Consider the following 72,089-nt stretch of genomic DNA (forward strand, 5'->3'; position numbering starts at 1 on the left):
TTAAGAGGATATCATCAGAAGATAACCCAGCAGATCCGCTTACGAAGGGACTTGTGATGGGGGACGTGTGTGTTATAGTGGGCATGGAATGGTTGAGCCGATTTAGAGTTGTTATAGATTGTGAGCGTCAGTTGGTGACGGTATGAGACCCCAGTGGGGGAGTGCTTACGTTGTATGGCGAGGGAACCCGATGTGGTTCAGTGTTTTGCTCGGCTGCCAGGGCGAGACAGAGTTTGCAACAGGGTTGTAGTGGATTCGTAGCCTATGTGATGGACACGCGAATGGCCGCTGGGAGGCCAGGTTCGATTGATGAAGTTCCGATAGTGTGCGAGTTCCCGGATGTTTTTCCCGAGGAATTGTCGGGTGTGCCTCCCGAGAGGCAAGTGGAGTTCCGTATCGATTTGGTTCCGGGAGTAGCACCTATCGCCAAGGCGCCTTATCGTCTCGCGCCGCCAGAGATGCAGGAGTTCTCCCCGCAGCTTCAGGAGCTGCTAGGGAAGGGGTTTATTCGACCGAGTAGCTCGCCTTGGGGAGCACCAATCCTTTTTGTCAAGAAAAAGGATGGTTCACACCGGATGTGCATTGATTACCGGGAGTTGAACAAGTTGACGATCAAGAACCGTTATCCGTTGCCGAGGATCGATGATCTGTTTGATCAGTTGCAGGGGGCGTCTTGGTTCTCCAAGATAGACTTGAGGTCGGATTTCATCAGATGAGGGTTCGGGATGAAGATATCCAGAAGACAACGTTCAGAACTCGTTATGGGCATTACGAGTTCATGGTGATGCCTTTTGGGCTCACCAATGTACCAGTTGCATTCATGGATCTCATGAGCAAGGTGTGAAGGCCGATGATGGATCGGTCGGTGATCGTATTCGTTGATGATATTTTGGTGTATTCGAGGTCTAGAGAACAACATGAGGAGCATTTGAGGGAGATCCTTGGAGTTCTGAGATCGGAGAGGCTTTATGCCAAATTCTCCAAGTGTGAGTTCTGGTTACGAGATGTTCAGTTCTTGGGACATCTCGTCAACTAGAATGGGATATTGGTCGATCCAGCCAAGATTGAGGCAGTCATGAGGTGGGAGGTGCCGAGATCGCCCACCGAGATCAGGAGCTTTCTGGGATTGGCCGGCTATTATCGGAGATTTATTAAGGATTTCTCCAAGATCTCCGTGCCACTTACCAAGATGACCCGGAAGGGTGTCGCTTTTTCCTGGGGACCGGAGCAGCAGACCTCATTTGAGACACTTCACCAGAAGTTGTGCGAAGCCCCGGTGCTCGCACTCCCGGAAGGGATGGAGGATTTTGTAGTTTACTGTGATGCATCGATATCCGGTTTGGGAGCAGTGCTTATGCAGAGGGGGCATGTGATAGCATACGCATCGAGGCAGTTGAAGCCTCATGAGTCGAGGTATCCCACCCACGACCTGGAGCTGGGGGCTGTGGTGTTCGCCCTCAAGATCTGGCGTCACTATCTGTATGGGGTTCGGTGTACCATATACACGGACCACAAGAGTATAAAGTACTTGATGGATCAGCCCAACCTGAATACGCGCTAGAGGAGATGGTTGGATGTGGTAAAGGATTATGATTGTGAGATCCTGTACCACCCGGGCAAGGCTAATGTTGTAGCCGATGCTTTGAGCCGTAGGGCGGAGAGCGCCCCGATACGAGACGTTTGTATGAGTTTGACAGTGATGACTCCGATGTTGGACACCATTCGAGGGGCCCAGGCGGAGGCCGTGTGACCGGAGAACCGAAAAAGGGAGCGGGTGATCGGGTAGGTATTAGAGTTCGTTACCAATAGTCGAGGACTTATGACTTTTCAGGGCCGGATTTGGGTACCGTTTGTGGGCGGAGCGCATACCATCTTGATGGAGGAGGCCCATAGGTCGAGGTTCTCGATCCATCCCCGGGCCACTAAGATGTTTTTGGACCTAAAAAGGGATTATTGGTGGCCCTGCATGAAGAGAGATGTCGCATGGTTCATGGAGAGGTGCTTGACCTGTCGTAGGGTTAAGGCCGAGCACCAGCGTCCACATGGTAAGTTGCAGCCATTGGAGATTCCCGAGTGGAAGTGGGAGCAGGTTACCATGGATTTTATCACCAAATTACCAAGGACTGCTAGAGGTGTCGATGCAATTTGGGTGATCGTGGACAGGTTGACGAAGAGCGTTCACTTTCTTGCTATCAGTGAGAGCTCTTCTGTTGAGAGGCTGGCAGAGTTGTATGTGAGAGAGGTGGTATCGCGGCATGGAGTTCCGATCTCAATTGTTTCAGATCGAGATGTGCATTTTACTTCCAGATTTTGGAAGAAGTTTCACTAGGAGTTGGGTACGAGGCTACATTTCAGTACCGCATACCACCCACAAACGGACGGAAAGAGTGAGCGGACGATTCAGACGCTCGAGGATATGCTTCGGGCATCTGTATTGGATTTCAGAGGGAGTTGGGACACGTATTTTCCCTTGGCTGAGTTTTCCTATAACAACAGCCATCACTCGAGCATTAGTATGCCACCCTTTGAGCTGTTTTATGGGAGGAGGTGTCGAACCCCCATTTGTTGGGGTGAAGTAGGGCAACGTGTGATGGGTAGTACGGAGATAGTGCTTCGGACGACAGAGCAAATACAGCAGGTCAGACAAAGATTGTTGACCGCTCAAAGTCACCAGAAAAGTTATGCAGACAGGCGACGATCCGAGCTCGAGTTTCAGATCGGGGATTTTGTACTCCTGAAGGTGTCTCCTTGGAAAAGAGTGATTCGATTTAGGAAAAGGGGCAAGCTAGGGTCCCGGTATATTGGGTCGTTTAGAGCGATTGAGAGGGTAGGCAGAGTAGCATATCGATTGGAGCTACCTGCGGAGTTCAGCCAGATTCATAATACCTTCCACGTGTCTCAGTTGAGGAAGTGTATTGCCGACGAGTCGGAGGTAGTGCCACTGTAGGATATTCAGGTGGATGCGGGCCTGAATTACGTCGAGAGACCAATTGCGATTCGGGATCGGAAGATCAAGTTTCTGAGGAACAAGGAGGTGTCATTGGTGCAGGTTCAATGGCAACATCGGAAGTGGTCCGAGCTGACGTGGGAATCGGAGTCAGAGATGCGGGAGCAGCATCCGAAGTTCTTTTCGGTATAAGACTTCGAGGGCGAAGTCTGATTCTAGTGGGGGAGAATTGTAACATCCCGGAATTCAGGTTCAATCATTTAACCCTTCTTCTTTTCCAAGTGGTCATATTAGGTCCCTTTGTGATAAGTGCTAAGCTTGTGAGTACGCTGGGCGTACTAAGGATTACGCTGCACGTACTCGCGTGCTTATTTTGTACGCAGATTCATCCGGGTACGCTGGGTGTACCTAAGGTTAGGCCGGGCGTAACCGGCCCAGATTCAAAACCCTAGTATGACTTGAGGGCTATAAAAGGAATGAGATGGTCTTGTCCCTCAGCCACCATCTTACTGAAAGAAACCCTAAGAGAGTATTCCCTTCGTTTTTAGCTTGGGTGTGAGTGTTCTAAGCTTCAAAGTGCCATTTCAAGGTGGTGAAAAAAGAAGAGGAGGCCATTGTGGAAGCTAGAAGTTGGTGGACAAGTGTAGATCTGAGAACTATGAAGGTTGGAGCTTCTTCCTGAGGTAAAAAGTTCAGATCTTGCCTTGTTGTTTGTGTGATGTGCTTCTTGGACCAATTTCTAGGGTTTTTGGTCCTATGATGGAGACTTTATGAGCAAATAGTCTCCATTGGCCTAGATTTATCATATTCCGGGACTATATGATTTGTATGTTCATAAAAATGCAATCTTGGACGTGAATGTTGAGCCATGCATGAGATCTAGACTTTTGGAGGAGAAAGGAAAGGTGTTAGAAGGTGTGGGCAACCTTTATAGCCATGCAAAGGCTTAAAGGTTTCGACTTTATGGATTAAGAGGTATTAGAATGGCCATATATGGAATGTGGGATTATGTCTTAAATGTTTAAGACATTAAAATGAGGAAGTAAGAAATTGGGATTTACGATGTGCGTAATCCCAGTACGCGCCGCGTAGAGGGTCGCGTTCCCCGTTTCTGGAGTGCAAGGGTACGCCCCGCGTACTGCTTGTTGTTGACTTTTGTTGACTTTTAGGGTTTTGGTCAACATGTGGACTTTTGAGTCAGGGAGGGGTAAAATGGTCTTTTACCCTTCAGTGGGATTATAGAAAGGGGTGTAGCATAGCCTTGAGATTCGTTAATGATTCATAATGATTATTTTGTTGTGATTAGGCGAGGCTAGGTCGTCGTTTCGAGATTCAGAGATATCGAGCACGTGAGATTCTAGACATCATACGAGGTGAGTCTTATCACTATACTGTACCAGGAAAGGTACCTATGTGTGACCGAAAGGTCTGGTATGCTATGAGATATATGCAATGTATGCTATGAGTTGTCTATTTCGTATGCGCTATGTATGTGATATGTATGATATGTTTGATATGGGCCAGAAGGCATTATGATATGGGCCGGAAGGCATTATGATGTGGGCCGGAAGGTCAGGGAGTTATGGACCGGAAGGTCAACACGGGTAGGACTAAAAGGTTTACCGGGTTGGGACGGAAGTCCCCTGAGACACATGGACCGGAAGGTCGTGTGGAGTATGGCCTGGAAATGCGTATGTGTGTAAGTGGTATATTGGGGAGCTCACTAAGCTTCTTGCTTACAGTGTTTATGTGTAATGTGTTTCAGGTACTAGTGAGGACCGTAGGAAGGCGCCGGCATGACTCGTACACACATAGAGACGGATTTGGATATGATTGATCTTGGGATTGATATGTTTTGTATTATGACTATGTTACATTGGATTTTATGATTTGTCTTGAATGAGATTATGTTTTAAAGAAATGAAAAATTGTTTTGAAAATTTACGTTGTTACACATTAACACACCACTAATGTGGTTGATTTTCCGGTGAAGGCAAGACAAAAGCCCTCACCTCTTTTCTCCCTTGCATCCCGTCAACACCACAACAAAACACACACATGTTGTTGATTTCATTCACCCCCTCTCTACTGTCATGTTTTGCTGTCGGATCGGATATGAGAACAGCCAAGGAGGCTGCTGGAGCAGCATCTATCGCCACCGTAGATGGCAGCTACAACCACCAGATGCCGCCTCCACCTCCTCTTCTTAACGATTGGCCGCCACTAGCACCTCCTGTCACACCCCAAAACCACGAACGGTGGAAACGTTCAGGGGTGGAGGACATCATGTACAGTATCACAACAGTGCAATATAATAAACAAGCAACAACATCGTCCATTGCATTATAAGTAGAGTTTTAATACATGTGTGTTCTTTTATAATGTACAACAATAAAATGAATAATCAAAATAAGGCGAGTCTTGTCTGTGCTCCATCTTCTCAAAAACCTGACCATCGCACCTGTCTAACTGATGACCTGAGAATACAAGTTATTTTGAAAGAGAGTATCAGCTTTAAAGCTGGTGAATTCATAAGTAATTAAGTGTCGTTTTCTTGCTTATGAAAATCTATTATGAAGGCCATGTAAACCTTTAAATGAAAATGTTGATGTAAGTATGAAAAACCCTAGAAAATCCCTTATTTTCTATTAGTTTGAGATGTAGTCTTCTACCAAGACCCGAATGTTTTGTTATGATAATGTAGTCTTCTACCAAGAACCGAATGTTTTGTTATGTAAAATGATAGTTTTTCCTTTCTATTGACTAGTACTAAATGTGCTTAGTCTAACTCATCGTTTATGTGAATATATCACAAAATAAAGTAAGATAGGAAAAATATAATCATGTAAGTGTTATTATCTTGGGTTACCAGGACAAACACGACATCGCCAAAGCGAAAGATAGACCCTATGAACATCCGAAGAGTGTCCCATCATCCTCTGTAGCGGCAACAGGGTGGAGGGAGGGTTAGTCCCGATATCGATCTCCTAATACCGATCGTTAACCTAATGATCCTCCGAAGATTCACATCTCATCCACTATTGCAACAGTTGGACAGAGGGATGGTTAGTCCCGTCACTGACTACTAAATAAGTAACAACCTTAGACATCCGTAGACATTCATCGACCACTGGTGCTAATCAGTGGGGTTCGGAATGGTAAGTCCCGCCAAAATATCTCATTGAACCGGGATAGGAAAGATAGTTTATACAGAAAGTACTAATAAATCATCCTCGTAGTTCTAAGTACAAGTATCCAGGTAAGTAAATACAGGGAAATGCACCTATGTAGAAGTGTTCCTGTATGGTATTCATGTAAGTGTGTTCATGTAACAGGTAAGTATATGTAAACATATTCATGTATCATGTAATCCTAAGTAAGTGTACTCATGTATCATGTAAGGTATTGGTATAGACTCATGAATGAACTAACTCTTGTGTGATTCCTTGTAGTAGTAATAATGTTTGATATCTTCTAACTATCCCTATGATGGTTAAATGAAAGGTAATTGGTTGTTTACGTAGGTTTATGCACTCTTGCTACCCAAGAGTATTGGAAACTAAATGAAGGGTGAAAACTATAATCTCTAACATATATATGAACATATGCGCATAAGTATAGTTTGATTCAAGAAGGTAAAATAATGGTTTTGCAAGATATCTTGGAGTTTTGAACAATAATTAAGAATGACTTGATGTCATTTTAATAAACATTTCAAAACTAATACTTTTGTTATCAAGGTATTTTAAGATAGAAAACCACTTCATGTGTCACCTTTTGAAATATGTGAAATCTACTGAGTGAAAACACAGTTATAAAATACATAAGATTGATTTAATAACATACTGTTTTCTACTTGTATTCCCCCCCCCCCCCCCCCGCCGTTAAAAACGTTTAAAATCCTTTAAAACATTGATTAAGGGGTATGAACTCACCTTTAGTTGGTAGTTTAGATGAACTGGACGGTGTAGGATTGTTAGGCGTCAAGTGAGGACTTGTACACAAACTAAGATCCTAATGAACATATAATCACACATATATGCACTCAATTAGTCTTAAGTTACTAATTGATAAAGCTAAGACATCCTAGAACATATTAAACACTTTATATAAGTGTTATAAGCCCTAAGGGTTGCATCTAAGCTATTGTGGGACAAGGTACATGGGTTTAGGGTTCCAAAAGACCCCATATATGAGTTTACTCCTCATATACCAACACACATGGAGTTTACGGTTGTAAACTCTTGATTTTACGACCGTAAACTCCCAACCATGGGTGTATTGTGTGTCTTGAAGTTCCACATGACTCCTAGAATTACTCCAACTTGGTGGTTAAATTCTTGGAAGGGTTTAAGGCATAGAAACACTCCATTGATGAGTTTACGGCCCTAACGTCATTTCCCTTAGAGTTTGCGGCCGTAAACTCTTAAGTATGGGTGTTTTGATGCTTTCAAGTCTCTTGCACATGTGGTATAGGTTCTAGACTTTTATTCCAATCATATGAAGGCATTAGGCACACTTTGGTGCCCTTCTTTCATGTTTACGGCCCAAGAACCATGTCTTGGCCGTAAACTCACTTCGGAAGGTGATTTTGATGTGTTTTTGGTCCTTGATTTAAGTGGGAACAATTCCTAGGAAATGTCCAATGCTTTAGCTGCCTTAAAAGCACCCTTTTGTTTTTGGTCTCTCACTTGGAATTCCAATGGTTCTTTCTCTCGCTTACTTCCCAGTCAAGGGCCATCCCTTGCTGGGTCAAAGTCGAAAGGGTTCCTGAAGTTTACGGGGAGTTCCGAATGGACTATGATAGTAGGTCTGTAAGACCTAGAATTTGGCGAATTTTCCGTCAGTGACTATGGTGCCGACAGATTCCCAACGGTTTTGGATAATTTGACAGAGTACTCAAGAATTTCCACAACACTAAAAGTGTGTCTCAGGAAATTTGACTCTAAATTCCAAAACTCTTGTTCAGAGAACGTTGCGGAAAGTATCTCCGAGGGTAATGTTTCTATGGGTTCTTTCTTACTACGAGGGTAGATAAGTAGTCATTATATGGAGAAATGACGAACTGATCCCAGTAAGAAAGGCGTACTCTACTTATTCAGCTCATGAATACTATGGGCGTATTGGTCCTATCCGAGGGGTATCACTACGGACTCGAAGTGTCCACATCGAGTTCGGAGGGTAGTCTTTAGGACATCCTTCCCTAACACTCGAACTGGTGATATTCAGATCTCGGGTCCATTTCTGAAGAAATTCTTTCCCTGTGTTTGCCCAATCAATTCGTCTATGCGAGGTAGAGACAACGATTTCTAAAGGAAATCTTAATAAAGTCTCCGGTCGTCGAGGTACATAAAATGCACTCCATCGTCTTCGGTCGTCGAGGTACATAAAATGCACTCCGTCGACTTCTGGTAAGAATAAGACCGGATCTCTCAAGGGTGAGAAGCATGGTCTTCTAATTCTATTGTTGAGTAGTTCGCTGTGTTGTCTGGGATGTTCTTGTATCTTCCGTAGGTGTTTAGACTGTAAGGCGATCTGGTTATAAGAGTCATATTGGGTTCTAAGTTTGTTCCTATGCCAATGCAATTACTCGTACTCCTGGACAGTCTCCGTCCTGAAGTTCATATTAGAATTCATACGTGATTCAATGATCACAATTTCGTGTATACGAGTCGTATATAATTAAGACTGAAAAGGTAGTCGAATAACTGATTCTTCCTTAATCTCACAACCCATCGAGGGAAAAGAAGTTAAAGTGGAATCATCAATTCTAAACCTGTAGAACATTGATTATATATCACTCTCTTGTATACCTTCTTCAGTGATAGATCAACCGTATGAATCCTGGAATTGAACTTGACGTACTGCACGAGTAATACTGTGGGGATTCCTTCGGAAAGGAAAAGAACTATAAGGTACTCCTTGTATGAGTACTTCGGTGTTCTGATATAACGGCTTTGCTAAAAGACGATTTCTGAGAAAGAGATGTACTTATGAAGTTGGTATTGCGAGGATCAAATTTACTCGAGTCGTATGATAAAGTCGGAAACATATGGAAACTAAAGACATTAGATTTGAACATAAGGCGTTACAGACAAAACACAACAGTGCAACCATTAACAGAGTTACCGTACTTAGGATTTAGTACAAGACTATTGTTGCGAAACAAGGTATACTACAAACGACAAGTATACGCAGCACAAGAGTCCCTTAACGGACGGAATCTCGCAGAAGCTAAGACTCTGGTTGCACTAGTTTTAAACATGTTTTTGAACATACTAAATACTGACGATTTGGAGGGAACCTATACTATATTAGGGTCCTTAACCGCCTCTTTGCATTCTGAGGTCAAACTTCTCCGGATTTTCCATTGTCCTTCTTCGATGGACAATCCCTTTTTAAGTGTCCCATGACGCCACATAGATGGCATATCTGAGAGGTTTGGGCATTGGTGGTTGAAGAAATGTGTTGGATCTGGATCCTGCAGTAACTGGCAGTATGTCCATTCCTGTTGCACTTATAATAGTGTAACGGTCGGCAACTACCCCGATGATGAAAGCTACACTCATAGCATTTTGGTAGGTTTCCGGCATATTGTCTGGCTAGTGTAGGGACAATTAGGGCACCAGAAGGAATGGTAGTTGGAGGTGCTGATGTCGTGGCTGTGAAGGTTGTTACTGGTGGTTGTTTCCTGTTCGCCCTTCGAAGCGTCTTGTCCTTAGGTTTATTCCAAGACTTCCGTTTGTTACTTGGATTGGAATGATTGTTAAAAATCCCGCTAACACTTGCGTTGTTAGCGTTCAGGTGGGTCAGAATAGCTGACACGGCAGCCGAGGCTGCAGCTTGAAAGGTAGCTGCATCAATCTGAAGAGTTGGTGTTGGGTTGATGGGCTGATCGTTTTTCTTGGGTGACATGATTCTGTTACACCGAAAGAAAATGAATTTGTGAGCGAGAATGGTTGAACCTAGACGTAGTTCGATCGCTCATGAAAAGAATAGAAGTATGTTCTCTAAAGTTCGACCTACATCCCTATGATGCAGTCCTAGTACGGAATGGAAGTATGTTCACGAAGGTTTGACCTACATCCCTATGACGCAGTCCCAACAAAGATCGGAAGTAAGTTCATGAAATGGTCTCAACATGTTTGTTGTTTGAGCCGAGGTATTGTTGGTTGGTGAATAACATGATCCAACCATTACCAGAGACTTGGAGATGTCTCCGGAGTTAAATGGCTATAGTCCAATGACTTGACTAGAGCATGTTTCAAATAGACTCTAAAGAAAGTCTGATAAGAGTATTCGAATAAAGAACGACACAGAAGTTAACCGACTGTCAATATCTTTGATATTCATGACGTACAAGTTTGGGAAAATGACCTTGTAAAAAGGTCTTACATCATATCCAGAGAGGATAGTTCCTGACAGTATAAAGACCTAACTAAAGTACTTACAGTACAAGATAGTTTCATAGAAAATGCCACATCGGGCATAGACAAAAAGACGATTCCTTTCTAAAAAGGAAAAATAAAGTAAAGTATCTACTACTAGAGACGGTCATCCCTCTGGTGAACTCTCAGTTCAGCCAGTTGGCGTTCGACATCAAGTAGGTGCTTTTCGTACACTCTTTGGCGTACTCGAAGTTCTATGACTTCGGCTCGTGATTCAGCCAGTGCTTGCAGCAGGGTTTCATGGTCTCTCTCAGACCTCTCACAAGCATGTTCAAAGGCGACTGGTGCGAAGCATATGCATTTCTCCATTTGTATCAACTTCTATGATACGTTGTAGAGATGTCCTGCCCTGAATTTCGTTTCGGGCAACTCTTCGGATCAGAATTGGCATGATTCCGTCTGCTGAGCCCCCATTGCTCAGGTCATAGAAGATTTGGTCACCTTTAAATGGCATGGGCTGATCTTGTCCTTGGCTCTATGTTTCCAAACATTCCGCCTACTCAGGCGTCGGGCCATGAAAAGCCGAGCGAGGGTTAGGAATCGGAAAGGGAGCTTCCTGGGGTAGGTTCTCAACCTCGGGTTCGGAGATGGCATCGTCTGAAAGGTCTTCAGCATTTGATCACTCAGAGGGATTGGATGATCATTATCTGGTTCTTCCCCAAACCATCCAGCAATAACTGCGTTCGGAAGGAACAGGTTGTCGTAGGGATGGAATCCAGCCATGTTATCTACGCGAGAATTTGGGGTAAGAAAATAATTATTAGACGAACTATCTAGATAATTATTTAGGAAATCTTCATTATTTCCATCGCTATTTGTAAAGCGCATACCAGTTATATGTAATCAACACAGGATAGGCCTTCGAATAAGTGACCTCAACTCCAAATTCACAAGGAATAGGCGTAAAGCAAAAATTTCACCTATTCTAAGTCTATAACATCCAGGTTACATATAACTTTAGCATATCCACTTAGCAATTATCAACTTAGGAATGAAGATTCCATTTTAGTTCTCAAATATAAAGTACTTATAGTAACACAAAACACCCCTATGGTATTTTAGATTTAGGTTCTGTTATAATGTTCTCATTGTGGTAATGTTGGTAAGTTTTTAGACTTGTTTCCATATCACAACCATTCTTGGGCATGTGCTAATCACTCCTTGGAACAACATAGTTTATCAGGCTATACCACTCCGAAGACTGACCATACATCCCCGAGCTTACCTGTGATATTCAACAATCGTAATACTTTTGTTGTTGTCATTGTAACATTGATTTTAGTATGAATGCAGGCACATATACTTTGTTAAATATTTTATTATTTAAAAGTATATTCTCTTAGACAGAGTGTTTTAATCCCATGTATTTATAGTTAGTATATCTTTTATGGGTTGATACACTTAATTCACTATAAACAATGCTCTGATACCAATCTGTCACACCCCAAAACCACGAACGGCGGAAACGTTCAGGGGTGGAGGACATCATGTACAGTATCACAATAGTGCAATATAATAAACAAGCAACAACATCATCCATTGCATTATAAGTAGACTTTTAATACATGTGTGTTCTTTCATAATGTACAACAATAAAATGAATAATCAAAATAAGGCGAGTCTTGTCTGTGCTCCATCTTCTCAAAAGCCTGACCATTGCACCTGTCTAACTGATGACCTGAGAATACAAGTTATTTTGAAAGAGAGTATCAGCTTTAAAGCTGGTGAATTCATAAGTAATTAAGTTTCGTTGTCTTGCTTATGAAAATCTATTATGAAGGTCGTGTAAACCTTTAAATGAAAATGTTGATGTAAGTATGAAAAACCCTAGAAAATCCCTTATTTTCTATTAGTTTGAGATGTAGTCTTCTACCAAGACCCGAATGTTTTGTTATGATAATGTAGTCTTCTACCAAGACCCGAATGTTTTGTTATGTAAAATGATAGTTTTTCCTTTCTATTGACTAGTACTAAATGTGCTTAGTCTAACTCATCATTTATGTGAATATATCACAAAATAAAGTAAGATAGGAAAAATATAATCATGTAAGTGTTATTATCTTGGGTTACCAGGACAAACACGACATCGCCGAAGCAAAAGATAGACCCTATGAACATCCGAAGAGTGTCCCATCATCCTCTGTAGCGGCAGCAGGGTGGAGGGAGGGTTAGTCCCGATATCGATCTCCTAATACCGATCGTTAACCTAATGATCCTCCAAAGATTCACATCTCATCCACTGTTGCAACAGTTGGACAGAGGGATGGTTAGTCCCATCACTGACTACTAAATAAGTAACAACCTTAGACATCCGTAGACATTCATCGACCATTGGTGCTAATCAGTGGGGGTCGGAATGGTAAGTCCCGCCGAAATATCCCATTGAACCGGGATAGGAAAGATAATTTACACAGAAAGTACTAATAAATCATCCTCGTAGTTCTAAGTACAAGTATCCAGGTAAGTAAATACAGGGAAATGCACCTATGTAGAAGTGTTCCTGTATGGTATTCATGTAAGTGTGTTCATGTAACAGGTAAGTATATGTAAACATATTCATGTATCATGTAATCCTAAGTAAGTGTACTCATGTATCATGTAAGGTATTGTATAGACTCATGAATGAACTGACTCTTGTGTGATTCCTTGTAGTAGTAATAATGTTTGATATCTTCTAACTATCCCTATGATGGTTAACTGAAAGGTAATTGGTTGTTTACGTAGGTTTATGCACTCTTGCTACCTAAGAGTATTGGAAACTAAATGAAGGGTGAAAACTATAATCTCTAACATATATATGAACATATGCACATAAGTATAGTTTGATTCAAGAAGGTAAAATAATGGTTTTGCAAGATATCTAGGAGTTTTGAACAATAATTAAGAATGACTTGATGTCATTTTAATAAACATTTCAAAACTAATACTTTTGTTATCAAGGTATTTTAAGAAAGAAAACCACTTCATGTGTCACCTTTTGAAATATGTGAAATCTACTGAGTGAAAACATAGTTATAAAATACATAAGATTGATTTAATAACATATTGTTTTCTACTTGTATTCCCCCCCCCCCCCATTAAAACGTTTAAAATCCTTTAAAACATTGATTAAGGGGTATGAACTCACCTTTAGTTGATAGTTTAGATGAACTGGACGGTGTAGGATTGTTAGGCGTCAAGTGAGGACTTGTACAGACACTACGATCCTAATGAACATATAATCACACATATATGCACTCAATTAGTCTTAAGTTACTAATTGATAAAGCTAAGAATCCCTAGAACATATTAAACACTTTGTATAAGTGTTATAAGCCCTAAGGGTTGCATCTAAGCTATTGTGGGACAAGGTACATGGGTTTAGGGTTCCAAAGGACCCCATATATGAGTTTACTCCTCATATACCAACACACATGGAGTTTATGGTTGTAAACTCTTGAGTTTACGGCCGTAAACTCCCAACCATGGGTGTATTGTGTGTTTTGAAGTTCCAAATGACTCCTAGAATTATTCGAACTTGGTGGTTAAATTCTTGGAAGGGTTTGAGGCATAGAAACACTCCATTTAGGAGTTTACGGCCCTAATGCCATTTCCCTTAGAGTTTGCAGCCGTAAAATATTAAGTATGGGTGTTTTTGATGCTTTCAAGTCTCTTGCACATGTGGTATAGGTTCTAGACTTTTATTCCAAGCATATGAAGGCATTAGGCACACTTTGGTGCCCTTTTTTCATGTTTACTGTCACACCCCAAACCCGGAACGGTGGAAACATTCTTGGGTGGATGACGTCATGTCAAGTATCACAACACATGCATTATAGTAATCAAAGTACAACAAAACATTGCATTAATATTAATAGTTTTACACGGTTACATTAATACATCAATTCAAAGTAATACATGTAATAGAATAGGTACAACATGAGACTAGGCTATCTTCATCAACAGCTCCGAGATGTACCTGTCTAATGCTAACCTGAGAATACAAGTTATTTGAAAAGCGAGTATCAGCATTTTTACAAACGCTGGTGAGTTCATAAGTATTTAGTGACATTTCATTCAAATAACTTTATAAAGTAATAGTTTAAGTGTTTACAGTGTATTAGAGTTCTTTCCAGAAAATCCTATATTTTCTTTAATCAAAGCAGCCTTCTACCAAGACTGGTCAGTGTTATGTGGTAAAAAGTGGTTTTCCCTTAATTGCTATCATTATCAAAATACTGAATTTGATTATTAAAGAAAGCAAGAGACAACAGGGAAATAACATATGCCTCAGCAGTGAGGACTGCTGACTAAGGCAAAGGAATCATAGACTCCAGGAGAGTATCGAACGAACGACACGCCTGGTTCAGTCTAACAAATAAAGACACAGAACCCAGAAGGTACCAAATGAAAGGTACAACTGGTAAGGTCCAAAACAGTGAATACAGACCACAGACAATATCAGAGCCAGGTCTAAAACAGTGAACACAGTGAATATAGACCATAGACAATATAAAATGAAAGATATGTCTAGTAAGGTCTAAAACAGTGAATACAGTGAATACAGTGGATACTGTGAATACAGTGAATACAGACCCCAGACAGCATTAAATGAAAGATACATCTTGTAAGGTCAAAACAGTGTGACTCTGGAATTGAATTACCAGCATACAGTGTAAATTGCTGGCGAAATACCGTTACCTTAAAGCCAATGAATTATAAGGTAACCCGGGATACTCGTAACCATACTGACTAGAGTACCAGACGCCCTACAAGCGTCTAAAATGTGACATTTGTCACCCGTTGGCTTGGTAGGCCGGGACTGTAGCTAGCAGTCTGGGTGCGGGGTTGTCAATCACGTATAGATCTATACACACAATGTCCGCTCTCCCTACAGGAGACTCTGGTTACCAACTAGACTACGGAGAAGGCCGTGTCCTGAAGATGCATCCCAAATAGTGGATTGAGACTTCCAACTAGTGGGTTTCTAATGTAAGTGCCAAACTAGAGGTAGAGACTCTTAACTGAATTGACTTAAGTAAACCCGTATGTCTATGCTTGTGTACATAATATATAAGTAATGAATCAAACGACCTTCGGATGGACATCCGATCCCACCAGACCACATCTCAACGAAGAAAAGGAAATAGGCAGACAAGCCTTCCTAAGTCCTTCAATCATTATTTATATGCATATATACAAGCATAGACATACATCTAACTATACTTGAGTGTGTATTAAGTGAAATCATATCGTGAAGTATAAGTGTACAGTGTGGAATAATCGACTTGTGAAGTATAAGCGTACAGTGAAATATCCGAGTCGTGAAGTATAAGCGTATAGTAGAATATCCGAGTCGTGAAGTATAAGCGTACAAAGTGAGATAATTGAATCGTGAAGTATAAGTGTACCAAGTATAAGTGTATCACGAAATGGAAACGACAACTGGTGAAGTAAAAGCGTCTATCAAGTATAAGTGAAATAGAGACAATAATAGGTATAAACGCATCACAAAGTGAAGGCGTTATCGAGTAGGAGTTTAAAATACATGAAAGCGAAGCAGCAGTAACTAACAAGTAAAAGCATACGTCGTGAAAGTGAACTTTGATGAAAAACCTTTATACTCGGGAAAATCACAATTGGTATTCTTTTGTAAAAACGTGTTTAAAAACCTTTGAAAATCTTTCATAAATCAGTTTAGAATGAATTTAGACAAAACAGTATAAGTAAGAGTTTTGAAACAATTGAAAACCATTATAGTGTCCTACTCGGTAAAACAGTGTATAGTGGTAAAATCTTGTGCATGCGGGTTATCAATCACATGTGATTGATGTGATAACTGGCATGTTTAACTTGTATTCCCCCCTATAAAACATGTAAAAACATTTAAAAGGTTCATTCAGGGGTATGAACTCACCTGGTGTAAGTAGGTCCGACGAAGGTGCCGTTTGGGCGTTCGGTGTCACGCAAGGACTCGAACACACACAATGACCTATTTAACATATGATAACATATGTTCACATATAATTAGTATATTTAATACTAATTAAACAAATATACGCACTCAAAGGAGCGGAAAACACTTTAGATAAGTGTTTGGGTGTCCCGGGTAGCGTCTAAAGGTGTGTATGGCTTAGGAATGGAGTTTACTCTCCGAGAGTAAACCCTTAACACTTAGTTTACGGACCAGGGACTACTCCCCATGATTTTACGGCCGTAAACTCATGGTGAGGGTGTCCTAGGGTGTTTTAAGGCTTCTACTTGCTCATGGAATTATCCTAAGTCCAAAACCATAAAGTGTGAATGAGTTTAAGCATGAAATGGCCCCTTTGAGGAGTTTACGACCATAAGCAAGGGAGCTTATGGCCGTAAGCTCCTATACCCTCTTTCTTTTGGTGTTTTAAGGGCTTAAGTGGTAGTGGGTAAATTCCTAAGCATTTTTCCAAGTCAAATGGGGAGTTTAGGGCACCAAATAACCCCTTTGTGGGAGTTTATGGCCCAGGTACCCTTCCATGAGGGGTTACGGCCGTAAACTCCTTATGGAGTTGTTTTAATTGCATTTAAGGTCCCTAGCTTGTTGTTGGTCAATTCTAGAATTTAATCTAAGGCCATTGGTGTGTTTAAGGGCGTTTTTAACACACAAAAATGAGTTTACTCCCCATGAAGAGGAGTTTACGGCCCAAGCATGTTCTTGGGCAGTAAACTCTTGTTTACTCTTCCAAATGCTAGTTCAAGGTGTTCTAAGTCCGATTCCATAAGCCTACAAGTCATATCTAAACCTTAGGGACAATTTGGAGGGGTTTTGGGGCTTAAAAACCCCATTAATTGGTGTTCACGTCCCAAGAGTGTTCTTGGGCCATAAACTCATGATGTTGTCCCTATTTTATGTTTTAAACTTGAATTTGTACGCTAGATAAGTTATACAACGAGTTAGGATAGTTTACCTACTCGTTTGGGGCTCGAAACAGATGATTTTTGGCTCGAATTTAAGTTGTAGAGAGAGAGAGAGAGGGGAGAGTGTAAAAAGTCTCCAATGGACTCCACTCACCCTTATATAGGGGTTGGAGTTGGGGCTCAGTGGGATTCTACTCGATACTGTCGTTATACGGGGCTTTTGGTCGCACCCGATTTAGTGGTCATAAAAACTAACTTTTCCAACTAAATGGAAATGTGTATTTTGAGTTTTTATTTCTCTATCACGACTTAACGACATAAATAAATGAAACATTTATTTATTTGACGACCCCTTATTAACGGAATTTTTATAAACTGGAATATTCCGTTAACGGTAACGGGGAAATGTAACGGAACAACTTTGGTTGTCACATTTATGGCCCAAGAACCATGTCTTGGCCGTAAACTCACTTTGGAAGGTGATTTTGATGTGTTTTTGGTCCTTGATTTAAGTGGGAACAATTCCTAGTAAATGTCCAATGCTTTAGGTGCCTTAAAAGCACCCTTTTGTGCATGATTTTTGGAGTTTACGGCCTAAGATACTCTTGGGCCGTGAACTCCCAAACTTGGGTGATTCTTGCTCGATTCCATGTCCCTAATACAGTCATATACAAGTCCAAGGCAGTCGTATATCACGGGGGACAGTCTAGGCTCGGTTTCGGGAGTTTACCGCCCAAGAACACCTTGGGGAGTAAACTCCTAAATCTAATGATTTAGCTATCTAATCTATGTTATGAACACATTTAAAGCTTTCTAACACTACTAGAAAGAGTTACTCACGTTTTGGTATAAAAACTCGAAGATCTGTTGAGAGAGAAAATGGTTTTTCTCTAGTTGGAAATGCGAATAATGAATGAATTTGGTCCAGAATTCTATTTATAGTCCTGAGATATTTTTGGCAGAAAATATTTTTATTCCTGAAATGATTTCTCATATAACAGAGTGTCGGAATAACAGTGTTGCACAAAACCCTAGTACAACCACTCTCCTGATATCTCCTTAAGGGTAAATCCTGAAAAACTGCCAAACTTATACCCGAAGTCTGGAATTTCACTGAAACTGTTCTAACCTCTATTGGCTTGATATGGTTTGTTTAGAATGGAAATTTCGGGTTGTCACACCTCCCTTGCATAATTGCTGCATCCGGTCGGCATTAATAAATTTAGTCCAGGCTTATCAGTCAAAGGATCATCGAAAGGGGGATTCGCCGACATTAATACACCCAGATGCAGGTTTTAAGGCACAAATCTTCGCCACCCATTTTCTACACAACCTCCAACAAACACCTTTGATGGTGTTTTGTAACAAACACCCAGAATTCTATTTATAGTCCTGAGATATTTTTGGCAGAAAATATTTTTATTCCTGAAATGATTTCTCATATAACAGAGTGTCGGAATAACAGTGTTGCACAAAACCCTAGTGCAACCACTCTCCTGATATCTCCTTAAGGGTAAGTCCTGAAAAACTGCCAAACTTATACCCGAAGTCTGGAATTTCACTGAAACTGTTCTAACCTCTATTGGCTTGATATGGTTTGTTTAGAATGGAAATTTCGGGTTGTCACACCTCCCTTGCATAATTGCTGCATCCGGTCGGCATTAATAAATTTAGTCCAGGCTTATCAGTCAAAGGATCATCGAAAGGGGGATTCGCCGACATTAATACACCCAGATGCAGGTTTTAGGGTACAAATCTCCGCCACCCATTTTCTGCACAACCTCCGACGAACACCTTTGATCGTGTTTTGTAACAAACACCCATTTTAAAGGGAGAATGAGATGAGAGAGGGACAATAATAAGGTGAAAAAGATTAGAGAGGGAGTTTTGGGTGTCGGAAATACATATGCGCACTGGTGGCTGAGGAGGGGGTGGCTGAGATGAAATACATCGATGAAGGTGGAGTTACAATTCCCGAAGTGTTGGTACCACCATGGTGGTTGTCTTGTGATGTTTCTCTAGTAAGGGAAGAAGACGATAAATGGTTTTAGTGTGTGTGTGTGTGTGTGTGAGAGAGAGAGAGAGAGGGGTCCATATTTGAATTTAATAAAATATTAAATTAAATACCAAAAAGCCTAAAAAAGTATCAGAAGGACAATTTAGTATTTTCAGTTTTTCGAGAGACCAAAAACGCAACGAAATTAGCTCAAAATGACCACGAAACCAAATAAGTCGAGGTTTGGATTAAACCTCAGAAAAAATACATACCACAAGAACCATTTTTTTTTTTTTGCAAATTTGTCTATTTTTTTAAATGTTATGTTTAATTTAGAATTTATTAACATAACATGTTTAATAAATTTATATTTGGTTTTTATATTTATTTAAAAAACAAAAAAATAATAATGACATAGAAAATAAGGATAAGGGTGTTATAACATGTTATAATATATTGTTAATTTCTTCAATTTATATTATAACACCATGATAAAATGACATGTAAGGTGACACGTTTTAACGTCGTGTTATAGAATATTACTCACACCCACCAGCGTAACCTCAAATTAAGCTATGCCTACAAGATTGTTATCTCGGTGGGTGAGTTGGTTATCTTTGCTGCAAAGTGAGTTGGTAATGTGGTTCACATTTTGTAATCTCCTTCCTGTATTGTTTTTTTTTTTGCCTAGTCTTTTCCTTTTTTAAGCTTTGGCTTTTTAATATTATCCGGCCGATTCCAAAAAAAAAAAAAAAAAAAAAAAAAAAAAAAAAGCAAAATAATTTATTGTAATATAGAATATTTCATTTTCTTCCAAAAGTGACGTAAAAAATATGAAGCGTCGTGACGAGGGGAAAAGATGTACATGTGATTAATTTAAAAAGCTTAACATATAGTGGAGTAGTCAAGGCAGCCCTTAATTAAATTTGATTAATTTCTTAATTAACCTATGCAAATTAAAGCCTTTAAAATTCAAACTTTGAAGGTCAAATTGCCGTCTTTAATCACCACCGCATACATCAAAATAACTTTTTCTCCACCAAATTTACAACACCCTACCCTTACACTTCCTAAAATATAAATGCATCACTTCCTCAGCTTCTGTCTCACACTCAACTCTAGCTTTTCTCTCTCAAGTCTCACTTGTCTTTTGAGCTTGGAAACACAAAAAATCCTGATAAGGTGATAAGGGATTATGGATAGACTTACAAAATGCCCAGCAAACTATGTGCCTCTCACCCCTCTTACTTTTATCAAGAGAGCTGCCATAGTTTACACCAACCGGACCTCTGTTATCTACGCTGGAGTCCGCTTTACTTGGCGCCAAACCTACCAACGCTGCTGCCGTCTCGCGTCCTCCCTCCGATCCCTCAACATTGTCAAGAACGATGTTGTAAGTTGTCATCCTTCTTCTCTTGTAACGATCTTAAATTGTTTATAATCACAAGGTTTTACCAGATCGATCTTTGTTTAATATGGATTCTTGGACAGATATCAGTGTTGGCACCAAATGTACCTGCGTTATATGAGATGCATTTTGCAGTGCCGATGGCTGGAGCTGTACTTAACGCAATCAACACAAGGCTAGATGCCAAAAATATAGCCACTATTCTTCACCACTCCGAAGCGAAGGTCTTCTTTGTAGACTACCAGTACGTTCCGTTGGCTTCGGAGGCCCTCCGTTTGCTGGTGGCGGATTTAGAACACACGTCTGCAGCCAATTACGGAATGCCATTGGTGATCGTGATTGATGACATTCACAAACCCACGGGCGTCCGTCTTGGAAAGCTGGAGTACGAGCAACTAATCCACCATGGTGACCCCAGGTACTTCGGTGAAGAAGTCGAGAATGAATGGGACTCGATCGCGTTGAACTACACATCTGGGACGACTTCAGCACCAAAGGGGGTGGTTTATAGCCACCGTGGTGCTTTTTTGAGCACGATGAGTTTGATTCAAGGTTGGGAGATGAGTACTGAACCGGTTTACATGTGGTCGCTTCCCATGTTTCACTGCAATGGCTGGACTTTCACATGGGGGGTGGCTGCAAGAGGCGGAACCAACGTCTGCATACGCAACACCTCCGCCGGCGAAATGTACCAAGCTATCTCCCGGCACAAAGTTACACATATGTGCTGTGCACCTATAGTCTTTAACATTCTTCTCGAAGCAAAGCCTAATGAGCGTCGTGAAATAACCTCCAAGGTCAACATACTCACCGGAGGGGCGCCTCCGCCTCCTTCCCTCTTGGAGAAGATGGAGAATCTTGGATTCAATGTCATGCATGCCTACGGCCTTACGGAGGCCACCGGACCTGCACTCGTCTGTGAGTGGCAGACGAAGTGGAATCACCTTTCTCAAGACCACCAAGCGAAATTGAAGTCCCGTCAAGGTGTCGGGATTCTAACACTTTCCGACTTCGATGTGAAGATCAAGGAAACAATGGAGAGTGTTCCAAGCGACGGGAAGACAATGGGAGAGATCGTTCTCCGAGGAAGCAGCATCATGAAAGGGTACTTAAAAGACGAAAAGGAGACTGAGAAAGCTTTCCACAAAGGATGGTTTTTCACGGGGGACGTTGGGGTTATTCATCCCGATGGGTATCTAGAAATCAAAGACCGGTCAAAAGACGTGATCATTTCCGGTGGAGAAAACATTAGCAGCGTAGAACTCGAGTCTGTTCTATTCAAACACCCAAGCATACTTGAAGCTGCGGTTGTCGCAATGCCCCATCCAAGATGGGGAGAAAGCCCTTGCGCTTTTCTTGTCTTGAAAACGACAACAGAAAACGTAACAGAAGACGACATCTTAAAACACTGCCGGAAAAATATGCCGAAGTTTATGGTCCCAAAGAAGGTGGAATTCTTAAAAGAGTTGCCAAAAACAGGAACTGGTAAAATCCAAAAGGTGGAGCTTAGAAAAATTGCAGCCTCATTTGTGATTTCTACAAAAACAAACAAGTCGTCGATAAATAAAGTCCACAGGGATCAAACTTGGTACCATCAAGATGAAGAAAAAGTTCTTGCGATGTCTCGTCTTTAAATTCTAGTTTCACGTCAACAAAAAAAATTGACGGCATTAAGAACTATATAAATATTATTAAAAGATAGATTTCTATTTAGACATGCAATTTGGAAAATAAATTACAATGATGATTTTTTCTATTTTGTTTTTTTTTCCCGGTTTAAAAACATAAAAACATAAGATATTTAATTGTCGGTTGAAATTGGTAAAAGGGCCTACGTCAAAATTTTCATATATACAATCCAAGTATACAAACATTTATACAGCTTAAATATTTACCGATATATATATTTTTTAATATAATAATTATGTGGTTATTAAATTTGATATAATAATTCGTATATTAAATAAATATAATATATTGATTAATTTGAATTATATGATAATATATACATCTGTTAAAATCGCATAATCGCAATATTTTGAATGGCTTCTACCAGTGGGTTATTCATGAATAAAATTTAATATAATATATAGTTTTATGTTATTTATAGTTGTTATTGTTAAATTTTTTTTTTTAAATTTATTTGCTTAACGTTTTAATTTCTATCGTTGTAATTATTTAAAACATCAAACAATTTTTTTTTATTTTAAAGGTAACAATATAATCATTTATATAGAGTTATTTTTAACTATTATTATTGTAAGTTATTTTAAGCTGTTTATTTGAAAACTATTAACGATTATAAGACTATCTTTAGAAAATATCTTAGTTAAATTGATACTACAATTTAGTTTGTGCATTTAGCACTACAATTTTTCATTTTTAACTATTCACAAAATATTCTTTAAGCTTTTAAGTGGAACTGAAATTTATATTGAAGTTGACTTTGTAATGTTATATTTAAATTAACAATTTAAGTATTTTGTCAAACTGTTCAAAAGTTGTAGCTTTAAATTGAGAATGATTTACATAAATAAATTAACTATAATATGTTTAAAGTTAAAAGACAAAACTTTCTAAATAGAAGTAAAAATATTATTTTAATATTGAAATTTAGTTTTTTTATGATTACACTTTAGGTTTGATACTTATTTAACCTTATTAACCAACTTATAATCATTATTAGAAAGACACTAAAATTTATCACTTTTAACTATTTACAAAATATTCTTTAGATTGTTTAAGCTGAACTAAAATTTATATTTAAGTTTGATCTTGTAAGGTTATATTTAAAATAATAATTTAAGTGTTTTATACAAATTATTCAAAAGTTGTAGTTTTAAAATGATAATGATTTAAATACAACAACATATTAAACCTAATAAATTAAGTATAATATGTTAAATGTTAAAAACATAAGTTTATAAGTAGAAGAAAATATATTCTTTTAATATTGAAATTTAGTTTATATATGATTACACTTTAGGTTTTATATTTATTTAAGCTTATTAACCAACTTATAGTCATTATTAGAAAGAAATTGAAAAGTCATGGGAGTTTCAAATGAATGTGGTTAAAAGAAAAATGAATAGAAGTTTCAAATGCATGAAATTCAAGAAAAAATGCTAGCTTTATAAGTATATAATGATATATATATATATATATATATATATATATATATATATATATATATATATATATATATATATATATATATATATAGGGACGAGTTCAATAGAGAACCAATATGGGTGGAGGAACCAAAGAACCTATTAGACCGGAGGGTGTGGGAGGGACTCTTCCCTCACTTTTGGTGGGCCATACCCCTATTTCCCTCACCTAAAAGTTAAGGAATGAGTGGGAAGCCCTTCCCTCACTTTTTTTAATATATTTCAAACATATATTATACTCATTTTGTAGGGAATTAAAAACCATGAATTTTGATATGTTTTTTATATTTTTATAATAGGTATATAATATTATAAATATTAAAAAAGATAAAAAAAAAAAAAAAAAGAACTGGCCAATGAAAAGAGGAGAGAGAGTGCGGCACCCCCTCCCCCCACCTCTTTTCCCACACTCCATTCTCTCACCCACGGAGTGGTGTTCAAGAGGGGATGGAAACTTCCCTCACCCCACTCTGTCCGGCCTTAAGATGGTTGGATCAAAATATTAACAGCCATTGGATTTGAGATGTAAAAGTATGATAAACAATAGTGTGAAGCTGATTATAACCAAACACGTAACTTAAGGGGGCATTGTCGTCAAACTAAAACTTTTTAACTCTCATTGTTAATTAACGTCGTTAGTTCATCAGTTTCAATTCAGTGAAATCGATTTTACCCTCTCATTGAAAGCGATCTTTTACTCCACCGACGACATCGATTTCAAACGAATCTCCGACGACGATTCAGTCAATATCCACAGTGAATCTTCCCGAAAAGTTCGTCAAAATAAATCTAGAAGGTATATTTGACTGCTATTCACTTTCGATTATCTCATTTAATCCATTTTCAACATTATACTTTTTCGATTGATAAATTTCAAAACGACAAATCTAAACTATCTGTTACATTATGTATTCGATGAATTTGTTAATACACTAATTTATTAACAAAATCGTTTTAGACTGATTTCAAACCCTCGTCGGATGATGAACTTTTAATAATTTGTAAACATAACGAAAACCTAATGAATATCTATATTACAAACTGAAATTTCCTAAAACATTGTGAATCTAACTCGAATCTGAGTTTATTAAGTAAATCGAAACCCTAATTTCATGAACTTTTGAGAATTCGTATAATTACCAAAAACCTAATTATATAAATTTCTTCAAATCGACACAGAAATCATGAATATCTAAATTACAAACCGTAATTTCCTAAAAACTTTGTGAATCTAAGTGGTTTCTGAATTTATTCATTAAACAGAAAAACTAATTTCACATTTTGAATTCACAGTGTGCTTTGTGATTTACATTTTTTTCATCTTGTGAAATTCACATTGTGTATCTATGTTTAATTCATATTATATCTCTTATTGTGCTTCTCATTGTAAATTTATAAAAAGTTGCATTGGTAATGTTTTGATTCAAACTGAATTCACAATGTGAATAAATCATAACTTTCATACCATAAAACTGATGTTTGAATTAATTTGTTAATCAAAAACAGGAAATGAAGAAAAGATCAATGAAAAAAGGATAATAAGAAAAGAATGAAATTGACAAGAAGTCTAAAAGATGTTCTACCTTCAACTACAAGTGAAAAAATTGAAGATATTCAAGATAAAAAAAAAAAAAAAGTTAGAACATTTGCATTCAGATTAAAATAACTAATTATCTAATCATATACTACACACTTATTAAAAAAACTAATTCACAATGTGAATCTTGGATGTATATGTCACATTCAAACAGATTCACAATGTGAATCTCTTAAAAACATATTTTTTTTGCAAGTTGATCAACACTTTGTTTGTATTTAACTATGCACAATGTAAATGTAAAAACTCACCATGTGTATGTGTACATCATTTGGTGAAACTCAAACACTTTTGCTGTTAAATGCATAAATTCACAATGTCAATCTTGGATGTGTATGTCACATTCACACAGATTCACAATGTGAATCTCTTAAAAAAAATTTGTTTTTTTTTTTTGCAAGTTGATCAACACTTTTGTTTGTATTTCACTATGCTCAATGTAATTGTAAAAATTCACCATGTGTATGTGTACATCATTTGGTGAAAGTCAAACACTTTTGCTGTTAAATGCATAAATTCACAATGTGAATCTTGGATGTGTATATCACATTTACACAGATTCACAATGTGAATCTCTTAAAAAAATGTTTGCTTTTTTTTTGCAAGTTGATCAACACTTTTGTTTGTATTTCACTATGCTCAATGTAATTGTAAAAATTCACCATGTGTATGTGTACATCATTTGGTGAAACTCAAACACTTTTGCTGTTAAATGCATAAATTCACAATGTGAATCTTGGATGTGTATGTCACATTCACACAGATTCACAATGTGAATCTCTTAAAAAAAATGTTTGTTTTTTCTTTTGCAAGTTGATCAACACTTTTGTTTGTATTTGGCTATGCATAATGTAATTGTAAAATTACACCATGTGTATGTGTACATCATTTGGTGAAACTCAAATATTTTTGCTATTAAATGCATAAATTCACAATGTGAATCTTAGATGTGTATGTCACATTCACACAGATTCACAATGTGAATCTCTTAAAAAAATTGTTTTTTTTGCAAGTTGATTAACACTTTTGTTTGTATTTCACTATGCTCAATGTAATTGTAAAAATTCACCATGTGTATGTGTACATTATTTGGTGAAACTCAAACACTTTTGCTGTCAAATGCATAAATTCACAATGTGAATCTTGGATGTGTATGTCACATTAACACAGATTCACAATGTGAATCTGTTAAAAAATGTTTTTTTATTTTGCAAGTTGATCAAGCACAAAGTAATTGTAAAAATCCACAATGTGTATGTGTATATCGCTTGGTGAACCTCAAACTCTTTTGCTATTAAATGCATAAATTCACAATGTGAATCTTGGATGTGTATGTCACATTCAAACAGATTCACAATGTGAATCTCTTAAAAACATTTTTTTTGCAAGTTGATCAACACTTTTGTTTGTATTTCACTATGCTCAATGTAATTGTAAAAATTCACCATGTGTATGTGTACATCATTTGGTGAACCTCAAACTCTTTTGCTGTTAAATGCATAAATTCACAATGTGAATCTTGAATATAGCTCATAGCCTAACAGATTGACAATGTGAATTTCTAAAAAGTTTTTGCAATTTGATCATCACATGTTCAATTTTATATTGTTTGACATGTATTAATACTACTTATATTTTTGACATTCATATTAAAAATTTCACATTATGTAGTTGAAGGTTAAAAAAAATATATATACCAAAAACACAGCAAGGAGAATCGTGGTGGAAATAGTTAACAAGTTAAGAAAAAATGAAGATGAAAAGACTATTGAAGAAAATGTTGAAAAAGAAAAAAGTTTAGAAGCTCATGAGATTCAAAAAAAGCAAACAAAAAAAATGATGAAGCAAGATGAATATGTTTTGAAGACACTTGAAAAGAAAACTCAAGGTTAGTATTTATAAAATTATAATTTACTTTGATATATAATACCGATTATCTTTATTTTTTTTTAAATGAACAGAAATTAGACAGAGTCCAAGATTACATAAACGAAAACGAAAAAGTCGATGAAGCAAGAAAAATCTGTTTTCTAGACACCTGAAAAGAAAACAACTAAAGGTTAGTATTTATAAAATTATAACTGAATTTGGTATTATAAAATTAATTATTTATAAATTTGTTAAAACATGAACAGTAATCAGATAGAGTCCAAGACTTAAAATGATTGAATACAAAAAATCTGTGACTCCTATTAAAGTTGAAGATAGCCTTGTAAAGAAAGAATCTGATGAAAAAATAACAGGTTTGTTTATTATTATTCACATGTTTAATTTACAAAGTTATAAACAAATTCACATGTTTATTTTATATATTATATTATATTTTGCAAAACAAATTCACATGTGAATTTCTTGTATTGTTAGTTATTTTATATTATATATGTTATATTATTAGAAGCTTATGAAAATTATTGACTAACAGGAAAAAGAAAAAGAAAAACAAAGACTCTGGAAGTAGTCAAAGAAAAAAGGCAAAAGTGCCAATAAATCCAAATGACAGAGAAAAGCTATAAACAAAGAAGAGAGAAAAGTTGTCAGAGAAATAGGATTGGGATCTTTGCTGAGAATTGTAACCAATGGAATTTCTGGGAAATTGGTATGTTTTGTTGTGAATTCATTCAATCCATCAGATATGAAAATCCATCTACCTAATGCAAAGATAGACATAACACCAGAACTTGTTCATGATTTGCTTGGAATTCCTCTAGGTGGAAAAGATATATATAACACTGATCAATGGGAAGGAAAAGAATTAATGGACTGGAAGCAACAATACAATTTCAAGGCTATGAGACCATCAGATGTTTAATTGAAAATTAAAGAATCATCAGATTCAGGGATTATTTTCAGAACAAACTTTGTATTATTGTTTGTTAATACCATTTGTGAACAGAATAAGCCTGTAACTTGTTAGACAACAATATTGCCACATTTGTTAGGCAAAACACCTATGAGAGAAATTGACTGGTGTGGTTTTATAACCAATTGCTTGAAAATGTCAAAGACGACATGGGATGAAACTGATAGAGGAAACTACTATTGTGGGCCACTTCTTGTATTATTGGTAAGGAAAATTCTTATAATTAACACTTTTATTTATATTATTATAAGAAAACTAATTAATCATAATTTTTTTTACATAAACAGCTAGCTTATTTGGAGTTTATGAGAAATTATAAGAATGAAAAAAGACAAATACATGCATTACATTTTTGTGATTATGAAATGATGGTGAAAATTGAAAAAGCTGAGTTAAAGAGTGGTGACTTTGGAACTTTGGAATGGAATGATAATGTTATAGAGAATGATGAAGAATCTGACACCGATGAAAATGAAGATATGAAACTCGATGTAAGTTAATAATCTATATAATTTAAAAAAATTGAAGTTAAATTACAGATATATATGCTATAAAATTGTAGTTAAAATGAAATTCATAAAGTGATTCACATTGTGAATATAAAAGTGTATTTTATTACTTTCTCTATAATAAATTCACAAAGTGAATATGTAATTTATTAAAATGCAGTAAAAATGTGATACCTCATCTATGTATTCATATTCTGAAACTGTCATTTATTATAGAAAAAAGTTAAAAAAAATGATTTTCTTTGACATTTTTATCTCATTTCGCAGGAACTGGTATTCAAAGCGAAAAAGGATTACAAAAAACTAGTGAATGATAAAATGAAGTTTGGAAAGTTAATTGAGTTTTCAACAACAAAATTCACAGAAAGCAATGAGTTGAAAGATATGAAGAAAGTCTTTGAACAATAATTCATTTATAAAACTCAAAATGAAGATGATGCAAAAGGTGACAGGGATGAAGATGAAAAAAAGCGAAGAGAATTTGAATGAACATGAAATAAAGAATCAAACAATCATGGTAACACCAGGAAATCTGTACAATGATCCAGTAGTGCATGAGATTGCTGATTCTATTCAATGTATTTTAAATTTTGATAATTATGATGATTTTGAAAATGTAAAAAGTTTTAGAGAACAAAAAATAGATGATAAAAAAAATACTATAAAATCATCAATGCCTAGTTTTTCACTTGGACTTGGTCTTGGTCTAACACAAGAGTTTCAGGAAGGAGATGAAAGCAGTGAAGATGAACACATGAAGAAAAAAATAAAAGATGAAAAACTTGATGAAGGAGAAAGTTATGATTCAGAAGAAACAGAATGTGACAACAATATCTTAGGAATTGAAGATGATGAAGACAAAAAAAGAGAAGTAGGAAAAAGATTAAAAAAAACCATCACTGAAGCTATCTTCTCCTTATAATAAAAAAAAAACAGGTCTGTGCATCAAAATTTGTAGATCCAGATGAAGTAAAAGTATAAGATAGAATTTTTTTTAGAATTGGTAATAGCAGGTAATAATTCATGTTATCTTTTATTTAAATACAATAGTATATAAAAGACAAATACAAATTAATTTTCTATTAACTGCTTTTTTGTTTTATTTGATTACAAATTAAGTGAGAATGTATTTCAGACTAAGAGGGGGTATGTGCTTAGAGGAGGAATGATTGAAACAATGCAGGCAGGATTATGGGTACAAGCACATGTCATTGATGCTTGGGCTGATATTTTGAACTATGAAGAAAAGCTCAAATCAAATTCTACACTGAATCGGTATTTCTTTGACACATCAATTGTGGTAAGTTAATTAAAAATATATATATATCATCATAATGTTGATAATATAATAAATACAATTTTCAATAGTTCTGAATAAGTAATAAAATTCACACAGTGAATCCCATTATAATTCATAGTGTGAATAATTTAAAATTTAAAATTTAACTTATTGCGAATTTAACAATTTACCCTTTAAAGATTGATGTATATTTAAATTTTTTTGCAGAGACAGTTCATATTTGACAAAAATATCCCTTTCAATCAAATATTTGATAAATTTGAGTCAAATATGAAAGATGCAATGAAAAAGGACAAAGAACTTCTGACATTTGAAAAGGTTCACTTGGTAATAAACTGTTCTTTTTGTGGAATATATTACATATTTTTAACAAAGTTTAACAATTTAAATTATTAAACAGGTGTTTTTACCAGTTCATCAAAAAAATCACTTTTACATCATCTGCATAAACTTAGAGGAACCAGCGGTTGATGTCATTGACAATAGGAATTTAATCGCAAAGTTTTCTAGAGCTTATCATGATGCACCTAATGAATTGGTAAGAATATTAAATTTAAATTATAAATATAAGTATTAATAGACTGATAATCTAAATAAAATAATAACTATAGAAAATGACAATTTCTTTTTTGTAGAAAATACTTTTTAGTAGGCACTTGATGAGGGTCAATCACAAATCAGCTTTAACTTTGGAGGGTGTTGAAGCAGAAAGGGTGAACATGAATTGGCGCACGAGGGATAATCATGTTGACTGTGGAGTTTTTTGCATGCGTCATTTGGAGACATGTATGGGAGATAAAACAGTAAATTGGACATGTGGATTGCCAAAAGAATCAAAACAACAACAAAGTGTGTTAAACGATTTATACATTAAGTATTTGACAAAGATACTATTGAGTGACGCAAACACACACAGGTCAAAAATCATTGCACAAACAGCTAAGTTTGCAAAAAAAGACTAATGAAGAAATAAAAGATTTGCTCGACAAGGGATGGAAAAAAAGGGGAGAAAGGATATAGTACTTCAAGGATTGGAAAAAGTAGTGTAAAACTTAAAACTTAGTTTTTTATTCATTATTAGTATAAGTTTAGATGCACTTTAATTTCTTTAAGAACATATACATGCTTTTTATGTTACAATTTGATGGTAGTTTCTATATCAAATATAATGAACTTTACTAAATACTTAAAAGATGTTTATATTTTCATGTGAATGTCTACATGTATGTTATACAATTACATGTTTTATTAAAAATATGATATTGGTGTGTGGGTGGGGGGAAGTGATTATATTTTTACTTTGAATAAAGAGTTGAAAGTACATTCACATTTCATACATTTACTTCATTTCTTTTGGTCTAAATTATTAAATGTTAATGTAATAACAATACAATATATGTAGAAAATTTACATTGTTTATATGTCAACCTTGTGAAAATTTTATATGTAAGATTAACTATGTGAATTACAGTACATATTATAACATGTATATTTTATATGTGAGGTTCACAATGTGAATTATGGTACATATAGATCATTAAAACAATTAATAGTTGAGATTCACAATGTGAATTAAATTACATTAAGACAATCTTTAACATGAAAATTTTATATATGAGATTATCTATGATAATTAATATACATAAATTAAAACATTAGCATGAAATTTTTATTAGAAAATATTCAAAAAACTAACATTAAAAAATATCTTTAACCAAAAACAATAAATTTGAAAAACATATATTCTATTATTAGAAATAAACTCTAAAACAATGAATATCAAAATTAACATCAATATTTCAACATTTCTATCCATTGAATGACCATTACAAAAATCAAATCTTATTTTACTCGTCTTAAAAAGAAAAAATTAGAAACAATCAGCCTTCTGTAACCTCAGATTCTAAATCAGACTTCTTAAACCTCAAAATGCAACTCCTAGCATTGTGATTTGGTTTATGACATAAACCGCACAACCTAGTACCCATTTTAGATTTCTCAATCACTTTCTCTCTAGTGCTCTTGATTCTTTTACCACTGGCCCATCCCTTGTTTCTGATCCCCTCTGGATTATGAATGTTGATAACATCAGGTACTGCAACTCCAATAATTTTTTCAATGTGAACTGATCTACTCGAAGATGCCCTTGATGAGGTACATAAAGGAATACCACTATCAACCTCCTGAAGTCGCTTTATATATTTAGCCAACTCATCCTCATTATTTGCTATCTTGTTAATGGACAAACGAAGAATAGCATATGCTTCTTGAATCACACATTCATTTTTATTGCCTTTATGAGGATATGAGTACTTTTTCTCAACAATCCATTAGCTATGATATCTTTTCCCCATCTCAAAATGAAATTTGATGGAATTTCATCATACTCTTTCATATTTAATATGAAAAACATATGACGACATAACAATCCTTCCTGGACAAAAAGCATGCAGGTGCAACTGATGCTAATGCTATCACCCCTTCTACTAAATACAACCTACAAAATTATCATTAATAAACAAATTAATATGTGAATAAGAAATTCTATCTCATACCATTCGATAAAAATTATACAAATTAACATCAATTCACATTATTAATCAATAGGTCATTAGAAATCATAATACTATAATATAAATATGTACTTCAAATCAAATTCACAAAAAAAACATATTCCATACTAATCTAATGAAAAGTACAAACCAATTTATAACTCTATAAAATTCACACTATTAATTAGCAAAACATCCTACATTCATAGTGTGAGTTTTGAAACTACATTATATATATATAATAAACTGTATTAGGACAAAGAGACATACCTTGTAACGAGTATTAGGACAATGAGAAGGAAGACTATTTCGATAAAAGTCATCAAATTCTTCATCCTCATTCACATTTTTTTTAATCAACTTTTTTTTTTCTTCTTATCTCTCAAAACATAAACTTCACTTTCATCTTCAATAACTACAGATTCTTGAACACAATAAAACACGGATTTATATAACTCTTTCTGAATGTCCAAGAAAATATTATGTGTATAAATTTCTGATGCATGCTTTTCAATAGCCAAAGGAGTCCTTAGCTTTGGGGTAGTAGTTGTGGACTGATAATCTAATAAAGATTGAAGATGCCTTTGCTTCTCCATTGCACTATCAAACGACATATGAACTTCACCAAATTTGATTTATGATGCAAAAAATGTGAGAAAGCATTATTCAGACTCTTTGATCTTGAAGTAGTTCGCATCAAACCAGAAAGTTCAAGATCTCTCATAAAAGCTGGAATCCATAAATCCCTTATTTTAAAAACAGACCTTAACCAGTCATTTTCTTTTAGAGGAAACTTATCTAACATTGTTGACCACGAACTTTCAAAATCTTGTGGAGAACATTGAAGATTCCATATAATATCAAAAAATGTCTTCTGGAAGTCCGGATGGTTATAAACATCGATAGGAATCTAAAAAAAAGAAACACATAAGAATCATTACATATGTTGAATATTTGATGTAATTCATATTAACATAACATTTGGTTCACATTATGAATTCACAGTGTGATTTATGATTTAGATTTGTTCCTTTCACCATATGAAAATTTACATTGTGAATTCACTATATGTTTTATGATCTATATGGTTACAAAACATATATAGGAATCAAGAAACAAAAGATATACCTTTTCCTCAAGTTTTTGAGGGATGTGCCACATGCATAGTCTATGCTTCGATTCAGGAAAAACAAAATTAACAGCCTTCTTCATTGATGAATCCCGATTTGTTACAATCATCATGGGAGGCTTGACAAATGCTTTACGAAACACTTCAAGCAACCACACATATGCATCTGCTGTCTCACGAGCTAGTAAACCAGCAGCAAAAGTAACACAACGCTTGTGGTAGTCAACTCCAGTAAAAAGAACAAATACCATAGAATACCTGAATTTTTTTGATAGGTATTGTTAAAAAGAACAAATAAGGTTTAGGAATTACTTGTTTGTTTGATAAGTAGCATCAAACGATAGTACATCTCCAAATTCCTTATAGTTGGCTTTCGAAGTATCATCAGCCCAAAAAAGTCCAGTAAGATGATCATCAACATCTTTTTGAAACTCAAATGAAAAATTAGAGAAACACAATTTTCTGTTTGTCAATATATCCACAACCATTTGGGAATCTTTGACACCAATTTTACAATTCAAATCTCTATGAAAAATTTTAAAGTCAACTGCAGTCCCTCCCCTAGAATCAAAGTCACCCTTCATACTACTCACCAAGTTATAAGCTTTTGAAACACCAATGTTACAAGTACCAACCTTATGTATAAAGGATTCATCAAGCAAATCCATTTTCCTATTAATCCTTAATAAGTGCAACTGATCTTGAGCAACAAGTTCATGGTTGTGATCTTCAACAAATACATAAATGTAGAACATTAAAGAACATCGGAGATTTTTGAACTTTGAAACAGCAGGGTATCCATTCTTCTTAGAAGAAGTTCTCTTTCTCTTAACATCTGAAAATTTCATATTAACATTTTCATTCTTGAATGACTCCGTGAAACCAGATCTACTACATGTCGAATATCTAATACGAATTGTGCCATCATTGTATCTTTTTTGACTTGACATATTCACATCAAAACCACATTCTTGACCATAAGTCTTGTAAAAGTCAAGACCAATGTCCAATGAATCAAACAACAATCCTTTGAAAGGCTTCTTATGTATCAATTTATCATAAGGAACAAGCTTAAAACTTTCAGTATTGTAGAGCTCAAAATCAAAACTATAACGAGAATTACTGTTATTTGAATGATCAATATTCATACTTGAAGATGATTGATCATGAACTGCAAAACCAAACAAAACATTTATTTTATTACATTATATAGAAAATGTGAAATTTATATTAAGAAAAAAAAACTTACGTGATTGTTCATTAATAGTTGAATGCAAATCTGAACAAGAATTCAAAAAACTCATAATGAATCGTCGATAACCTGGAGTTTATATACAGATTAGAAATATAGAATTGATAATTATACAAAAAAACGAAACAAATAAACAAGATAATCACAAAACTTTAAAATATATGCACAAGATAAGATAAGATTTCAAAATCACTAAAAGTTTGGGAAAAACTTAAATGTCAGAAGATGCACAAGATATAATTGATTATCTAAATGTTGAATATGCATTACAGAGGAATGATTACAAAAACGATCGAATGAAAAACAGTAACATCAAACGCAAATTCAACATACGGCATAAAAATAGCAAATTAACAATAAAAACATAACAATTTGAAGATTAAACAGTAAAATCAACAGAATTTGACAATAGACGATTACAATAACAATAAAAATAAGTTGATAAACAATGCATCAGAATTGACCTAATAATCATAAAAGAAAGATGAATAGATATTAAAAATACCTGATTATTAGCTGAAATCTAAAGAAACTATTAGTAAATTGGATGAAAAATGTTGATTTCGAAGAACAGCCGAGATTTTGGATTGATCGATGAAGGACATTGACAGAAGACGCTAACGGAGACAAACGGCAACATTAGATTAGACGCTGAACTTACAAAAATGTCCCTCTGTGTTTTTTTGGTTAATTAAGGATTAATGACCAAGATTAAAAGAAAAATAGATGGTTAAGATGGGTTCCTTGGTTCTTTGATCCATATTGGTCCATATTGGTTCTCTATTGAACTTTTCCCTATATATATATAGGGTTGGGTTCATATGAGACAATAAGATTTTGTGAGACAAGAAGACAAGATATGAACCACTCTTTATAAATAATTTAGGGCTGAGATTAAAACAAAAAAGCTGGTGGAACACGGTGGCAATTTTGAAATTATTTCAAAGTTGAAGATTAATTCATGGACACGGAGGGCTATTCTTGTCAATTTGCTTTAGTCACCTGGTACCTGAATCACGTCGCATCCTGTTTTACATCTTTCTTTCTCAAACAAAAAGTTCTCTTTCAAACCCTAGAACTCGCATCCCCTTGAAATTTGTCAATTAATTCCTTTCATTCTGATTCATCTTTGATTTTGAAAAAAGTCCATCGATTAAAATTAAAATTTTCATTTATGATTACCTTTGATTCTGATTAAAAGTTTCTTCAGAAACTTTCTTGATTAAATCTAGAGAAATTTCCTAAACAGTCGATTAAAATCGTAAAAAAAGCCCTAAAAACTGATTTCGATTCATATTCTGGAAATCATGACTTCATTCTACCTAAAATCAAATCTTGATTAAATCTCATTATGAATCTCTCAAAAAATCATCTCCAATTCAAATACATGATTCTGATGAAGAGCATAAAAGAGTTATTTCAGGTATTTTTTTTGATTAATTAGCTTCTAGTATAAATTCTGTTTAAATAGGGTTCTAGATCTAAGTATTTTAAGTATTATGCTTAGTAAAGTTTATGTCCAGACGTTGTTATGTTGATTAGTTAGATGAGGTAGTACAAATACATTGAAATATGGTTCAATCCATTAATAAAGTAGGCATTTTGGTTTGGTAAGATTGTGATATTATTTACTAAACTATGTGTTGATACAGACTATTCTAAAATTTTGTGTAGTATTATGATATTTCTATGTAATATTATGAGATTACAAATGAAGTTGATTTAATCTCGTTCATGATAAAACCGTATTCAGACATATGTTTTCGATTTCAATTGTTTCCAGTAACAGATCTTGTATTTTTTTTTCTATTTTCATCTAGTGATTATAATCAAAACAACAATATTAACCCTTATCTACTCTGCTTCAAAGAAGTAACAAAGTTGAGGATAAAGAATTAAAAGCAAAGTTCTCAAACAAAGTAACAAGCTAATTCCAATAAGGACCATATACAAGTTATTTAAGGTATTATGTTGACTAATTATCTTCTAGTATGAATTTAGTAAAACGTGGTTTTTCATTTTAATATTCAATGTATTCTTATCAGTATAATCTAAGGTCAAGTGTTATTGAGTTGTTTAATAATTAGATGATAAAGTACAAATATAATGATGTAAGTTTTAATATCAAGAATATTGTAGACATTTGGATCTTGTTGGAAACCAATAATGATTCGGTTATAGACAAAGGCTGAATGAAAATGTAATTGTAAGGTTCAATAGATAAAGTCAATAATGAACAATCAGTTATGGAAAAGTATTTTGGACATTATGATTTTGTTAGAAACTACTTGCTTTGAACCTCTTGGTGGAGTACTGTGTAATATTATGATAATATTTGATATGCCATAAACTTATGTGAATCATTCTAGAATTATGTGTCATATTATAATTTTAGATACAATGATTTTGTTAGAAACAAATTGCTTTCAATCTTTTTTTTAAGTAATATGTAATATATGATTTTAGACATTATGATTTTGTTGGAAACATGTTGTTTTGAACTTTTTGTTAAGTAATGTGTAATATATGACTTTATACATTCTGATTTTGTTGGAAACAACATATTTTGGACCTTGTTGTGAGGTAATATGTAATATTCTGATAGTACTTGATTAATAATCTAGTAATGTGAAATATTATGAAATTACGTGTCATCTTATGATTTTAGACTATGTAATATTTTAAAATTATAACTTAGTGTTATAAGAATGTTGTCATTTTAAGAAATAAAAAAACTCCTCATCACATACATATTTCTACTAATCCTTCAACTAGTACTAGTTTTCATGTTTCTTAGTTGCGGGTGGATTCTTCTCATCAGGTAATAGTAGATGTCATTGACTCATCCTTGGTTGCTAACAATTCCAATGTTGATAATTCTAGTATTCATGTTATGCTATTATGCCTAAATGAAGTTATTCTCAAAATATGTTGAGACATTCGAGGTATTTAAAATATATTTTGACTCCAAATGTTATTTTGTTTAATTTATCTTATTATCTAGTGAAAATTTAGTAAATAATTGTTTAGTAACTTGATATTCCACATATTCTGATTTGATAAGTCATATCTAACTTCCTAATTTGATTAATGATGTTATTTTGTTTGATTAATTGGATGATCCAGTAAAGATATAGTAAATAGTGTTTGAGAACTTGATATTCTAGGTATTTTGGTTTGATAAGTCATATGGTACTTCCTAATTTGATTTTAGATGTGTGTTTTTATTAAATGGATGATTTAGTAAAATTTGGTAAAATGGTGTTTGATAACTTGATATTCTAGGTATTCTATTTTGATAAGTCATATAATACGTCATAATTTGATTTCAGATGTTATTTCCTTAATTAAATAGATGGTTCGGTAAAAAAGATTAGTAAATTAGTGTTTGATAATATAATATTCTAGGTATTCTTATTTGATAGGTTAGATGTTACTTCATAAATTTGGTTTTAGATCTTATTCTATTGATTAACTAGACTCTATTTCCTACTTTGATAAGTGAAATATAAATCATACACCAATGACTTTATTGTGTAAGGTTAATGTCTATATGATTTTGATTAATATTATATTGTAGTTTATGCTTTATAATGTCAATATTCTAGTTTTTGTCAAGTATTTAAAAAACAAATCCATGTATTATTTTAGTTTATGATGTGTGGCCTGAATCTTCTTGTATTTATTTTCCTAATTGAAGCATGGTATATGTTTTTATGCAAAGCAAGTGACAAGAATTACTAAGTCAAGAGCAAAATATATTGTTGATACTAAAGCTAAGAAAGTTAATGATAGTTCAACTGATAGGTCCTCATCAGAGCTTGAAATAAACAACAAGGTATAACATTAAACACACTAATATATATGAAGATCTGACATAAATATTCTAAGTTAAGGTATTCTGAAGTGTTATATTCTACTATTTACCATGTTGATTATTCTTAGAATGTACATATTTTTGTATTCAATTTTATATTAGGTTATGAAATAATGCATATGTTTTTTTTCCAACAGATTTATACTATATAATTTGATGCAGATCAAATAAGAAGAAAAAAGATTATTGAAGAACCTAAGTAATATGAAAATCTTGATAAAGAAACTTGGCATAATATGACGAGGGAATGGATTGATGAAAAAGAATGCATTGGATGGGATCCAAAAATAGAATTAATGGAAGTTTGGAAATGTGTGATTGTGAATGACATTCAATCATTTTCTTTCTTACGTTTTCTGTATTTTGAACAAAGTATGTATGAACAATAGTTACGTTTTGAATCTTCGAATTCCTTGTTATGTTTCATAAAATACTAGGTATGGTTGGAAATATGATGTACTTATGATAAATATTTTTCTTGCAATATTGTAATCAATCATATATACTCCAATGTTTTTGATACATTTAAAATATAATTGTAGAGAATCATAGCCTCATCGTTAATATCATTAAATATTGTATCTATATCAGGCGTGACTAGAATCAACATCTTGAATGTAAACTAAAGAACCATTAGCTACAATGAATATGATACTTGAGTGAGATTTCTCTACAACATCATTACTTTGAGTTACAAAAAAAGAATAACCAAATAGAATAATATTATGATAATATTCGAGATTTTCTAGCATTAACTTAAAATCAATGAGTATTTGTGTAATATTCTAATAGTATACATGTTTATACATATAATATTTTAATAGAATAAAAATTAAACTTTTCTATTATCATTAGAATGATGCACTAAAACACACTAAGGTCATATAATGCTGAAATCAAAGCTTTTAAATGGCTAATAATATGTAAGAGAAAACAAAATCAAACTAGATACAATATTTATAGTGCAAACTAAAGAACGATTTAATACCATCATCAATATCATAGTTGACTTTAATGTATGTATGTCGAATATTGTATAAAGTCTCATTAACATCTACCATTAATACAACCTTCCATATATTAATTAGAATAATTTTTTGTGTATTGCTTCAAAGAACAATGAAAATCAAATATTAAAAGTACCTAATTGTTTGTTGAAATCAAAGATTACATGCAATTACTAAAGATAAGACGATATGTAAAGGATAAAAATGGATGATCGATTGCTAATAAAGCTTCCAATTTCGGTAATTGATTAATGATCAATCTCAAACTATGATCGTGTTGCTTTAATAAAAATCAACAAAATGACAATTAAACAAGATTCTTCTGCAACATCATTACATTGACCTGCAAATAAAGAATCTTCAGTTAATAATTTATAAATATAGTCATAAATTAATTGAAATAAATACTATATATGTACAATGTATTCTTATTGATCATCATGAATTGATTTACAAAAGAAATTACGTAAGAGTAGTATCATTTGTTATTATCTGTTACAATAATAATTTATATTCTATGTTCTTGTATGTATGTAGAATATTCTATTAGAACAATATTGTATGTTTTTTGTGACAAAAGAAACAAATATGATATTGCGTGTATCTAACTGTGAGAGTAATATTCTATATTTTTTGTGAAAAAAAAATAAACAAAGATGATTTGTTGCTCAAATCTTATTGCTTCAATTAAATTATTCTTTATTTTTTCCAAAATCGACCAAAGCTTCAATTTTCTCTGATATGATACTTTAATACAGAAGATGAACTTTTATTTTTATAATCGTATTGCTTCAACTAAAACGAACCAAAAAGAAATTCTATTAGAATGATATTCTATGTTCTTTCCTAATAAACTAATATTCTATATTTTATATTCTTGTCTATATGTATTCTATTAGAATAATATTTTATGTTATTCATGACAAAAGAAACAAAGATGACCTTTCTTGTATGTAGAATATTCTCTTAAAATAATAATCTATTTTTTAGTGACAGGCGAAACAAAGATGATAAGTTTCTTCAATCATATTGATTCAATCAAAATATTATTGATTTTTTTTTCAAAATCAACAAAAGCTTCAATATGCTATGATATGATGCTCTAATATAGAAGATGAAATTTTATTATTACAATCGTATTGCTTCAGTTAAAATATACCACATAAAGCTCCAATTTTGAGAATGAGTATGAAATACAAAAAAAAAAAGAAGCTTACATGAAAATGATAAAAATTGATTATCAATATATTGCATACAAGCACTCAGTTTGCCTATCTCTAGATGTTAATAAGAGCAGTCAATATTTCTAAAACCCCTTATTGCATATTAGTAAGAGCAACCCCTTATTGCATGTTAATAAGAGCAATAAATATTGCTAAAAAACAATTTTGTTTGAAGAAAAAAACAATTTTACCCAAAACTATGGTAAAAGGGACATCTCCAACCTTTTGTGTTTGAGTAAAAGCATACTTCCACATAGTTATCGTAAAGTTAGTAAGAGTAACATTAAATCATATTACACCAATTTTGACATCAAATTTCAAACCATACTCCAATTCTTAAAGAGAACTTTAGTCATAGGAAGGAGCGAGTGATAGATACATCAAATTCTTAATTCATTTAGGACTATCATCAAACAAGTAGAGTGCATGTATTGTTGCTGAAAATTGTTGATTGAATGAAAGTTTAAACTCAAACATTGAAATAGTTGATATATTTCTCAAAAACATATCCTATGTTAACTTTTCTTCTAGATTAAAAACAATTAACATGAACTAAGTAAATCAATCAGTATGATGTTCTATTGCTTCAAAACATATTGTTTAATAGTGCTGAAATCAAACAATGAAAGTGATGAAAGTTGTCATACATTGATGAATTTCTAAAATAATGAATCAGAGAGTAAAAATCAAAACTTGAAAGTGCATAGACAACTATAAATGTTTAAGAATTGCAGAAAGTGCTAACCACAACTTATAAACAGAACTACATATGCCAAAAAACTAAACCTCAATCTAATGATCACTTTCAGATATAGAATGATGAAGAAGATGAACTGGTAAATCACTAAAATCGCTAATTTAATAGTTGAGATTGTGATAGGAGAGGATAATTTAATTGATCAACGATTTTTGATTTCAAAATCACAACAATCTGGTAGAAAGACTTGATGATCGAAGAAGATGAAGATCATGATTACCTGAATATGACGATTTTGATACAAGAGGATAACTGATCAATCAGTGAATGATGGTCCTATATCAGCGATGAATTGGCCAAAGACTTGAAGATTGATGGAGACGAATATCTTGATTACGTGAATATGACCCTAGTTTCTATAACAGATGTGCTGATGCGATATTTAACCTAATAATGACTAATATACCCCTAATTAACAAGTGATGTACGTTAGTAAGTCTTAATCATGTTTTTCTACCTGCCACATGATTAGTTATGATCAACGGCTAAGATGTTGTCCTCGTGTCTCACAAAAAACCTTTGGTCTCAAATGAACCTCATCCTATATATATATATATATATATATATATATATATATATATATATATATATATATATATATATATATATATATATAACTGAATAATTTAACTATAATCGTACAACGAGTGAGATAGCAAACGGGGAACAAGCTGCGTTGTAAAGCCTTTTTGTATGGTAAAGCTAATTCTTTTAAAGACTACATCCATAGATCTAGGGATATAACATTGATATGTATGATCTGGTGTAGTCTATTAAGAGTTGATATAATCTATTTTATGACAAATTTAATAGTTAAAACTTATTTATAAAATCTAATCAATGACGTATTTAATAGTGAAAAGCAGGGTTGTTAAAATTAAGATCGTATAAACCCTATCTAAATAGCATAACTTCACCAAACTTTTCCTGTTATGGTCGCTAAAGGCTTTGCTTCTACCCGCTTTATAAAGCATTCAATTGTCATTACTATAATTTTCATTTTCACTTTGCATGGGGCTTTAGGGAAAGGTTTGACTATATCAATTTCTCATTGGATGAATAGTTACGGCCTAGTGATGTTGACCATTGGTGTCGCCGCCATTCTCGAAATTGGGGAATGTTATCTGACATTTCTTGCATATGTATGTTGTTGTCTTGGCATCTTCATACATCATTGGACAATAGTATCTAATGATGTATCTTTTAGATACGTCATGGCAAGGTGGGCCAGACAACATGAGATGGATCTTGTGTTGTTAACCATGTTGTGCATCAATTTGGTTAGCCGGCGAGATAGTGCATTCTTATGGACCTATGCCTCGATGAAATTAATGAGAAGAATGGGTCAAGAATGCATGTGCCTGATGTCAGCAAAAGGAGCATCCTATGTTCCATTAACGGAGATTCCATCCCCACCAATCAGGACCAAAGAATATCTCTTGTGGAGACATTATAGAGAATAATGAGGTGGTCCTACACCAACGCGCCTCTAAGAGTGAGGTATGAAAAACCCTACCTATATAATGAAAACGACAGTCTCTTTCTCTCAAGTACGATCTGATAACTCTATCTCAGATTACCACCTCTGACCACCAATCACCAGTTTGATTTGATAGTTTCATCACCTCCTCGAGATCTCCTCCCGAAACGCTACAAACATATTCGTTTGTTGAGTATGACTGTAGAGCACGAAGGATTCCATACTATAAGTGATCTAGAGGGGTCGACGTTACATCACTGGTGCCATCTGTTGTGTACAATAACGAACACAAATCTACGTAATCACATCCATCAAACAATGGCGACTGAAGACACATGAAAAGGAAGTGGAGCTGCTCAAAGTCTGATGCGTCCAATGCAACTGCTACAACTGATAATACAATTGGCTTCACTACCAAAATCGAACCAAACAGTCATCCAAGCAACATCTTCATATCCATAAGCATAATATGGATGCTCGGACTTACGCATGTTCTAACATCGCCACTCTTTCCACCGTTAACCGGGTTGCTGACATTGTTGAGCAATCCACACCAAATTATCAACACTAACACCTCTTATAGTGTAACAACGGGGATAACAACAATTACATTCCAATATCATGCCCATGCACTGCCATTGTTGGCACCGTTGCCATCGTCGTTCACTCCAAAAAACTATATGTTTATGTCGGCAACTGGTATACCCCAGACAACACAACCAACACTACCAATGGTAATGCCTAGAATCTTCCCTAATGTCTGTGCAAATCCCTATATGCCTTTACAAAAGTCTTACCATCCTTGCACAACTCATTATACCTTCACCCACACAACAGTCTATTAACCATACTTCACCTACAATGCAATAGGGCGTAGTGTGAGATCCCATTCATAGCACGCCTATTGAATTACGAAATACCAAACACATCCAAACTCCCAACGTTGAAAACATATAACAGGACATCAGATCCAGACAGGCATATCGATGCTTATGAATGGACGATGACTTCGTTAAAATTAGATGAGAGGTTCTGGTGCATCTATTTCCCCACAACTTTAGAGGGAAACGTCAGGATGTGGTTCAAAACGTTAGCCCCAAGAAGCATAAGCAACTTCGTACATTTAAATTATGCATTCCTGACAAACTTCATGCAATTAAGGAGATATCAGGGAGACATGAAATCATTCGATGTAAGCAAAAGGGTTGCATCCCCCGCCCTCGCCCCCGAAATTCCCCCATTCCTCTGCCTCCTTGTAATGTCCTGAAAATCACAAGATAAAATTTTCATTTTTTAATTATAACCAAAACACTTATTTATTCTTTATTCAAACATTTAGAAGTATGTCAAGTAAAACAATTATCAGAGTACATTCCCAAAATCACGAGTTGCGGAAACACGGGTGTATGCGATGCGATGAAGCCGGGCCCTTCCCTTTCGATCCAGAAGTACCTTAAACCATAAACCACAAACTATAAGCATAATGCTTAGTGAGTTCCCCAAAATACCACATACCATACATTACATATGAGCCATACATATCAAACATGCACAAAGAGATGCTATGTGCCAACCATAGTCTTGTCATTATGCCACGAGCTGTATCATGGTCTTCCTTGCTAGGCCGGGGGCCAAAACTATAGGTCTTACAGACAAGTGCCAGGAGACACCTCCAAGTCTTCCATGCAAGCATCACAAGTACAACTAGCATATAGTCTACAACTACTTATCTACTTAACTGCTAGAGTCCACACTCCGGTCTTGCTATAGATTTTCTAGGAGCCACCTCCAGGCCTTTCTTAAAAATGCCAAAGGTCACCCCCTAGGCTTCTTACAATACATAAACCAATAGGTATGGCATTGGTGCCTTCGACCCATAGAATAGTGAGGAGACTCGCCTCGTATTGCTGAATAACACTGATAATCTCTGACAGCTGGGTTGACACGAACCGTCAATAACCAAAAATACCCAATTAACAATTAGAATCGAATTTATATCCTCCATCTATATTTAGGGTAAAAGACCGTTTTACCCCTTATATAGCTTGGCCCGAGACTGAGGCCCAAGCATTCAATCCGGAAGGCCCAAACATGGCCCACACCATATGGTCAACCCTAATCAAACTTTTGGTCCAAGTCAAAGTCAACAACCTATGTTGACCAAACATACCGTGGACCCTTGGACACGCCATGTTCTTCCATCATCCAGATAATCAGGAAAAAGAACCCCGTCCAACATGCCGTCTTGGCTTGTAAACACGTTGTGTTTGCCTGAGATTCAACAACTTAATACAATAAGTAGTTTTCTCCGATTCCAAGAACTCTAAAGCTCAGATCTAGTCTGTAACATGGTCCAGAAGGATAAACTTTCCAACTTTATCCATTGGGACTACCCAAAAAGTTTCAAACCAATCCATAAAGCTTAATAGTGCAATGGCTTAACCAATAAGCACTTAATCCATAAAGACATAGCCCCAAAACAGAGATCTGACTTCTTGAGCTGGAAAACCATGTAAAGTTACCAAATTTACGTTCATTCATGTATAAATGAAGCTCTTAAGGTTATAAAGGACTTAATAATTGACCTAATGCATTTATGAATCCTCTTTTCTCCAAAGAGATGGCGAGAGAGATGAGCTATCCAGAGAGATAGAATCCCTATTTTCTCTCTTTTCTTCTCTCTAAAATCCTCATTCCTTCTCTTCCTTTTACCCACTAAAATTTCTAGAAAAAACCACCATTTTGCATAAAAATGTCAATCATCCACAAGAGCTCATCAAGGTAAAAGCACATAACTAAATCATGCATGTAAGTTTCTATTATTTTCTAATGATTTTATGTATATATTACTTCAAAAACCAACTTCTACTTCTTCATCTTCTTCAACTTTATTTCATTTTTGCTAAAATGGGTTTTATAACATCAGGGATGTGTTTTAACACCATGCATGTAGAAAAACATGGTTGCATGTTCATGATCTTAGCACAAAAATAGGTTATCAAGTTAAGAACATAAAACTCATTTTTAAGAGTTCTTGAGAAATAAGATTTTTGTATTTTAATGCATGTATGTAATTATGATTTTCAAATATATTTGATCTCAAGAAACATGACCATAACATTCATGGATCATGATTTCATAAAATATTTCAAAAGATTTACTCAAAGAAATGATGAAAACTCACTTTTCTAAATAATCATCATGCATGCAATCTGCCAGATTTATTTACTTGACTTTAAACTGCCATATTTCACTCATTTCTTAACCAAAATTTGAGATTATTTTATAAAATATAATATTGTGAGTTATCTTTCAAACCCATCTGACATCACTAGAAAATTCCAATATAGCATGTTTAAAGGTCTTATTCCTCACTAAAAATCTAGTAAAAATTAATTTGAGCACTTAAAATCATGTATTAATAGGGACAAAGTGATCTTGATTCAAAAGTCTTTGGAACATGTTGCAAAAATTCTCGAAGTAACATCAATAATCTATACCAAAATCACAAGAACGAAGTTTTCTCTATAATTTATTGAGCCTTTACACATGTTTTTTCGAAATCAAAAATAAGAAAACGATTTTTCATTGTTATTAAATTTTAGGAAGATGCATTCTAAAAATTTTTAGCTCAATATATATTGTCTTTATTTTTACATGAAAATAATAAGAAAATAGAGTGTTAAAGCATATAAAATACTTACCCTACTAAATAAATTCCGGAAAATATTCATGAATTACCTATACCATAAAACAACATCCACCATGAAGTTGTACAATTTTTTATTACTATTTACTATTAGTTTTTATTTTATTGTTATTAAGCACAAATAAATAACAAAAGTCAGGTTCCAAGATATAAAAATCATATTTATTATTTTTCGAAGCGTCTATATATTATTTAAGCTTCACAAAAATATTTGATGAATTTTCCACAGCCTTTTACCATTTTTCCAAGATGTAATGTATATTAAAAGAATTAAATAAGTGAAAACTAGTTAAACTTATCCAAAATTCACAAAAACTTACCAGGAAATCATTTATTACATTATAACCACAAATAAAAATTTGGAGATTTATCTTAACTGTTTACTATTTATTTCTATTTTCTTGGTATTAAACACACTTAAATTCTATAGGATTTTCTGTTCAAAAATGACTTTCAATAATTTTCCCAGATTTTTTACACTGTATATGAAGTTTATAAGAAGTTTGTTAATTTTACTTAACTGTTTACTAATTATTCACGAATTAATGCTTATGTAAGTGAATAAAACAAAGAAAATATTTAAACTATTTGGAAACCAACTTCATATTTTTCCTAGCTTTTATATATGTGAAAACACTAGTACAAAAAGTTTGGGGAATTTTTGAAATTGTTTTATATTTATCTCAATTTTGATAGAATATATATACAAAAATCCGAAAAATCATGACAAACTATTTGAAAATCAGTAAAAAGGTTACACAAAAATTATAAGAATTTTTCATGATAACTTACTATTTTTCCATGATTTTATGATTATTCAAAGAATTAAATTGGTGAAAAATAGTTAGACAAATAAAAAATTCAAGAAAAATTTATCTTAACATCTTTGACTTCATTTGAAAATTTATCTTAAAATCTTTGAAAAATTCTTATAAAGTTTGGGAAGGTTTAGAACTAAACTGATTCAGTTTTTGAATATTTAATCATTGGTACAACTCTTAAAATGTTAAATATTAACATTTCAATAATGGGAATTTTCCACTTAAATTGTTATATAGCAATTGATTCATAGAAAAATAAAATTCATAGAAAAATGTTTGTAACTTATCAACATTAAATTTTGACACAATATTTGCATAATTTTATTGTAGTAGTAAGTATATGATTTCATATTAAACTAGTGTGTACCATTATTGTAGGAATCGGTAGTGGTACAAGTAGAATGTAGTTCAAGGCACCATTTGCATCATCTCAATGCATTGTGAGTATTCACGCCTCCCCCTATTTTCGGTTTTTATGTTTTGGGGTGGAAAAGCATGTCCAAAAAACTATTTATTTTCGGTTTCTATGCAACACGAAACATGAGGCCTTATCGTTTTAAGTCACTTCCCTTTACACTTTACTCCAACCATTAACTCTTTGAGCCAATGGTTATTATGGATAACGCTATTAGGAACTGACAACTCATCACTCGCCGAATTGCTTGAGTGCATGATACCATATTAATCTATGGAACGATAAGCATAGATCTTGGTAGGGAATCAGTCAGAGGTTTGGTTGTGAACTCATTGTTTGCTCACATACATACGAAACTAGCTTACTTATTATAGCAACGAACTTTTATTATCGGAAACTTATTTACTTGTCTTAGCAACGAACTATGTTGCTCATTATAGCAATGAAACTTGTTTACTCGTTTTAGTAACGAACTTTATTTCCCATGAGAATATGAGCGTTGCATCTCATTTGGGCAACATACTTTATCTCTCATGATGACAACGAACTTTGTTTATGAAAACTTATTACTCATTTTTGCAATATATTTCTATTTATGGAAACTTTATTACTCGCTTTAGCAACGAACTTCTATTCATGCAAACTTATTTACTTATTTTAGAAATGAACATTTGTTTATGGACACTTAGAAACTAAGTGCACTTTTACTATAATGTCTTATTTAGAAATATTCTTATCCTTTTATCAAGTGTTTGGTTAACCACTTAGGTTATATCACTAGCCACTCTAGGAGCAATCCACTTAGTACTGATAATGAGTGTTCATTGGTACCAATTGACTTTAGATGTAAGGTTAGTAACTAGATAGACACTAGTAATAAACCTATGTCGAAACCTATACCAATTATTCCTCAATACCTCTTCATCGTCATCGTACTAGAGTTACAAATAGGAAAAGTGTTCCGATGCCGACACGGATGAAAATTGGAGCATCGTGTAAGGAGGTAGATGAGTCGCCACTAAATAATCATTTGAATACCATTAGTGGAAATTTCGGATTCGCGTAAGGAGGTAGATGAATTGCTACAGGCCACCTTGCAGTCTTACAACACTCCTACACTAACTGCCAACCTAGTGAATGCTACGGGCCACCCCACGGTCTTACAACACTCCTACTTTGCCATGGCCACTGCCCATGGTCTTACTGTTCATCTATTAATCCATCCATACACATCCGTAGTCAAACACATACATGGCCAAACGCCTAAGTTGGCTCGAGTCACGTCTGGAACCCCAACCTGGGTCCACCAAAAGCCTATTATTCATCACTAAGATGGCGCTAACCAACTGTTGGGAAGTTTCTTGAACTCCCAACTCGCATAGTCCTCAATCCAGATGGTCACTTGGGCCGCCTCCCCCACTTTGATTCCACTAAGCTCTCCCTGCACACAAGGTTTGAAGAATTCCCAATCCATCTTACCCCTTATGAGTGAACCACTGATAACCTGCACTTACTAATGCTGGTGTTCCATTACTAGTCAAACCAAAGACTGCACAACCCTGGAGACTAGATGAACACTCCCCGAAATCCCAGGAAAACTGATAACCACAAACACTTTTAATGATATAGAACCTAAATCTTGAAGCCCTTTGAACTGATGACAGGACCCAAACCTCAGCAATAGACCACTTCCCTTGGCACCCCAAGGGCCAACCAAGCTCAAATGCTAAAACCACTAAACTCTGACGATACTGGAGAACTAATCCGTTGAATCCTGACCATAAACCTGATGGGTTTTGAGCATTCTAACACTCCTATGGTGTACATGCAACCCTAGAAACCTTGGATCTATGTTTTCTCTAATATTCATGCAAATTTGATTTTTCCAAGGTTCTCATCCTATCTAGCATGGCATGGGGTACATGTAATATAAAAACTAGTAGAATGATATACCTTTCTTGTAGCTTGGATTCCTTAAGACCTTGTAAGCCTAGCACCCCAAATGTGATTCCTCAAATGTCTCACACAACACCACAACTCTTGGAAAAACTTGAGAGAAGAACACTTTCACTCAAAAATCGACGAGCCCTCTTTGTTCTTGTCTTAGGTGCCGATTTTGCTTACCATGAGGTTCTTTATATAGTGTGTCACATCTAGGATTACACCATGTAAACCCTAATGTGCATGGTTTTTCATTTCCCCCATGATCCATGGGTTATAACCTCCATGGAGCATCCATGGAGCACCCAATGGATCCTAACCCAATCTAGTGAATCATGAACCATAAGCCCACTACACAAGAATGAATGATTTACAAATCAATCCCCATATATTTAATTAGTCTCTTTTTTATCACAAAATTAATTCCAAATTATTTTTGATCAATACTAATTAAATAATATGATTTCATATTAATATATTAGAACTTATAATATATTAACAAACCGTAAGTGTCATTTTCTCATTTTGTCTATCCAATTGTTGAGATGCCATGCAACCCAAATGGACCATGCCAAATCGGGTCAAGTACATACTAAATATAGTTATGGACTTAGACACCTTATCTAACAATCTTCCACTTGGATAAGTCTAATAACTATAGCTACAGGTATGACGTCAGGAACCGACCAACAATCGCAGCTGTTTCAAAGTCTCGCGGAACTAAGATGATAATGATGCGCCATTTAAGATAAGTGATCATATAATCCTCTATTCTAGATATCAGCCGGACAAATACATGGAACAATGTCGTACTTATTGTCCAACAGTTTGTTTCCCGATTTCCGATTTGTTTGACATAGACCTAAACTGAACACATCAATTTGGTTATGACCGGGCCCGGTACATGGGTCAAAACAAAATTATCGAGGGGCCCAGATATCGCTTCTTGTCCTCCAAGAACTAGAAGGAACAGATAAACTTCAACACATATGCTTGTACTAACCACTTGTTGAATCATACACAAAAGCCTGTTTTATAACATCGAGTTACCGATGCGTTTTTGTACAATCAATGCACAACCAACTCATAATCAACAACTCATATCTCTAGGTTTGAAGACTTATATGATATTACCATCTCACGATGACTCGAGATAAATTCCATGAAGTGATACAAGTGAGCATGGGTTGAGTCCAATACTCAGAACTTATGAGCACTCATGAATGTTGTAGCAACTTTTGCTATGTCTAACATCTTAGACATCTACAAGCCTAATTCATGACAATCTTGATTCATATCTACTTCCAACATATGACTGACTGTGGAGAGTTTGAATAAAGAAATTACTTTGGAAGTCAAAACATGCAAAATTGAAGCAATAGTACATAATTGAAACAAGATAGCAACACTTTACTTATAAATAAACAACTTTTATTTAATCATCAAATGTCAATTACATTTTACAAGTTTTAGAAATAGCTATCTAATCTGTAAAACTAATATCTTCCTTCAGCCCGATGCACCTCGCATGCTACAAATGCTTAACCCTACAGAGTCCCTTCGTGAGGGGATCACCTAGGTTCTCATCCGATGATACCCTCTTTACCACGAGGAGTCCTTCTTCTATTCGATGTCTAATGAAGTGGTATTTTCTGTCGATGTGTCTGGATCTCCCATGATCCCTTGGTTCCTTAGCTAAGGAAACTGCACCCTCGTTGTCACAGAAAATATCCATAGGCTCCTTAATAGTTGGTACAACTCCAAGGTATCCAATGAAATTCTTTAGCCATATATCCACCTTTTCCGCCTCGCTTGCTGCTATGTACTATGATTCGCAAGTTGAATCAGCCACTGTTTCCTGCTTGGAACTGTTCTAAGTAATTGCTCCACCATTTAGGGTAAAGACCCAACCCGATTGAAAGTGGAAATTATCCCTATCAGTCTAGAAGCCAGCATCACTATACCCCACTACTCTCAAGTCAACACTCCCACCAAGGGTAAGGACCCAGTCCCTAGTCCTTCGTAGGTACTTGAGAATATTCTTCACTGCAGTCCAGTGATCCTTGCCCGGGTTCCCTTGATATCTGTTGACCATGCTCAAAGCAAAGGCCATATCAGGGCAATTACAAGTTAGAGCATACATGATCGAGCCTATAGCGGAAGCATACGGTACTCGACTCATCTCAACTATCTCAGCCTCTATACTTGGGCTCTGAGTCTTACTCAGTTTGGCATTACTCTGGATTGGTAAGGTACCTTTCTTGGAATCCTGCATGTTGAACCTTTTCAGCACCTTATCCGAGTAGGTACTTTGACTAAGTCCAATTAGTCTCTTACTCCTTTCTCTCAATATCCTTATCCCTAGGATATAAGCAGCTTCTCCAAGGTCCTTCATAGCGAAACACTTCCCAAGCCAGGACTTAACCACCTACAAAGTTGGAATGTCATTTCCTATGAGTACTATGTCATCCACATACAATACCAAAAAGCTAACTATACTCCCACTAGCCTTAACATATACACATGACTCTTTTTCGCTCCTCGAAAAACCAAACTCTTTGACTTTCTCATCGAAACAAAGATTCCATCTGCGAGATGCTCGTTTCAATTCATAGATGGATTTCTCAAGCTTAAACACTCTATTAGGGTGCTTTGCATCGACAAAACCCTCTAGCTGAATCGTGTAAACATCCTCAGCCAACTTTCCATTAAGGAAAGCGGTTTTGACATTCATTTGCCATATTTCATAATCATGAAATGCAGCTATGGCTAGCATAACCCTAATAAACTTAATATTTGCTACTGGTCAGAAGGTCTCATCATAGTCAACTCCTAGATTTTGAGTAAAGCCCTTCGCAACCAGTCGTGCTTTATAAGTGTACACATTCCCATCCATGTCGGTCTTCTTCTTGAAGATCCATTTACACCCGACCATCTTACGACCTGGTAAATTGTCAACCAAGTTCCAAACTTGATTGTCATACATGGACTAAATCTTGATGTCCATGGCTGTGACAACCCGATATTTCAAATCGATGTAATGACCTATGTCAAGTATTGTAATCTATTTTGAACTAATAAATAAATAAAAATAGCATCGGACATGAAATGTTCAAAAATATCAATTGGGATACATAAAGTAATAGATATCATTACAAAGTTGTCAGAAATATAAAGAACACAAAAATCCGAGCTATAACAAAGAAGTTATGACCAATCGAAAATCCGCAGCGAAACCGGTAAAACATTGTTAAGCGTGAAACGCGAAATTTCAATAAAATACTTTTTAGACTTAAGTATCTAAACGAAAGTTGTAGATATCATTAAATTGTGAACGTACATAAAAAGAACGTCCAAATCTGACTTTGTATGAAGAAGTTGTGATTTTTCTAAGTTTCGGAGTAGCGGTAGACAACTAAAAACTCGAAATAGAGATCGATCGATATTTAGCTGACACGACCTAAACGAGAATTGAAGATCTCGACAATAGTAGTACAACGGTAAAAAGACAGACGAAAACGGATATTGGATGAAGAAGTTATGGATTTTAACGGATTTTTCCTGTCCCGGCCTATTAAAAATATATAATTAAAAATAATGTCAAAATTTGCCAACGAAGTCTAAATGAAAGTTGTAGATTATATTCTCACCTACGCGTGGATATAAAGAACGTCAAAAACGGAGCTCGTATGCAAAAGTTACGCATTTTAGAAGATCAGGGCACACAAATCGAGGGGAGTACGCTATAGCAAACGAAGGTACGCCCAGCGTACCCGATGCAAGGCCTCGGATCGACCACGTCTCCCCTATGCACTCTATCCTATCCCATCCGAAGTTCGGCATCTGCGGAAGGCATCATCGCTGACGTACGCCCAACGTACGAGCGTATGCCCAGCGTACGAGGGCCATTCCCAGCCCTATAAATAGGATGCGAAGGTTCCGGCTTCATTTGAAAATTTACACCATTTCTCTCCCATTTTCTCACTTTCAAGCCACTCGAGACTATCCCGACATCCCAGTTCCATACCCAAGCTCCGACGAAGGTTCGAAGCCCCGAGATTCCCGAGAACTTTTCCACTTTTCAGTCGAAGTGCTGCCCGAGAAAAGTCTTGTTTTCGTCAAATCACCACACTTTCCAAGTGAGTTCATACCCCTATATTTTCATGTTTTTACTATATTTTAGGGGGGGGGGGGGGAATACAAGTGAAACAAAAGAAAAACTTATGTTAAAATGCAAATCTTTACATACAGTTTCAAATGCTTTATCTACATTTTTGTGTATAAATGTTAAATACGTAGAATAACATCATTACAAATGTTATACTTTACATGAAAAGTTGGTAGCATACTAAGGGTTATCATTCAAATGAAACACACTTTTTGAAAAACTATAATACGTATAGTTTTCGAGATATTCATGATATTTTACACTCTATGAACAAGGTAGAAAGGAAATACTTACATTTACAAGAAAAATGGATTTTTCATACGTAAACCAATTTGATACAAACTTTGTGAGACATTTGACTTCACATACTTTCACATACGCATTTTAAGTCCTGTATTATATATCGTAATCTCTTGTAGGGAGAGCGTGATTACTTTTGTATAGATCTATACGGGATTCACAATCTCGCACCTAACTTGTTAGCTACAGTTTGACCGGCTGGTCTGGGGTGACAAACATCATATCATTCCAACGCCTGAAGAACGTTGTGACAGGTAGTCTGTGTCAATAGTACAGTTATAAAACTTACATGAAGTATTAAAACATTTGAATTACAGGGCTATTAAATGCCTTAGTAGTTATATATACATATATAAATATACTTAAACTATTTTAGGTATGGAAAATACTTATGCATTTCGGGTTTTTGGAACTTTTAAAACTACTATTCATTTATGGAAAATATTGGATTTTCTAGAAACAAACTCAGTTACTTTATACCAAAAGGCATACAATTCTTATACAAAAACACTTATGAACTCACCAGCTTAATTGTTGACACTTTTTCAAAACTACTTGTATTTCTCAGGGATTCAATAATACAAGTAACAACAGCTTTTGGGGAAGGGACGCTAAGGTGTCAATTTCAAACTTATTTTATCATCATAATGTAATTTATTTTGAAACTTGTAATACAATCAACAATGTAACTTTTTAAATTATATTTATGATGGTTGTGTTTGCTTTCTTTACTATTTATTCAACTATTATGATACTACATGAAGTCATCCGCCCTCGAACGATTCCGCCATTCTTGTTTGGGGGTGTGACAGATTGGTATCAGAGCACTGTATATAGTGAACTAAGTATATCGAACCATATAAGATATACAAACTATAAATGCAAAGGGACTAAAACTCACTGACAAAACGTTTTTACACCAAGCATACTTCATTAAATTAAAAGGTTAGTTTCATAAACAAATACATGCATGCAACAGTTTAATGTCATAGTTAGAACTATACAAAAGTATTAACACAAGTTGGACACTATGACTAAGCCTTGGAATATGTAATCAGATCTAGGATGAATATATCCTGATCAACTATGTTTATCCGAGATATGACCAACGTGTGTCGGGGCATAGTCATAGTGAGCAACAAGTCAAAAACTTACCAAAGTAACACTAGAATCAAACCTACAATTTTAAATAGTATAGGAGTATTTATGGCACAATAAAAACTATAAGAAGCGAGTAAACCCCGACATTTTGTTAGGACTAAGATCGTCAATTAAAATAAAATTTAGCTTATAAAAACTAAAAACCTTCACTGACAGGTCTATAATTCCAAAGTGCATACTTTAAGGTTACACATGAGTGAGGTTGCATGGGTTTAGGATTTATGATTTCACTTTAGGTCGTTTTTCTTGTTTGGATGTGGGCCTAGAGTGAAGCTATTTATCCAATGGTCCATTCAATCTCAATTCTATATAATTCGTATGCCCTAGGTAATTATAGGAGGACTCGGTATAGGCCTTATCATAAAATTTTCTCCTTACACTCAAATTCTATAAATAATTCTCTTATTTGTTTTCTCGATCAAGCAAAATGGCAGGATTTCATATCCTCGGGGATCCCTACTACCCAAACCAGGGCAATGGAGGTTGGATTGAGGTGGATGATGAAGAGGATCCCGAAGAGGTTTCCGAGGAAGACCCAGAAGAGGATCCCGAAGAAGAGGAAGAGGAAGCTGATGATGAGGGCATTGACTCAGAACCCGAGGTCTATGATCCTCCCCAGGGAGTACCAGATCTCCGATAGGACTTTCAGGGCCCGACGCCCTTCTGGGTTGTAGACCTGAAATGATGGAGCAAGGAACAAGAACAACGTCCACCTTACGGCATGGAACAAGGTTTTTATGACCTCCGTAACGGGAGTTTGGAAGACAGAGCACTCCCTGTCATGGTTCGTTGCATCGCCAATCAAGGCGAGCAAACAAGGATAAACGTCAACCAAATCCTGGACGTTGGTGCCACTACACAAATCACTGCGATGCGTCTTCGTCGCCTAGACGAAGAACATGATCGAACTCTTGACCTGTGTTAAGGTCAAATTTTCCTAATCGATGTATCGAATATTAATATCAATGAGATTTGCACGCATTTATTATTTCATTGGGTATTTCATTAAATTCTTAAAATACTAAGTAAATCGTGTACTTATTATTATAAGTTTCCATTTCGCAATCAACTTACAAATTCGGTAATGATCAGAATGTAAAACATATAATACTAAGACTTTCCATAATCATTTCTGAAGACTATCAAGAATTCGTCTTTTAACTTATGGCAGAATCATGCCGCCAAGAAGGAATCCCCGACACTTCAATACTACAGGAACACCAACACCACCTCCACCACCACCCCCATCAATGGACAATGTTGGTTTCCATGCAGCCGTAACAACTGTTGTCACAGCAGCAATGGCACAAATGAGTAACAATGGGTCAGGAGGAGGAATAAATAGCTCTACAAATGGCCAACACCAAGGTCGTTCCAGGGAATGCACTTACAAGGATGTCACCAACCGCAAACCCACATCCTTTAATGGGACTGGAGGAGTTATAGCTCTATCCCAATGGATAGAGAAAACGGAAGCAATATTCGAAATTTGCTAATGCCAAGAAGGATGCAAAGTAAAATTTGTTCCATGTACTTTCTCTGAACGAGCCCTAACGTGGTGGAATGGGCACGTCAAGTCACTAATTCTGGTAGTGGCTAACTGCATGGGATGGGAAAACCTAAAACAAATGCTCATGCAAGAGTACTTCCTGACAGGCGAAGTGCAGAAGCTCGACCAAGAGCTTTGGGGCCTTACAATGGTAGGCTCGGACATCATAACCTATACCAATAGGTTCAGTGACTTAGCAATACTTTGCTCGGGAATGGTTGCTCTAGAGAGCAAGAAGATCGAGAGATATATCTGGGGACTGTCACCCTAGATTCAAGGAAGTGAACTAGCTTCCAAACCAGTTACTTTCGATAGTGCCAAACAATTGGCACAGTCCCTCGTCGACCATGGTGTCTGCCAAGGATTCATGACTGCAGTTCTGAAGCAACCCATAGAGAGCAACAACAATACCAACAACAACAAGAAGAAGAAGAAGTTCTGGGATAGAAGGAAGGGTCAACCTTCGCAAGAACCTTCCAAGAAACAGCAGCTAGTGACAGTTCATGCCGCTACTACTCCCACCGCTATTCCTGTCACCCCTACACCAACGAAGCAATATGCTGGAAACCTACCGAAGTGCAGCAAATGAAATTACCATCACAACAGAAGTTTTCAGGTGATGCACTGTAATAACTACAATAAGAAAGGGCACACTGCCCGTTTCTATAAGGCATCGGCACAACCAATCACCCAAATTCTTGGAGTCGGGGTGGGCCTGGCGTGTTATTGGTGTGGCGAAGCTGGGCACTACAAGAGAGATTTCCATAAGTCAAGGAATGCTGGCAGTGTAGGAAGAGTGATGGCAATAGGGCAGAACAAAGCAATAGCTGATCCCCGGTGGTTATGGGTATGTTTCTCCTCAATAACGCTTATGCATGCATACTCTTTGATTGTGGTGCGGAGAGGAGTTTCGTGAGCCATGATTTCAAACACTTACTTAAACAAAACCCCCCAATCACTTAATAAGATATTTATAGTAAAAATGGCAAACGGTAAAACAAAAAGCACAAACGATATGTACATAGGCTGCACACTAGATTTAGATGAACACTCATTCCAAATCGATCTAATATTGATCACTATAAGAAGCTTTGATGTCATCTTCGGTATGGATTGGTTAATCCTTCACCATGCCTATATACTTTGTCATGAAAGGGTCGTTCACCTTAATCTGCCAAATGGCGAAACTCTTATCATTTATGGTGATAAACTCGATACCAATTTACAAATCATCTCTAGCGTCAAAGCCCAAAAATACATGCGCAAGGAATACCATTTTTTCCTAGCCTATGTGGTAGATAAAGAAAAAGAAACAAAGGATATCAACGACATTCCAAAATTCTGCGATTTCACTGACATCTTCCCTGAACATCTTCCAGGAGTTCCACCAGAACGTCAAGTCGAGTTTCAGAATCGACTTGATTCTCGGAGCTACCCCAGTAGCAAAATCGTCGTACCGTATAGCCCCGACAGAGATGCATGAATTATCCATCCAACTAAACGAGCTACTCAATAAAGGATTCATCAGGCCGAACTACTCACCTTGGGGAGCACCAATCCTATTCGTAAAGAAAAAGGAGGGATCCTTTCGCATGTGCATCGACTACCGAGAACTAAAGAAGCTCACAATCAAGAACCGATATCCCCTACCACGCATAGACGATCTGTTCGACCAACTCCAAGGAGCAAGCTACTTCTGAAAGATTGATTTAAGATTCGGGTACCATCAGCTGCGAGTCCTGGAAGGAGATGTTCCCAAGATGGCCTTCTGAACTCGTTATGGTCACTCCGAGTTTGTACTGATGCCCTTTGGATTAACAAATGCATCGGCGGTGTTCATGGACTTAATGAACCGAGTATATCGTTCTTTCCTAGACAAATTTGTGACTGTGTTCATAGATGATATACTCATTTATTCGATAAGCAAAGAAGAACATAGTCAACACCTCCGGCAGATCTTGGAAACATTAAGGGCAGAGAAATTATACGTAAAATTCTCAAAGTGCGAATTTTGGATTCGGAAAGTAGATTTCCTTGGTCACGTGGTCAGCAAAGAAGGGATTTACGTGGACCCTTCCAAAATCAAGGCAATCGAGAAATGGTCAGCTCAAAGAACTCCAACGGAAATCCGACAATTCTTGGGCCTTGCTGGCTATTACCGAAGATTCATACAAAACTTCTCAAAGATTTCCAAACCACTTACCGCCCTCACTCAGAAGGGTGTAACCTACAATTAGGGAGAAAAGCAAGACGTTGTGTTCCAAACACTGAAACAAGCCCTATGCAGCGCACCTATATTATCCCTGCCAGAAGGAACAGAAGACTTCGTGGTCTACTGTGACGCATCAAACTAAGGTTTGGGATGTGTTTTAATGCAACGAGGAAAGGTCATCGCATACACCTCGAGACAAATCAAGAGGCACGAAGTCAACTACACTACACACGACCTAGAACTAGGAGCAGTCATTTTCGCCCTAAAGATCTGGAGACACTATATCTGCAGCACGAAATACACAATCTTCACCGATCACAAGAGCCTTCAACACATTCTCAACCAAAAAGAACGCAACATGAGACAAAGACGATGGGTTGAACTACTGAGCGATTACGAATGCAAAATTCGTTATCATCCGGGAAAAGCTAATGTAGTAGTTGATGCTCTCAGTATAAAGGAGTACTCGGGCCGCCGAGTGAAGTCCTTAACCATGACGATCCATTCACACATGTCCCCGAAAATCAAGGAAGCTTAAATGGAAGCCTTGAAAACAGAAAATGTGGCTGGCGAAGCCTTTAGAGGAATGGATAAAAATCTTGAAGTCAAGGGTGACGGAGTTCGTTACTTCATGAATCAAATCTAGACACCGAATTTTGGTGGATTCAGAGACGTTTTCATGAATGAGGCTCATAAGACTCGATACTCCGTGCATCCTGGTTCACACAAGATGTATCTGGACCTCAAGAAATTGTATTGGTGGCCGAACATGAAAACCGAAATTGCTGCCTATGTAGGCAAATGTATGACTTGCGCCAAAGTCAAAGTGGAGTACCAAAAGCCCTCGAGATTGTTACAACAACCTGAAATACCCGAGTGGAAGTGGGAGCGGATAACCATGGATTTCATAACCAAGTTACCCAAAACAACGGGCGGACTTGACACCATTTGGGTGATCGTCGATAGATTAACCAAATCCACGTACTTCCTACCAATAAAGGAAACTGACAAGATGGAGAAACTAACTCGAACATACATCAGAGAGATTGTGCGACTGCATGGTGTAACAGTATCCATTATCTCTGACAGAGATAGTAGATTCACCTCACGGTTCTGGCAGTCACTACAAAAATCTCTAGGGACGATAGTAGACATGAGTATCGCTTAACATCCACAAACCGATGGTCAGAGTGAGAGGACCATTCAAACTTTGGAAGAGATGCTAATAGCTTATGTGATCGATTTTGGTAAGGCATGGGATACTTGTTGGATTAGTGTCTAAGTCCATAACTATTTTGGTATGTACTTGACCCGATGGTGCATGGTCCTTTTGGGTTGCCTTCACCAAAGCAACTTGATAGGATGAATTATGGAGAGAAAGGATTAAATATGATTTATTAATATATTATGAGAATAATATATTAAAGGAGAAATCATATTGTTTAATTAATATTAGTCAAGAATTAATAAGAATTAAGTTTGTGACTAAAAGAGATTAATTAAACTTAAGGGACCGGAATTGTAATTATAAGATAATTGCAATTTGGGCCATGGATTGCCTTTTATTATAAGGTGGGCGGATTCTATGGGGGAAGCCCATATGAAATCGTCCAAGGCCTTAAGGAAAAGGCTCCATGGGTTGCTTAGGGCTTAAGCATCCAAATTAGGGTTTCCTTGTTAGATAACCCTAATTGCCTCCTATATAAAGAGATCCCTTATGACCAAAAACGTGGCTATGACTTATCCTAGGGTTTCACACGTTTTAGGGCAGCCTCCATCCTCTCTCCTCTTCATCCTCTTGCTTATGGTGTTTGTGAGCCATTAGAGGAGTGACAATTGTGTCTCTATGCCTTCCAAAGTCAATACAAGGAGATTTGGGATTGTTATTGCTACATAACAATCAAGGTAATATTATAAACCTATTCTCATGTTAATATGATTACTTGTATGCTAGAATTAGGGTTTATAGTCTTGGATGAATTGCATGTACAATAGAGAAACCTAGATCCAAGCATTAGGGTTTGTATGAGCACATAGGATGTTCTTATTGCTAAAACCCATTAGTGGTATCAGAGCCTAGATTGGTTTCTATTGTATTGATGCTTTGTATGTTGAAAAAAATTCGATTTTTTTGTTTCTGGGGGCTGAACTCGTCGAGTTTTTAGATGAACTCGTCGAGTTCATGATGAACTCGACGAGTCGGCTGGTCAGTGTGAGGGAAAACCGGGATTTCTTGCTGTTTTTGCTTGAGGATACTTGCCTTATCATATTAGATCAATATAAATCCGATTTTTAGATATATATGACTATATTCTTGATCTAATTGAATATATTTATCAATTAATAAAATATTTGTTTCCTTATGTGATAATTGATTAATTATTTTGATTAAATTGATAAATTGTTTTGCAAGAAATCATTAAACAAATCAAATATGGATAATTATGTGATGAATTGTTAATTTAGATTATTTGTTATTTGATCCTTGTGTTATGAAATGTTTCATATTTTCCCCTTTAGGTTTTATAGTTTAAATTTGAACCCAAAAGTTTTGTTGTTTTGAAATTTAAATAGTTAAAACCCTAATGTTTTGAAATAGGTTTCAAAACTTGCCCTCAAGTTTTGGAATTTAAATTTTGATTAATTGTTTAATTTTGATGTATATTTAAATTCTAAACCCTAATGTTTTGAAATGTTTCAAAACTTGCCCTCAAGTTTTGGAATTTAAAAGTTGATTAAAAGTTTAATTAGGAATGTTAAATTCTAAAACCCTAGTAATGTTTTGAAAAGTTCAAATCACTCCCTTATGGTTTTATTAATTAATTAAGGTGTATAATTAAAAGAGGCTTAATAAATCCATAAAAGTTTAGGTTTACAATTTAATTGAATTAAAAGTATAATTGTTAAATTTAACCACCTAGTATTTTAAAAGTGTAAAATACACCCTATACTATATATAACATTAAAAAGTCTAACATTATATATATATATATATATATATATATATATATATATATATATATATATATATATATGTATGAGTAAAAGTCAGTCTTACCGTTAGTAGGCCTCATTCACGAAGTTAGTCTATAAGGGGTGTTTAAGGAAATTGCCTATAAAATGGCAATTGAATGGGTATCCACTCTTACCCACCAGACTCTTGACTGGTGGAGGGTCGTTAGCCGAACGGGTAGGATAGGACGAAACCTTCCATTATAAGTATAATGTAGTACTAAAGTAACTAAATGTTTTCATAAAATTCCCAATCCTAGTTACTTAGGCAAAAGTGAATTTATGCAATTCCATGAAATTACACTTTGTGCCCTTGCGAAGGCATTAGTGGAGCGTGTGTGGTTTACCGGCACACTAAATGGTTCTAAGCAAAGGTAGCAAAGGGTGACTCAATGTTTGTCATAGTTCATTAGAGCGTGTGTGGTTTACCGGCACATCGAATAGGTGACTGTAACACGTGAGGGCACCATGTAAGTTTGCATGGTTATTCACACCCGCTTTGTGATCCTCGGCATCCCAGTCACAAACTAGAGGGGCATATCGAGATTTAAACATGCCGTTGAAGTGTTCAATGAATCTCAAAGGATCTAGGAGTCTTCATAGATTTAAAACTTAAATTTCTTTTTCATTTTTCATGGTGGAAATTAGTGAATCGTCATTCACTTACCTTCAAATGTTCTGCAATTTGGGTTACGGCATCCCTCTCCCGAGTTGTAGAATATTGTGTTGGGTCCTAGCCTTAGTATCTCATTTGGGTGATTTACTAAGGACTCAATCAATCAACTAACTTGAATTCATTTTCTCCCGTTTTGTAGATGTCAAAGTTCAACAACTATGGTATTTCCAAATCCAGTGGGACAAGCTTTCCACATGAAGATGATATTCCACGATTCGATCAAGGAACAAGAAATCATGCTTCACTTCCTCCACCTCCTCCAATTATTCTCCCTAACCCACAAGTTCAAAGGCTTGAAAAGTTCAAGATCACACAAGCCCTTTTGGCAAGTAAACATAAAGAAGGAAAGTCGGTGTGTGCACACGTCCTAGGGATGAAGTCACACATTGACAGGTTAAGAATGTTGGGATCCGTTGTCTGTGAGGAAATGGCTGTTGATTGGGTTCTTCAGTCACTTCCTAACTCATATAGTGAGTTCGTAAGAGAGTACTATATGATGAACCGCGACATGACCCTTATAGATCTCACCTATATGCTTATTGCTGCTGAATCAGAAATGATTTGGCACAATAGAAAAGCAAAGTTGATTGGTGAATCTGCCTTTAAGACCTCTATGGATATAGACAATGGCAACGAAAGGCATGCTATGATCGAAAAGTTTGATCATAAGAGAAAGGCAATGTCTGAAGTAGTTCCATGTCATGTTCCAAAAGAGTCAATTTACTTTTATTGCCAAGAGAAGGGGCATTGGAGACGAAGCTGCCCCATTTACCTAAGAGATCTAAGAGATGGGAGAGTCGAAACGTATGGCTCTAATATAGGTAAAATCCATTAACTAACTCTTTAAGCTTTAATGTGATAAGATTACAATTGATGTTTTGTAGCATCAAAGAAAAGAAAGGAAGCTTAAGGGAAGAAGTGAGCAGAATCTAACCGTGAAGGAATGGATTTCGATCGCATTTCTCGAAGATTTGATACTTTAGCTACTACTTAGAGTTAGAATTAGATTGCTAAGAAAGATGTATTAGCATAGTTTTTCAATGAATTGCATTGTAAGGACAAATTTTTTCCGCAACAAAATAAATTTTGATTTTATATTATTTATTTATCCTTGCAATGGCGTATATGAAAAATTGATGTTTGAATGTTTCTATTATTAGCAATAATGGATTTGGTTCTTATTATGTTATTTATGGAAAGTCGAGAATTTACCAAATAGGGAGAGTTTCTCATCGCCTAAGGTTCAATTGGAAAGAAACTTGGAATCATGCAACTTGGTTGCACGATGAATGAGAAATTTCATATTTTGGAAATTAGACTAATTCATTGACAAAGTGTCAAGTGAAGGACTAGGAGATCGAGCACACAAAGTTGCATGTTGATCAAGTCCACCATAAGAGTAACAAAGATATTCGTCATGATTTACTAAAGGTTTAGTAAATGTGATTATACTTACAACATTAAGTGTAATTCTAGATTAATTGAAAAAGGTTTAAATCAATAGTAGAACGAATAAGAAGAATCAAGTAGGCAGAAAGATAAAAGTTTCTCCATTCTAAGAAGAAGGGAGAGTACCTTTTATGCTTTATAAGGGGTCTTAATGATTAAGAACCATATCTCAATTGATCCTCTAAGTAAGTCTTAGTACAATTGTATGTCTAAGAAGAAGAATCAAGAATTGAAGAAATAGTTAAATCAAGAAGTCAATCATACTTCATTCCAAAAACAAGTCTTAGAGTTAAGATTGTGAAATTGAGTGATAAGTATTAAGAAGGTTTATAACATTCATCAAATGTGGAAAGTTGTGATGTCTTGGATAAGACAAAGACCAACTAGGACCAATTTATGAAGAGTTTTGATAAAAGCTACACTAACTCTTGAATATTTGTTTGTCAAGAAATGTTTTGACAAGAGAATCTTATATGTCAAGGATTCAGTGGGAGTCTTAATGGTCTTGAAAGGTTTCAAGAACAAATCAAATAAACCTTATCAATCATCAATAGCACACGAGTTGAGGTTTACAACCTATCGTGTTGACATTATTTTGTTTCCGTGTCGTTCCAATCGAGTTAATTATGCATGTGAGTCCTATGAGTTCTCATTTGAATGCATAAAAGGCAAGGACCTTGATCAATGGAAAGTACATTGATAAGAAAAGGTGAGCTGCTTAACTACTTGGAAGACATGGTGGGCAGCTGTGCTACCATAAGGCAAGAAATCGAGATCAAGAAAGTTCGATCCATATGAGTTTGAATTTGTCGTAAACTTTGGTTTTAACAAATTCACATGGATAAGAACAAATACACCGTTTAAATCTAAGTGTCATAAGATTTCCTCCTTCATGAAAATGATTGTGAGGAAATGCTTTCACTAAGAAAGATTTTAAGAAGATAGTAATTGTAAAATTGCATTCTCGAATTCAATCATGGTTACGGTATCCCTTTCCACAATTTGAATTGTGAGGTTTGGCAATTAGTCTTAATTGTTTAGACACACATATGAACTATCGAAGGCAAAGGTGTATAAGTTCAAGAATCCTTGATAACGGATTATCAAAGTACTAAGTATTAGAAACATGAACTTAAGAAATTCAATAAGTATTGTTTTCTGAAAGTTAAGATGTTTATGAATACATGTCGAAGCTAGTGGGAGCATAAGTGTTATGATTGTATGATTATTAAGGAAAGTATTACAAGGTTAGCAATATTAATTATAGAAAACAAGAGTTATACCTTGCAAAGTCGTAAGGGTTGTAAAGTTGTTTTTCTATAATTAAGGGGGAGAATATTATGCTTCATTTCAAATCTAAAGGATTAGGTTGAGAAATGTTAATAAATTTAGTCAAGGGTACATATTGTGTTCTTAAAATTTCGATTATGATTACGGCATTCCTCTTCACAATTCGAATTTTGAGAACATAGCAAATAAAACATTATGCGTCGTCTCCCATACGCTTTGGGTATAGGATCGATTGCAAATTCTTTAATGTTTGACCATTCTAAAATTTTCCAAATGTCGAGCGCATCTAGAGGGAAAAAGGGACTAGAATTGGTTTTGACTAAAATAATTAAACAACTATCAAAGGACAATCCAAAGTTTGACGAGGATTGGTCGCTTGTGAGTAGTTGGAAGCATGGTATTGGTTGGACCATATCGACATTATTATGAATAGAAAAGATTCTATTAAGAATGAGTTGTCATACGGAAATTATGGAAATGTTTCCATATTGGATGGACCATATCGACATCATTACGAATAGATAAGATTCTATTAAGAATGAGTTGTCATATGGAAAATATGGAAGCGTTTCCATATTGGGAATTGAATATTGAAAATCTATGTCTAGATTAGAAACTTTTATGCAAAAGGATGTTCAAAGGAATGTATTTTGAGCGCGAGACATCGTATCTAAGGAATTGTCTTGTAACAATCTCTGATAGAGGACTTTGTAATATCATTGGCAATAGTCTTTGTGACTTTGGTGCAGTGACATTATGAAAGGATCGTTGCATAGAATGTTAGAATCTAGCATATTCTATAAGTAGCAAGAAATTTGATATTCTTACACTTATGAAAAAGGATTTGGAGTTGTGAAATGAGAATGATTGGAAATGTGTTCAATGTGATCTATTTCACAAAGTAAGAACCATAGGTAAACATTGTGTGCATGCTAGGAGCATGGGGCAAGTGTAATAATTCAAGTAAGAAGTTGATTACCCGAAACGACAAATAATGAGTAATCGATATGGTGATAAATAAAAGATGTTTTATTTATACTCAAAGGTTTGAGGCCATATGGGATTAGTATTATTCTTGTGTTTCACTTTGCATGTTTTGACTTCCAGAATAATTGAGTTTATTAAGAATAATCGAATTATTCGAACGGGCCACAGTCGTTCATATGTTGGAAGTAGATATGAATGAAGACTGTCGTGAATTGATGTGTGGATTGTCTAAAAGAGTATTAGACATAAGCAAATGTTTGCTGCAACGTTCATGAGTGCTTGTGAATATGATTTGAGCATTGGATTAAACCCACGCTCACTTGGATCACTCCATGAATTGTATCACGAGTGATTGGTGAGACGATACCATCTTATATTCTTGAAACCGAGATGTGTGAGTTGTATCTTGCAAATCAGTTGCACATTGATAATATATAAACGCACTAGTAACTTGGTGTTATAAAACATATTATCGTGTGAGATTCGGTGAGTGAGTGCAAGCGAGCATTGTATCAAAGTTTATCCGTTCCTTTTATCCAAAGTAGGATAAAAGCGATATCTTTGGGCCCCTCGATGATTTTGTGATGACAAACGTAAATGCTCGGCCGGGCTAGGGCTAATTTGATTTGTTCAATTAGTCAGTCGTCATAAATCAGGAATCGAGATATAGTACAAAGAGAATGATTTGAAATCATATCTCATATGATATCTAGAATGGAGGAATATATGATCCCTTATCTAAAGGACACGCGTATCTGATAAGATCAGAGTTGACAGCGGCTTTGGAAAGCTACGATTGCAGATCAGGATCTGAAGTCATATACATAATAGTTATTAGACTCATCCAAGTGGGAGACTGTTGGATTAGTGTCTAAGTCCATAACTATTTTGGTATGTACTTGACCCGATGGTGCATGGTCCTTTTGGGTTGCCTTCACCAAAGCAACTTGATAGGATGAATTATGGAGAGAAAGGATTAAATATGATTTATTAATATATTATGAGAATAATATATTAAAGGAGAAATCATATTGTTTAATTAATATTAGTCAAGAATTAATAAGAATTAAGTTTGTGACTAAAAGAGATTAATTAAACTTAAGGGACCGGAATTGTAATTATAAGATAATTGCAATTTGGGCCATGGATTGCCTTTTATTATAAGGTGGGCGGATTCTATGGGGGAAGCCCATATGAAATCGTCCAAGGCCTTAAGGAAAAGGCTCCATGGGTTGCTTAGGGCTTAAGCATCCAAATTAGGGTTTCCTTGTTAGATAACCCTAATTGCCTCCTATATAAAGAGATCCCTTATGACCAAAAATGTGGCTATGACTTATCCTAGGGTTTCACACGTTTTAGGGCAGCCTCCATCCTCTCTCCTCTTCATCCTCTTGCTTATGGTGTTTGTGAGCCATTAGAGGAGTGACAATTGTGTCTCTATGCCTTCCAAAGTCAATACAAGGAGATTTGGGATTGTTATTGCTACATAACAATCAAGGTAATATTATAAACCTATTCTCATGTTAATATGATTACTTGTATGCTAGAATTAGGGTTTATAGTCTTGGATGAATTGCATGTACAATAGAGAAACCTAGATCCAAGCATTAGGGTTTGTATGAGCACATAGGATGTTCTTATTGCTAAAACCCATTAGTGGTATCAGAGCCTAGATTGGTTTCTATTGTATTGATGCTTTGTATGTTGAAAAAAATTCGATTTTTTTGTTTCTGGGGGCTGAACTCGTCGAGTTTTTAGATGAACTCGTCGAGTTCATGATGAACTCGACGAGTCGGCTGGTCAGTGTGAGGGAAAACCGGGATTTCTTGTTGTTTTTGCTTGAGGATACTTGCCTTATCATATTAGATCAATATAAATCCGATTTTTAGATATATATGACTATATTCTTGATCTAATTGAATATATTTATCAATTAATAAAATATTTGTTTCCTTATGTGATAATTGATTAATTATTTTGATTAAATTGATAAATTGTTTTGCAAGAAATCATTAAACAAATCAAATATGGATAATTATGTGATGAATTGTTAATTTAGATTATTTGTTATTTGATCCTTGTGTTATGAAATGTTTCATATTTTCCCCTTTAGGTTTTATAGTTTAAATTTGAACCCAAAAGTTTTGTTGTTTTGAAATTTAAATAGTTAAAACCCTAATGTTTTGAAATAGGTTTCAAAACTTGCCCTCAAGTTTTGGAATTTAAATTTTGATTAATTGTTTAATTTTGATGTATATTTAAATTCTAAACCCTAATGTTTTGAAATGTTTCAAAACTTGCCCTCAAGTTTTGGAATTTAAAAGTTGATTAAAAGTTTAATTAGGAATGTTAAATTCTAAAACCCTAGTAATGTTTTGAAAAGTTCAAATCACTCCCTTATGGTTTTATTAATTAATTAAGGTGTATAATTAAAAGAGGCTTAATAAATCCATAAAAGTTTAGGTTTACAATTTAATTGAATTAAAAGTATAATTGTTAAATTTAACCACCTAGTATTTTAAAAGTGTAAAATACACCCTATACTATATATAACATTAAAAAGTCTAACATTATATATATATATATATATATATATATATATATATATATATATGTATGAGTAAAAGTCAGTCTTACCGTTAGTAGGCCTCATTCACGAAGTTAGTCTATAAGGGGTGTTTAAGGAAATTGCCTATAAAATGGCAATTGAATGGGTATCCACTCTTACCCACCAGACTCTTGACTGGTGGAGGGTCGTTAGCCGAACGGGTAGGATAGGACGAAACCTTCCATTATAAGTATAATGTAGTACTAAAGTAACTAAATGTTTTCATAAAATTCCCAATCCTAGTTACTTAGGCAAAAGTGAATTTATGCAATTCCATGAAATTACACTTTGTGCCCTTGCGAAGGCATTAGTGGAGCGTGTGTGGTTTACCGGCACACTAAATGGTTCTAAGCAAAGGTAGCAAAGGGTGACTCAATGTTTGTCATAGTTCATTAGAGCGTGTGTGGTTTACCGGCACATCGAATAGGTGACTGTAACACGTGAGGGCACCATGTAAGTTTGCATGGTTATTCACACCCGCTTTGTGATCCTCGGCATCCCAGTCACAAACTAGAGGGGCATATCGAGATTTAAACATGCCGTTGAAGTGTTCAATGAATCTCAAAGGATCTAGGAGTCTTCATAGATTTAAAACTTAAATTTCTTTTTCATTTTTCATGGTGGAAATTAGTGAATCGTCATTCACTTACCTTCAAATGTTCTGCAATTTGGGTTACGGCATCCCTCTCCCGAGTTGTAGAATATTGTGTTGGGTCCTAGCCTTAGTATCTCATTTGGGTGATTTACTAAGGACTCAATCAATCAACTAACTTGAATTCATTTTCTCCCGTTTTGTAGATGTCAAAGTTCAACAACTATGGTATTTCCAAATCCAGTGGGACAAGCTTTCCACATGAAGATGATATTCCACGATTCGATCAAGGAACAAGAAATCATGCTTCACTTCCTCCACCTCCTCCAATTATTCTCCCTAACCCACAAGTTCAAAGGCTTGAAAAGTTCAAGATCACACAAGCCCTTTTGGCAAGTAAACATAAAGAAGGAAAGTCGGTGTGTGCACACGTCCTAGGGATGAAGTCACACATTGACAGGTTAAGAATGTTGGGATCCGTTGTCTGTGAGGAAATGGCTGTTGATTGGGTTCTTCAGTCACTTCCTAACTCATATAGTGAGTTCGTAAGAGAGTACTATATGATGAACCGCGACATGACCCTTATAGATCTCACCTATATGCTTATTGCTGCTGAATCAGAAATGATTTGGCACAATAGAAAAGCAAAGTTGATTGGTGAATCTGCCTTTAAGACCTCTATGGATATAGACAATGGCAACGAAAGGCATGCTATGATCGAAAACTTTGATCATAAGAGAAAGGCAATGTCTGAAGTAGTTCCATGTCATGTTCCAAAAGAGTCAATTTACTTTTATTGCCAAGAGAAGGGGCATTGGAGACGAAGCTGCCCCATTTACCTAAGAGATCTAAGAGATGGGAGAGTCGAAACGTATGGCTCTAATATAGGTAAAATCCATTAACTAACTCTTTAAGCTTTAATGTGATAAGATTACAATTGATGTTTTGTAGCATCAAAGAAAAGAAAGGAAGCTTAAGGGAAGAAGTGAGCAGAATCTAACCGTGAAGGAATGGATTTCGATCGCATTTCTCGAAGATTAGATACTTTAGCTACTACTTAGAGTTAGAATTAGATTGCTAAGAAAGATGTATTAGCATAGTTTTTCAATGAATTGCATTGTAAGGACAAATTTTTTCCGCAACAAAATAAATTTTGATTTTATATTATTTATTTATCCTTGCAATGGCGTATATGAAAAATTGATGTTTGAATGTTTCTATTATTAGCAATAATGGATTTGGTTCTTATTATGTTATTTATGGAAAGTCGAGAATTTACCAAATAGGGAGAGTTTCTCATCGCCTAAGGTTCAATTGGAAAGAAACTTGGAATCATGCAACTTGGTTGCACGATGAATGAGAAATTTCATATTTTGGAAATTAGACTAATTCATTGACAAAGTGTCAAGTGAAGGACTAGGAGATCGAGCACACAAAGTTGCATGTTGATCAAGTCCACCATAAGAGTAACAAAGATATTCGTCATGATTTACTAAAGGTTTAGTAAATGTGATTATACTTACAACATTAAGTGTAATTCTAGATTAATTGAAAAAGGTTTAAATCAATAGTAGAACGAATAAGAAGAATCAAGTAGGCAGAAAGATAAAAGTTTCTCCATTCTAAGAAGAAGGGAGAGTACCTTTTATGCTTTATAAGGGGTCTTAATGATTAAGAACCATATCTCAATTGATCCTCTAAGTAAGTCTTAGTACAATTGTATGTCTAAGAAGAAGAATCAAGAATTGAAGAAATAGTTAAATCAAGAAGTCAATCATACTTCATTCCAAAAACAAGTCTTAGAGTTAAGATTG

At 35.2% G+C, this 72,089-nt stretch overlaps 1 protein-coding gene and 1 pseudogene across 1 annotated transcript; one reads left to right on the top strand and one right to left on the bottom strand.

Annotated features, from left to right (window-relative positions):
* Positions 1–20,302: 20,302 nt before the first annotated feature.
* On the top strand, positions 20,303–22,428 carry LOC145097069 (trans-cinnamate:CoA ligase, peroxisomal-like). Its single transcript, XM_079034560.1, has 2 exons — positions 20,303–20,657; positions 20,756–22,428. The coding sequence occupies exons 1-2, from the start codon at positions 20,460–20,462 to the stop codon at positions 22,304–22,306; spliced, it is 1,749 nt and encodes a 582-aa protein (XP_078890686.1). The 5' UTR covers positions 20,303–20,459; the 3' UTR covers positions 22,307–22,428.
* A 9,560-nt stretch (positions 22,429–31,988) lies between these two features.
* Positions 31,989–35,093, bottom strand: LOC145099380 (protein FAR1-RELATED SEQUENCE 5-like; annotated as a pseudogene).
* Positions 35,094–72,089: the final 36,996 nt, after the last annotated feature.

Source organism: Lactuca serriola, chromosome 4 (assembly GCF_051521515.1).
Source record: "Lactuca serriola cultivar US96UC23 chromosome 4, Lser_US96UC23_V15, whole genome shotgun sequence".
NCBI classification, from domain to species: domain Eukaryota; kingdom Viridiplantae; phylum Streptophyta; class Magnoliopsida; order Asterales; family Asteraceae; genus Lactuca; species Lactuca serriola.

Excerpts from the sequence above, each read along its gene's own strand:
- LOC145097069 (XM_079034560.1), top strand. The coding sequence starts at position 20,460 with ATGGATAGACTTACAAAATGCCCAGCAAACTATGTGCCTCTCACCCCT. Across the intron at positions 20,658-20,755 it reads ACATTGTCAAGAACGATGTT|ATATCAGTGTTGGCACCAAA; the intron begins GTAAGTTGTCAT and ends ATTCTTGGACAG.